Here is a 72,089-nt window from a genome sequence, read left to right on the forward strand (position 1 = left end):
ATTTTCTTAAAAATTAAATGTTTAAAAATAAAAATACAAAAATATGATAATACTTGTAATTTTGAAAATGATAATAAAAATTATATATTTTATGTTAAATATAATAAAATATTAGATGTAAATCTAATGCTTGTACACCTAGTAAGATTAATCTTATGTATGTGTTTGAGAAGCAAGAATGTGTATTTTGATGATTTCCATAATGACGATGCATGGCTTTTGTATGGAAGGCTTGATGATTTTTTTATGAACCTTGTCTTTGGTTTTCAAATATGATGTATGATTTTGACATAAGAACAAAATTTAAGCATGCTAATATAAAGTCAATCACATAAATTAAAACTAAAAAAGTTTTAGTTATCTAAAGATTCATTCAAAATTATGTTCAATGAAACCAATGCATAATGATGTAATGAAAATATTAAATATTTTGATACCATGATTGACGATTTTATGCATGAGACTTTAAAAGTTATATGTGATGATTTTTGTGATTTTTTTTCGATCCTAAACATTGATGCATGTTTTTATTTACCATAAAAGAAAAGAACATGCATGTATGAAATAAATCACATGAATTAAAACAACTAAAAATGGAAAGGTTTCTTCTTAAAAATTTCTTTTTTCAACTTTATCGATTTTTTAAAAAGGAAAATTAATGAATCTATTTGTATCACTTTTGTGAATCTCTTGAAAATGATCTTGATTTGATGATTTAAATGAGCTTTATCTTGATTTTTTAAAATTTATAAATTGAGATTTCTTATGCTTAAGTCAAGATTCTATATGCATGAATTAATATCTTATTCTCTTACAAGATTGAATGAATTCTATCTTTTTTATGATTTCTTAAGAATTTTTTATATTATTTATTTAAGAGGAGATAAAATGAATCACGGTTTCTCTTAATTTTTTGGAATTATAACTTGAGTATTCATTTTATAAATCAAGATTGTTAATCATGATTCTCTCGTTTTATCAAAGAGAATATTTTTTAAAATAAATAATTAAGCTATTTTCTCTTGATTTTTCGATACCCACAATTTAAGAAAATGTACCTTGATGCTCGGAACATTTTATGCATAAATAGATTTTCTTTATGATTCAATACTCTTTTATAATTATGATATGTTTATCGCATGATATGATTAAATCACTATTATAAAAGAAAAAGAAAATTATTAGCTTGCTAATTATAAAATATATGCTAGCTTGAATGATAAAACATGAGATCGTCTATAGTGCAAATTTATTGTTCTCATGATGTGTAGATTGAAATAATGATTAGAATCTTGATGGTTTTTATAACAAAATTTATTTTTTAATCCTAAATGATTGATGATATGTATATATATATATATATTTTTTGGCACAAAAAGGACAAAGACATGCTTATATGAAACAACTAAATAGAGAAAAGTATTTTTCTTGAAAATTTTTTTTCTCTATCTTATTGACTTTGATGAATCCATTTGTATTATTTTTATGAATCTCACATATTAAGAAAATGATTTGAATTTAATGGGTTTTATTGAAATCATGATCTTGATTTCTCGTAATTATAATTTAAATTTTTTATTGAATGAATCAAGATTTTTTTCTATTTAAAAGGAGATTTGTCAAAATGTTTCATGGTCTTTTAGTATTCATAATCTTGATAATTATGTTTTGAAACTTTATGTAAATCAAGATTGTTCATCATGATTCTCTCTTTGAATATTTAAAGAGGAGAATTTTCTAGATGAATCATGATTTTGATGATTGAATATTTGATATGCATGAGTTGAGATCCTGCTCTCCTACTATTTTTTTTGCTATTCACCAAAAAGAAGACTAATTCTAATAAACCATGATATGCTATATGAATTTTATTGTATTCATGAAGTAATATCTCATCACCAAATTTTTTTTATATTCCTTCATATGATGATATGAATGCATGAAACACTTATAATATGATTTTTATATAATTCCGTGTATTCATAAAATATTTATCTCATTACCTAATTAATTCTTCTTGATATTCCTAATGTAATGAAATGAAATTATGCATGAAATACAAATGGGGAGAAGTTTTGATCATACATGGTAGGATGCAATTTGACAAATTAATACCATCATGATTTGAAACATTTATGATTTGAAATTATACATGCAATTGCTTTTTATTGTGATGATATTTGCATATAATGTATATCATGAATGCTCTAAATGATGAATGCTTGGTATCATGATCAAAATATTGATAAATGCTATGATTTGTTACCAAAATAATGTATCATGTATGATATGTCCATAGTGATTAATTTATTTGTATAATGCATAAAGTAAGGATATAAATGTAAAGTTTTGAAATTATGCATGCTTTAATTTGAAAATATAATGATTGATACTTACCTTTGTTATGATTTAGAAATTGATATTAAGGGTTTTCCTTTCTTTTTGCCAATGACGAAGGGGGAGAAAGAGTTTCTAATTTGCTATCTTGAATTGATATAAAGAGTCATCTCAAAGAGAAATTAGCTTACACAAGTCAAGAAAATGCAAAAACTTGCTTCTTACACATCTAAAGAAAAGATGCAAATGTAACACTTGCCAAATTATTTGCTTGCCTCATGTAAAACATTGTCTCTTGCTAGTTTGGCATTTTGCTAAGAAAGCAAAAATGACACTTCTCAAAAGAGAAGAAAGAGCTTGCTATCTTGAACATCACAAGCTTGCCTATCTTAAGAAACAAAAATTGTAAAAGAGCTATCTTGCCTATCTCAAGAAGCAAAACTTGTAACTTGCACATTGCAATAGGAAGCAAGAATCATGAGCTTACACAAGAAAGCTATCTTACATTTGCTTTTGAAATTTTTGCTAGCTTGTATAAAGTAAAACTTGCATATCATAAAAATTGCTAGCTTGTAGTCTAAAAAAAAGCAAACAGTAGCTATCTCAAGAAAAGCAAACATGCTAAACTTGCACATCTTTAATTGCTAGATTGCATGATGATAAAATTTGATACTATGTTTATTATGCAATGATTTGAACTTTTTATCTCTAAACACATAAGAGTTGGAACTTCTCCTTTTTGTTGATGACAAAGGGGGGAAGTATGATGACATAACATGTTATGCATAAGTTTATGATGACATGTTATTTGGATTTTTTGAATCCAAGAGTTTCTATCAAAAGCCACATTCATAGAGGGAGTTTGTTTAAACTCTGGGAGTTAAGGTTAACTCCGTCATCAAGTGGTTGTCACCATCAAAATGGGGGAGATTGTTGAATCTCGTATTTTGATGATGAAACCACTTGATATGTGTTTATGTTTTAATCTACATTTTGAGTGATGTAGGATATTTCGATTAGGATGAGACAATTAAAGCAGGAAAATCATGTTGGACCGGAGGAAGATGTCAGAAGATTGGACGTCGGCCCGGTGGATCGATTGACGTATCGACAGAAGGCTTCGGGCCGTTGATTTGGGCATCGGGCCAAGAAGAGCAGGTATTGCACCAAGGATATTAGAGTTGTAAAGTCAACTGGCCGATTGGGTAATAGGCCACAAGAGAGGACGATGTGCTGAAGAATCGGACGAAGCGTCGAGGGACCAATGACATGCCGGACAACTTGATTGCTTAGGAGTAATTGTCTAGATCAAAGTTTTGCTTTACTTATATAGGATTAACTATGATAGCTTGAAGACATAAAGCAAGTCTACTGAAGTCAAGTTCGATGGGGGTTCGAGAGTCTGCCGAGAGTCCGAAGATTCGTCGAAAGTGCTGCCGGAACCAACCGAGAAGAAATCGGGGACTTGTCAAAGTTTTCGGAAGTCCGTCGAAGAGATCGTCGGAGGTTTGCGGAGATCACCGAGAAGGCTCAGCTACTTGCCAAAGACTCGCTGAACTCGCCATAAGATCGGGAGCCTACTGGAAGTCCGCCGAAAGAAATCCGAGGGTGTATCGGAAGTCCGTTGGAAGATCACTAGAAAGATCACCGAAAGAAAACTTGACGTTGCCGGTTAACAGATCTGCTTAGGATTATGTCTTATTTTCGTAGTTTGCATGTAATTAGGGTTAGGATTAAGAAATAATCATATATCCTAGTTAGGGGCCAACTAGGCTCGAATATGACCTGGTTTGGGCCAGATTTGAAGCCCAACCAGTGACCCCTAAGGTCAGGTGGTGGCATCGCTGGACTTGGCGATGGCACCACCCATAACCCAAAGGATCGGGCAATAGTACCACCGGACTGGGCGGTAGCACCGCCCAGAACCCGATGGATCGGGCGGTGGTACCGTCGGACTAGGTGGTGGCATCGCCCAACACCCGAAAGGACGGGAGATGGCACCGCTAGTAAACGGTCTATGTGACATTGACAGGCAGTGTCATCGCCAGCTCCGGGAATCTAAGAGGAATTCAAAATTTGGAGCCCAAATTTGAATCCTCTTGGAGTCTATAAATACCTCTCAATTCTCAACAGAGAATACAATCTTCGAGAAGTTAGAGATTGAGATAAAGCCTTAGCAAAGTCTTTAGCAAGTCTTATTTTCAATAGCTTAAGTGTTCACCTCCCTCTTTCTCTTTGAAAATCTGTAAGAGTGTGAACCACTTGTAAAAGGTTATAAGAGGGGCATTTGTCCTTCTCCTTCAAAGTGATTTGCTAGTGGAAATTAGGAGCCTCATCGAAGAAGGCTTCGCAAGTAGATGTAGGTCATTTGACCAAACCACTTTAAATTGGTGTGTTTCTTGAATGTGTGAGTGTTTTCTGAAACCGTTATTTACATAGCAGCAAGCTTTTGGATTTCATTTCTTTACTTTACTCAAGCTACTTTTACTAAGTCATTCTTTGTCGAATCGAAATCTTTACGCATTTACGAAATCATTTTCAAACTTATGAGTTTTAATCCGTTACACTAATTCACCCCCCCCCCTCTTAATGTCGCTCCGATTCTAATAGTATTTCTATTACTTTCAAATCTCAATTTTTAAAAAGTGATCGTAAAATCTTGTTAACGAGTTCAAAATTCGAAAAGCTTTTACCAAGTACTTTTAGACTATTGACGACATCCGTAATGTCTCCAATAGTCTCCCTTGGTTCTATACGAAACAACTCAAAATCATGCATCAAAAAGTTAATTTTCAAATCTTTAACTTTGCTAGTGCCTTCATGTGTGATTTCAAGAAAATGCCAAATGTCAAAGGTTGTTTCGCAAGTAGAAACCTGATTAAACTCAGTTTTGTCTAAGGCACAAAATAGAGCATTCATATCTCTAGTATTTAAAGAAAACGTCTTTTTCTCCAAATCATTCCAATAGTTCATTGGAAGAGAAGACATTCGAAAATCATTTTCCATAATACTCCATAAATTTAAATCCAAATAAAGCAAGAAAACTCTTATTCGAGTTTTCCAATATGTATAGTCCATCCCATTGAACAAAGGAGGACGAATGAGAGAAAGCCCCTCTTGAAAGCCGAAAAGAGCCATTTCTCTTAGGTGTTAAACCAAATGAGAAAAATGAGGCTCTGATACCAACTGTCAGGAACGAGTCAGCACTAAAAGGGGGGGTGAATTAGTGCAACGGTAAAATATATTGGTTTCAGAAAATTCTTTTGTATAATAAAAATCGATTTCAGAAACTTAACTTGAAACACGTATTTGTAAATGTATTGAATGTAGTAAGCAAGTAAAATGGTTTGTAGGAAAGTAAATGGCAATAATAGAAATGCAAACAAGTGAACATGCCAATTTTATAGTGGTTCGGGCATCGTGACCTACATCCACTCCATCGATTCCTCTTCCGTCGAGGCCATTGGCATCCACTATCGGTCTTCCTTCAATAGGCAAAGACCAACTACCTTTTACACCCCTCTTCTCCTTTTCACAGGTTTAGGAGACAACCTTTACAAGCACTCACTCCTCCTAAATAAAATTCTAAACTTAGACTAGAGGAGGGGATTTCTTAAGTGATTGCAATAGAGGGGTATTTATAGGTCTCATGTTGATTCAAACTTGGAGCCTAAAAATATCTCATCCTGGGTTTCCTGGGTTCAGGTGGTACCACCGCTAGCGTCAATCTGACACTAATACTATATTGGGCGGTGCCATCGCCTGACACAATCTCGGAGACTGTGCCATGACGGTACCACTTCTTAGGCCATTGTTTGGGCCTTTCATTGGGCCCAACATAGTCTTTACATGGGCCCAATTGGCCCCTAATTGGGTTGGCCCAATTTCAATCCCAATTATGTGCTAAATACGAAATCTAAGACATTTCCTAAGCTAAACAACTCCATAAGTCTAGGTTTCTTCCGGCGATCTTCCAGCGAACTTTCAACAATCTCTTGGCAATGTTCTAGAGGACTCCCGGCAAGCTCCTAGACTTCACGATAATCTTCTTGGCGAGTTCCAACGAGCTTCTTTAGCAAGCTCCTGGACTTCTCGATCAGTTCCGACAGAACTTCCGATGAACGTCCGGACTTCCAATAAACTCTCGAACTCCCAACGAAATCGCGTTCTTCACTCCAAGACTTCATTTTGCTTTATCCCTTGCTATCGTAGTTAATCCTGCACATGTAAAAACATACTTCGATCTAGATAATTATTACTAAACTCGAATCATGTTGTCCGGCATGTCGTTGGTCCATCGATGCTTCGTTCGATTCTTCGGCGCATCATCCTCTCCTGCGGCCTATTGCCTAATCGATTAGTTGACTCCGCAACTCCGATATTCTTGGCGCAATATCCACTTTTCTTGGCCTGATGCCCGAATCCATGGCTCGAAGCTTTCTATCGATACGTCATTCGATCCTCCGGTCAGACGTCCAATCTTATGACATGTTCTACCGGCCCAAGATGATTCTTCCTGCTTTAATTGTCTCATCCTGATCGAAGCATCCTACGTTACTCAAAACGCATATCAATTCATAAACACTTATCAATTGGTTTCATCATCAAAATTTGAGATTCAACACTAACCTACTTCGATCAAGACAATCATTTACAAACACGAATCCTATATTATTCGACATGTCATTAGTTAATCTGACACTTCGTCCGATCCTTTAACACATCATCCTCTCCTTCGACGTATTACACAATAAGCATATTAACCTTCTACAATATTTGATCTCCTTGGTGCAATGTCCTATCCTTCGGCCCAATACTTGAACTCATGGCATGAAGTCCTTCCAGCACGTTGACCAATCCTCTAACCTAACGTCCAATCTTCTAACTGATTTTTCCTACTTTGATTGATTTGCTTTTCTATAATCGAAGCTAGTCTTGCATCACTCAAACACTGATTAGATCATTATTTCATTAATTGATTTCATCATAAAAAAAAATGAGATTCAATAATCTCTCTTTTTTATAATGACAACCAATTGATGTGAGAGTTTAAACTAAACTCCCCCTATCAATATGTCATATTGAAAGAAAGTTTGAATGCAAAAAATCATAAGAATTTCATGCATAATTTCAAATTATCAAGGTACATCATAACATATATAATTTCAAAATTCATATCATCATAACTTCTCCTCCATTGTTATCAACATAAAAGAGAAAAATACAACTAGCAAGCTAGTAATTTAGTAAATTTTACATAATTTTAGAACATTAAAGCTAGCAAGTTTTATATCAATATTACTAATATTAGTATTAATATTCATATTGCCAGTTTCACCCCCTGAAGTATTGTTGCTTGTTATTAGTCCTCCCGCTTCTCCGGATGTGCATCGTAAGTCATTCCTGATTTGAACATTAGTCCTGCGTCATCTCTAGATATCCACCGGAAGTCTTTCTCATGTGAACCAGCATTAACGTTAAGGTTAAAGTTATGCATCCTAAGATACTATTAAATGGAAGGATTTGATGTCCATAAATGATAAATTATAAATTGAATTATGGAATTAGGTGTTATCATAATACCAATTATAAGGGTTGCCGAATTGGGTGTTATCATTGATATCATCATCTATCAGACTTGAAAAAGATTGACGGAACATAAATGCTGTTCATAGAAAGTAATTGGGTACACTGCAACGAGAACTACAAGCTGTTCTACTTGGTCCATTTCCAGAAGACGTTAGATCCACACTTGTACTTGTCCTTGCCTTCGCACTCGATCTCCAGATCATCAGTGATGAAAGGTACTTTCTGCATTGTGGTTAACACAAGGAATGATATGATTAGAATGATCATAGACATTAAATATCATGGAAAACTAGATGGACCTTTTTAAGTATGCTACTTCAAAATCAGCACAAATAAAATTCTAATGAAAAAAATCATTGCTAAATAAAAACACGAATTAAGCAGGCCAAAATTAGACGTCTTTCAAAGTTGGGGAATTAAATGATCTTGGCTGGTTTTCCTCTTAGTATGCGTTACGGTTTATGTTAGCCAAATGTACAATTAGATAACTGAAATGCTAGAAAAAATTATGAACACAAACAGCATTAAGACATCTGCCAAGAAATAATTTTCACTGTGTAGGAACCAGAAAAAGAGAACATAGGTAGGTCTAAGATTCATACCATATATATATATATATATATATATATATATATATAGTAGAACATTAGAAAAGAAGGAATTGCTTCCGGAGGGATGCTTTGATGCCATTATATTTGTAGCCGAGTTAAAGGGAAAAATGGAAACAACAACAAATAAGAAGACTGTGATGGAATTTCTGTATGTTAGAAGTAAGATGGAGAAAATGATGTAAAATTCTACTTGTTTGAAAAATCAAGAAGTTATTAGGTACTGATTTATGAGAAGAGTTTTAGGCACCTGTGCTTGATATAGACTGTCTACATTGGAGTATTTCTCATGCAACAACAAGTTTCAGTGCCTGAACTTGTTTAAGCAGCATGCCAAATTTACTTACAGGAAAAATTAAATTAAGGTTGAAGGCAGGAACAATCAGAGGGCTACAATTTGTTCATTATTACCTTTTGCTTAGCCAGATCTTGACAGCCAGTGAAGTTCTCAGGGAACTTGCATGTGCCAAATTCTACTGTGTATGCTCGTGCGAAATTTGCTCCGCTGGTTGCCAACCTCTTTTTGTCATTCAGCTCCTGTAGAAATTTTCATTAGTGATTTCAAGAACATTCGAAGATTACGTAAAATGACATGAATCATAAGGTTTTGTGTCAAAAAAATCCATGCAGATGATATTTAATCAAGACACAGTGCATTAGGTGCATCTACTCTGTCCAAACTTTCAAGATCGTCGGTAGGGCAGACATTTTCAACTGACTTCGTTCTGAGAGTTACCATACCCTTCAATCGCTTTTAAACACAGAAATAATTATCTACAAGTTCTTAGATAAATTTTGGTGGACATTTGTAGATGGAAAAGCAGTGTAACAGGTCACTCACTTCAAAGGACAAGAGTGAATGCGAATGAGATAAATTGTTTACATCATGCGGTAAGCTGTAAGTTATCACCAAAAATCTGGATAAAATCATTTTTCTTAAGAAATGAACTGCCATAAAATAACAATAAACAAGCTCTTCACTTGTTGATTATTCATTTGTTAGGCCTAATCCAAAGAAATGTAAATTTCAAAATCTCATGTTTCTAGTTTCATTTTCTTTCTTTCCTTTCTTTCTTTAATTTTTTTTTAAATTTAAAGCAGGCAAAGCCTTTCCAACACCAAACATAGTGCAAATCTCTTTTCTCATTATGTTCTCAAACATCTACTATGCATAATTGTCTCCTCTAAGTCTGTTTCATGCAATGTAGGAAGTCCAACTCACAGTCCTCTTAATCTCTCTACCCCAGTTAGTCTTCTACCTTCCCCTATTATTTTGTAGGAGCAACTTGCAACAGTTTTACCTCAATCAAGAAATTCCAGCATGTTTCATATATATTCTATTTGAATGAGATCATACAGGAGAAGTATGACAGCAGCAAAGCCAAAGTAGTTATTAGTAAAACTTGTAACAGCTTGTATACAGAACTAATATCATATAGTATGGAAAAATACTAGACAATTTTTTATCAATAGCATTGCACCTAAAAGCTTAAGCCTTCAATGCAGGAGGAACTGGGCATTGATACTATCGTAAACTTTTAATTGATGTCATTGCATCTGAAAGCCTACGTCTTTAAATTAGATGATCTATATTTCTTATTATTTTAACAACAGATTGATGTATTAGTTAGGCTTTACTGTTCTTACATTAATCGAAGGGTTTTCTGAAACCTAATATTCATCTAATAGAAGCATATTTACGGTTATTTCTCTCCAAGAATAATTAAATTAGGCGTTACAAAAGAGAAATCAAATCTTGAATCCCATCCAAATCCTCAATATCGACTTTCTTTACCAACAACAAAACAATGCGTTTGCTTAATCTTGTTGTCCTTATTAGCTTTTGAATAATCAAGAGAGGCAGAACTAGTAAGAGACCTTGTTAGCTTTGCTTCTCTCGAGGTACTCATCAATGACGCCGGCATTCGCCGAGGAGGTCGCAGCCGCCGTGGTGAAGAGGGCAGCAGCAAGGCCGATCAATGCAGCTCGTCTTCCCTCGCCCCCTACTTCCCCACGCTCACCTGCACGAGCCTGCTGGGCTCTGATCACCGGCAGCTTGGGGGACGAAGCCGACGTGATCGCCAACGACGGTGCCGAGATGAGCTTGAGGTTGGAATCGGACGCACCGGATAGCCCGTAGTTGCAAACCAACACGCCCGAGTTCATGGCAGCCATTTCTTCGATTTGAAGGAGGGGGGGGGGATGGTTTGTTAGTGATGTGGTAGTGTGGGAGAGGGAAAGTAATGTATTAAGCATGTGGGTTAATAGATGATGAGGTGGAGCAGATAATTGACGCTGGACGGAATCGAGAAATAGTGGAGGGAGCGTGGATAAGGTGAGATCGCCGCAAGCCTATTGGCCGATCGCCTCAAGCCCACTCGGTATCCTAATTGTGTGGTGGCATTGGGATCTCGAAGATGGCCACGTTGATTTGGATTTCTGAACCACTAAAGCATCTCATCATATCATCCCTAATGGGGACATCATGAGGCAAGAAAAAATCCATCCTTCTAGCTGAAGCACAAAGACATAGTAAAGCTAAGAAATTGTCATAGAAAAACACCAGCTTACCTGATCTGGTCAATTAGTTAAGTGTAGAAAGTTTCCTCAGAAAGCTTAACAAACTACGGTTTTCATCACCAACATGATTTGTTAGTTTTTCACTTGTGAGCGGAACTTTCTGGTTTTGGAGTACCGAGCTTCAAGTTCAAACCATGAATCCAATTCAATCTGTTTGTTGAACTCCTCAAACGTGGCAAGCTTGTGGAGCTGGCCTCTAGTGGTTCCTGCTTCCTTCAGATCCCTGAGGATGTCAATTAATCCACGGGCAGATGCATAGAGAGTTGTGAGGGGGTGAACAATGAGATGAAAGCCCATTTCTTGGAGCTCCTGAGGAGTGTGCAAAGGTGTAATTCCACCCTCGATCATGTTGCACACTCTGTACCCATTTGTGCGCCTGCCAATTTCCCTCAGTTCATCATCATCCCTTGGTGCCTCCACAAAGCAGGCATCTGCTCCTGCCTGCACAAGGTCAAAGAATCATTATCAGAGTCATTGCTCATGTAAGGCACAATTTTAGAAATCAAATGAAACTCTAGTGGAGATGACACACACACAGAATTTTTTAAAAAAGAAAAAACCTATATAACATCAAAGATTAAGACAATGACAAAGGAAAATTCTGGTGAGATACAACCACTGCAATTTAAATGGCCAGAAACCAGAAAGACAAAAATTCTGTTTCATAAAAAAATAACTTCAAATTGATAGATGATGATAAATTCAATTATTGATCACGAAAAAAGGCATGAAAATAATAAAGCACCAGATGATAGGCAGGTTATGCTTATAGAGAAAACACTTGAACAACTAGTAGTGGCTGAAGTAGCAAAAGGAACCAACCTATGCAATGCCAACTTCAACACAATTGCAAACAAAAATTATAATAGACCTATAAATTTCATAAATGAATGGAGAGACGAGGAGTTATAAGTTCTGATCCATGTGAAAAGAAACAACTTGAAAATGGAAAGGAATCTTATTCAGCAACATGTACCGATGCATTTTCATAGTAGGTGAAATTTGCCTTCAAAACAAGGATGAAAAGAACAACCGTCAATACTGCAAAAGTACTGAACATATGAAATTTCCATTTTATATTACCATAATTTGTCAAATATTACCATAATTTGTCAAATATTAGTAAAGATACACTCACAAGTTCACATGTTAGAACTGCAGCAAATCAGCAATCACAAATTGATAAGTTAATATGAATTATTATGATCTACAGGAACAAAACATCAGAGAAAGTTTGACTTACCCGAATTTGTTGAAAGATAAAGGAAGCCAAGGGGAAAACTTACACTAGTACCCACCATGGAGGAAATATTGAAAGATTTTTGCCAAGACCAAGGGAAGTCAAATAAAGCCTCTAACAAGAATGATAATAGAAAAATCAAAGCCGACAACCAACAATGAAATAAATTCTGATAGCTAGTATGAATGCTACCATGGTTTTAAATTTTGGTACCAGACCCCTCGAGGAAGTTGGTTGGATCAGCATGGATCTGGTACATACTGGCATACCATGATTAATTTCCCAGACCCATGCCAGTTTCTGGTTGGATCAGTATGGGGGGGAGATAGAGAGAGAGGGCTGGTGTGCGGTCTGGTTCTCCGTCGGGCCGGTGTTTACCACTTGGTTCATATGGGTTTGGGAAGTCTTTTAAGTCATGGTTGCTATAGAAAAAATGTATGTTCCAAGCTCAGGAAACATCATGATTTATTTTTTCACTGATTTTTACAACTAAAGAACATTGAGTTATCTATTGGTAGGTCATATGAGTGTTGCATGGACTCAAGTCCAAACTCACAAGACATGTCAGATACATATCCATGCATGTTGGGCATTGATAACACTCTTTTATAACTTTCCAAATTCCAATATAAAACAACATTACAATATGAGTTCATTTCAAGATTCTATGGTTTCCTAGGCACTTAAATATAATTATTTCATATTCTCATGACATACAGCATAACTCTTTTATTTTCATTTATATTTTTATTCTCATATGAACCCGAATATCTTCATCTTATCTCATTGCCGAATCAGACACTTGGATATGCCAATTATAAGAAGAAACATATTCTCAAATTAGGAAAAACTTGCTGCATTCAAAGAACTTGGGATAGTAACAAATAACAACTTCAATGCAATCTTCACAGGTTTCATTTGGAAGATCTAGAAAAACTAATAACAAGTGATATTGGATTTACATGTCAATCATCTGAACATAGTGGAAGTTGAAAGTGTTGATTACCATTAAAAATACAGAATTCAACATCATGGAGCATGGGACAACCACTGAGTGTTCAAGAATAGTTAACGAGCATGCTAAATATGACTATATTAATGTGCCTCAACTAGTTGACACAGTTATTGAAAGTAACTATAAAATAACTGCAGTAAGTTATGTGATACTGTATGAGCAACCAGAAAAGGAAAGAAAAGAAAAATATTTTGGATTTCCTAACTATTGTACCTCCATGTAGAGATTAGCTCTTGCAATTGCATCTGATAGACCAGAGTTAACTGAGATTGCACGAGCATCAGTCGGGGCAACAAGAAAAAAGTCAGCATCACCAATTGCATCTCTTGCAGATGCTATTTTCACAGCATGCTCCTCAGCTGGTATCACCTATGATGAGAAAAATAAACCAGTGCTTAATGCCCCCTAATCAAGAAAAGCAATAGATAGGAATAGACAATATCAATCTATTATGTTGTTCATGTACAAAGAGTACACACAGCAGAGATATTTTGACAAGCGTGTGAAAGCAAACAAAAGGAAATACTACTGAATCACACAACGCAAAACAAAACTTAGATATCTACAAAAGAAAATATGCCCGACATTTGCAAGAAATTGAAAAAAGAAACAAGAGCAAAATCAATAATTCTTTTTCAGCTTATTACCTGTTTTCCACGCATATGTCCTTGTTGCCAGAAAAAAGAGAAGTAAATTTCCATGAGATCCATGGAGACCAATTATGACAAAACTGAAAAGGCAAAATTGAGACATAATGGAAGTAAATTGATGCTCACTTACCACACTTCTTTGGCCAAGCTTGATCCTGGAATGTCAAAGCACAAAAAGTGATTTTCAAGAATTAGAACTATCTAAAAAAGACTGATATCCAACAAAAGGGCTTGAAAAAAATTTATATTCTAAACAACTGTGGTACCTCAAGAAAGCAACCAGCAACACCAGCGGCAATCAAACCTTTAACGGTCCTCTGTACATTCAGAGCATTGCCGCCTCCCGTATCTACACTATTTCATGAATAAGAAGTCACGTATATGTGAATTTGACAACATGGACGGCACGTTCAAATATGATTAACAATACAAAGTTTAGTTGTGCTAAACTTCATTAGATAACAAAAGAACAAAGATAAGTTTTTCGACCAACTTTCTGGATATAAAGGAAAAGAAATGTTTTTCACTTCCAAGAAAGTTAACTCATCTTTCACCAGTTCATGTCTGAAATCTCTGTTACATCAATTTAAATTTAGGGATCAAGCCAATGGTTCGAATTGATAGGAAAATTGCAGAAATGTCGTTGACAAAGAGCAAGAACCCTTGTAGAAAAGAATCTATTACCAGCATCAGCGATAATGGGAATCAAAGGAGACGCCGCACACACAGATCGAGCAGTCTCCGCCATCTCCGGGGGTCTAGATCGATGACAAACAGATTAGCCAAAACAAAAGAAAGGAAGAAGTAAGCAGAAAGCGATGTAGGAAGGCGTAAGAGGGAGAGACGTGAGGAGGCCGAAGTCGGGCTTGCCAATGAGGGAGGCAGAGAGAGCATAACCAGAGATGAACCCGGCGCGGAACCCCGATTTCTGGATGATGGCCGCCAACAACGCGTCGTAGCACCCGGGCATCAGCACGATGCCATCCTCTTCGATCAGGCGTTGGATGCACGTCCTCCCACCCGACACCGAAGCCACGACGGCGGAGCTCCTCCGCCGCCGCCCACACCCCAACTGCCAATTCGCTCCGTCCACACCCGAACGGCCAATTCGCTCTTCCCGTGGGGAAGGACAAACCGGAGGACGGCCTCATTGCGATCGCCATCCGGGAAACCGCCATCGGTCACGGGTGGCGTGAGCAAAGACTCGGAGGAGAGCAGGGAGGGTTTTAGTTAAGCTGGGCCAGTCGACGGTTGGATCGTTTCTGGGTACGGCAGTGTTTAATCCTGGCCGTCAGAAGCAGTTGAGCTGACGGGCCCACAAATATGTCCAGATATGTTTTTATGCCGCCTATATGTATGTATAAGCTTTTATGATAATTTAGATAATAAGATGGTAAAAAAATCATTTATGATTTGCTACAGATATAGATCGAGAAAAAAAAAATCTTAGGTAACATTAAATATTTTTGAGAATGAAGACCAAAGGTTTCTTGTTAAGGATAATGAGATTAGAAAAGGTTTGAGGACTCCAATAAGTTGTTTCTAGTAGTATACCAAAGCTTATGAAATTAGATATTGTGCAAATTTTCACCTTTTAAATTAAGGATTTATGTTTATTTATTGGAAGGTGTTTTTTTTTGTTTCACTATTCAGATATCATCATAAAGTGAGTTTGGAGAAAATTTACTATTGACAATTATAGATATAAAAAAAGCTGCATTTATTATTTTACATCATTAACAAACAAGGTGTAAAGAGTTAGCGAAAATACTCCTCATGTAGCAAGGTAGAAGTATTGTCCTAGTGTGATCCTTTCCCTAGCCAGTTTCCTTGGAACCAATGTTTGCTTATTTTAGATTTCATAATTAAATAATTAGATGTTGCAAAGAACAATAAAAGAATATACTAAATGAAATCCATCAACAATCAATAACAAGTTGAATCAATCAAAGTTATTTTCCTCATTAAGATAACCTATAGATTCCAATGAGAATCAACATAACTAGATCTAACTCCACATCAAGAATCAATATCATAAATGACTTGATACAAAATTGGTGAATCTAAAATTGACTATTCGAAAGTGATGTTGGGACACCAACTTAAACTACAAAAACATGTTCTGGTAGACGAAAGCAAATAAAAAATTTGAGAAAGCATATTATTTCCAAAAGCTTTGATAAGATTGAAAGAAATAAGTTGAGAAAAATGTGATACTATAATGAGTAAAGATCTATGCATGCAACCATATGTTGTATTTATGATATTTGGAGTAGGCTTGACATATATTGGTTAGGTTTTATGACCATTCAGGCTAGTAATAAAGTCAAACTTGCAATCGATCATCATCTAAACATAAAACTAATGAAAAAATAGAGCCTTTAATGTATATTATGTTAGGATTTTCTTATGTGAAGATAATCATAAAAATATTATTTATCTTAATATACTTAGGAACTTTTCTAATGGCATGGAAATGGGCTCCATGGTAACATGCAAGGGTTGAGCCATCACATAGCCTTACAACCAATATCGCAAGAGTACTTGTGAGTAGTGACCTTGTGATGGATTAGTCTTGTGGTTTTGTCACATAATTATTTCGAGTAATTATGTAATCTTATTTACTAATAAATTATTTTGTTCAGTCATGCATGTACGAATCCTAGATTACATTGTTGCAGATACACGAAGATAGTGTTTTTTTTGTGCGTTTTCTCATTACTAACTTGTTTTCCTTTTGTACTGATTATTATTATTGGATTACATGAAATTATGAAGAGGTTAATTCTTTGTGAACAAATACAACAAAGGTAATACATGACCTACACAAAACTAATTAAATCCAAAACATAACTATTTCTTTCCACATTTGATATATCACTAAACTAAAGATAATAATTTAATGATATCAACTCGAGCAAAAGCCTCACTTAATGTTGATCCGCTAGGGAATAGGAAGATAGAAAAGTAATCTATCCTATCACCAGCCACCATCGTAATAAGAGGAAAAACAGCAACTGATCGATCTAACGTTTCACCGAGAATTAGCGATAAGTATGAGAAATCTACTAAAAGAGTCTTTGTCTAGAAATTAACAAGTTCTAAGATATTTTTTCTATTTATTCTATATCTGCATTTATATAAGCAATCACATCAAATTTATTGGAGGGTATCAAACTCTTATTCCTTTTAAATTTTTTTAATCATTAAAATGAATCTGTTAAAGATTTTGATTAGAACCTAATATAAAGACTTATACTAAACATAATAATACTTCTAGTAGTAATAAAATATAATAAGCTTTCCATCGTACCTCTATAGGTCAAAGAGTTTATCATCATTATCAATATCCAATTTTATAGAGATACTGTATTGATAATTTAGAGTTTTTCATGTTAAATTTCTTAAATAGATCTTGAGTGTGCTTAGTCCAACTAATAAAAATTTATCATTAGATTATTTAATTTGTAAACTTAAGAATAATGTTAATTTAGCTCATTTCAAATTCTTGACTTATACTTTTAGTAAATATCTCACATAAAGCTTTATTAGTAGAACTAAAAATAATATCATCAATATAAATTTGAATAATAAAAATATTATTATTAAAATATTTAATAAATAATATATGGTATTGATCTTACTATTTGAAAATTTATTATGACTTGAAAAGGAATTAAGTTTTTCGTACCAAACCCTAAGGGCTTGCTTTACTTGTAAAGAGCCTTAAATAATTTATAAATATAATTTGGATAAAGATTCTTTTCAAATATGGATAGTTGTTTGAGATAAACTTCTTTCGAAATAAAATTATTAAAAAAATATTTTTAATATCCATTTGAAATAGTTTAAAATCTTAAACTAAGTATAAATAAAAAAGTATGCTTATGAATTTAACTTTAACGATAGGAGCGAATGTTTCTTTATAATCAATACCTTCTTTATATTAAAATTTTTGGCTACTAATTTAGCTTCATTTTGACCTATGATATCTTATTCATCTTACTTATTTCTAAAGACTCATTTAATAATCATTTATAAAAAATTATTATGTTTAGCAACAAGCATCCAAATTTTATTTCTCTTAAATACTTTAGCATTTTATGTATTACTGAGACTCATGAATCATCTTTTAAACCATCATCAATATATTCAAGCTCAATTTGAGATAGAAAAGTAATATTTACATAAATATTATTTTATAAAAAGAATGAATTTCAACATCATTTGATATATCCTCAATAATTAGCTTATTAAGATGTGTATCTATATATTTCTATTTCTTAGTTAAGGTTTCTTTATAAGTATATGTATCTAAGTTACTTTTAAGAGTTTAATCAATTTAAATCCTATTTTTAAGTTAAAAATAATTATCATCAAAATTATTTTTTTTAACTTAAGGAGATTCGTCAAAAATAATATAAATAGATTTTTTAATAACTAAATATCTATTGTTGAAAACTTATAAGCTTTAGAAATTAAAGAGTATCTAGGAAAAAAGCTTTCATTATATTTAGCATCAAATTTTTTAATATATTCTTATCGTTTAAAATAAAATATTTTTAATAATTTTAAATAAATATATATATATATATAAAATATTGGGTCTTTTGTTATTCCATAACTTATAAAGAGTTTTAGATAAATATTACATTATAAAAACACTATTCATCATATACCAAGTTGTGTTAATAAGTTTGACATAAAATTATTTGGGTAAACTATATTCATTGAGTATAGTTAATAATGTAAAACAAAAAGGAAGAGAGAAGGAGAGGGTTAGTTATAATGTGAAACAAAAAGGAAAAGAGAAAGAGATGGTGAGAAAATAAGTAAGTTATATGAGAATAAAGAAAACTCTCTCTATTTCAAAAGATACTAAGAGATAATAACTTGAAATATAAAAGTTCGATAAGATTTGAAAAACTAAAACTTCACCAATCTTTTTTCCTTCCCCTATTGTAAATCCTTATATATTAAATCTCTCAATCACCTAATTAATAAGACATAATTTATTAAAAGTCAAGCATAAATTATAATACATATTAAATTCATGGTGCATTATACTTGAGTGGTTTTGAATTTTTATAATTATTTTAAGATACAAATTATTTTCTTGAGATTTGATAGGATTGAGCTTGAAATTTATTATCTTAGAACTCGAGAGCATTCAATGCTTATCATTAATATATTACTAGTCATAGTTATTTCTTATAAGCTCTTATTCTTTTTCTTAAGAAATCTATTATCTTATCATTTTTTATGGAAAAGTTGTGATAAAACCAATTTAAACCACAAAGCTCTTAAAAATTATTATTTTTAAATTTACTACCACTAATCACTTCGAATAGATGAAATCATAAATTTTTTATTTTAAATTTTTTTATAAAATTTAGTAAAAAATAAAATAATTATTTTTATGCATAAAGAAGTCTATCCAAGTATAACTACTAAAGTCATCAATAATTAAAAATTATATTTATTTCTTCTCAACTTATGATATTAATAGGTCCGAATAATTAATATAAATTAATTGTAGTGATATAGAGATACTTGATTTTTAGATATAAAACTACTCTCAGTATGTTTTCTTAATTGACATATATCACAAATGTTTAATAAATTTAATTTTAGGTATTACTCTTATAAGTTCCTTATTTCTAATTTAAATAATTAATTTTATACTAATTTATCTTAGTCTACTTTGTCAAAGTCATGCATCATCATTCAAAGTAACAAAATAAGTTATATTATAAGAGCCATCGTGATCAATATTATAAATTTTATCAATTCTTAAAATAATCAAAGATTTATTCAAATTTGATATGTCTATAATATAAGCATGAGGTTCAAATTTAATATTGCATGCTTTTCACAATGTTGGCTAAATATTTATTAAATTATATTGCATGTTTTTTACAATGTTGGCTAAATAGGAATGAGTCGGCACTAAGAGAGGGGAGGGGGGGAGGGGGGGTGAATTAGTACAGCGATAACATACGTCGGTTTCGAAAAATTCTTTCGTACGATAAAAACTAATTTCGGAAACTTAACTTAAAACATGTGTTCGTAAATGTATTGAAGACAGTAAGCAAGTAAAATAGTTTACAGTAAAGTAAATGGCAACAATAGAAATGCAAACTAGAGAACACGTCAATTTTATAGTGGTTCAGTTGTCGTGACCTACATCCACTCTGCCGATTCCTCTTCCGTCGGGGCCACCAACATCCACTATCGATCTTACTTCAATAGGCGAAGATCAACTACCTTTTACACCCCTCTTCTCCTTTTCATAGGTTTAGGAGACAACCTTTATAAGCACACACTCTTCTCTAAACAGAATTCTAAGTTTAAGCTATAGGAGGGATTTCTCAAGTGATTTCTATAGCATTTTCTCACTTTAAATCTCTCTATGCTTATATATCTTAACTAGAGATGAGAGGGGTATTTATAGGCCTCAAGTTGATTCAAACTTGGAGCCTAAAAATATCTCATCCCGAGTTTCTTGGGTTCGGGCAGTACCACTGCCCAATCTAGCGGTATCACCGCCTGGCTCCCTACCACTAGGCGGTACCACCGCCTGACATAGTCTCGGAGACTGTGCCACAATAGTGTCACCTCTTGGGGTATTATTTAGGACATTTCATTGGGCCCAACACAGTTCTTATTTGGGCCCAACTAGCCCCTAATTGGGTTGGCCCAATTCCAATCCCAATTATGTGCTAATTACGAATTCTAAGACATTTCCTAAGCTAAACAAGTCCGTAAGTCTAGTTTCTTCCGGCGAACTTTCGACGATCTCTCGGCAATGTTCTAGCGGACTCTCGGCAAGCTCCTGGACTTCATGACGATCTTTTTGGCGAGTTTTAATGAGCTTCTTTGGTAAGCTCCTGGACTTCTCGATTGGTTCTGACAGAACTTCCGACGAACTGTCATGGACAAACTTCGAAACAGGATGTTTGATGTAATGCTTATGTATGTCCGTGTCTTTTGGCATGTTCATGCCTTGTACAACATGTAGAGGGGCAGCCAAAGGCTTAATAGTCCCATTTTAGTTGGGTTGGTGGCCTCTTTATGCTTGTAAATAAAGGTTGTGTCATGTGGACACGTGTGAGAGATTATCGATCTGTAATGGACCATTTTACCCTTTGTTGTGCCACTGTTCAGAGCTTGTAAAGTCTGTTTGTAATTTGCATTGTCTATGAAGTGTTTTTCAGAGATGTTTGCTTGTGGATCCCGATTGAGGCGTTCTCTCTAACCCGTTCTCTCTCTTTCTTGGGTCCTAAGGGACATGGGAGACTTCGGGGAGGCTGACCTTTGCGGATGGACACACAAGGGTGCCGTACGACTTAGGCAAAACCAGCTAAGTCCATGACAGATGGTATCAGAGCGGGACAAGCACTCATAGAAACACTTAGCATGAAAACGTGGGGGATCTAGCGGGGCTGCGTTGAGGGCAGTCAGCACACGCGCGACCGTTTGGGGGAAAACGGGCATGAAGATGTAGGGAAAAGGAGTCGCTCGGAGGAGCGGCATCTGAGATTGGCATTCAGAGGAATGGCCAACCCTTCGCGCAAGAGGCACCACGAGAACAGACAAGCTTGGAAGAATGTGGAGCGCACAAAGGTTGGGATGGCTGAGTTTGAGCTACGGCTCAACGTTTACAACTATACTTGATGGTGCTCAAGGTAAGCGAGGCGCTTGGTAAAGGATGAGACCATGCAAGGTGGAATGAGTTGCTCAACGACCAAAAGAGTTATGCAAAGCTCACAGAGGTGAGGGGAATTGCTAACTCGAAGAATTTGGTACTCATGCATGGGCTTTGTATGCGAACGATGGAATGTTCGTGGCCATCCCAAGGTGACCGAAACTCGGCGCCATGGAGCATTGAAACTTTCTCTTCGGCATGTGAAGGATACGTCCGTAGGAGGCTAAAGTGTGCAACGAGTTCAGCATGTTGCTAGGCCTTGAGGGGTGCAGTGGGGACTGTATTGACGGGGAGTCGCAATCTAGCAAGTGCGTTTGCAGGAGGCAGAACAATGCACAGTTTGTTCAACAGATCGGAGTAGTCCAAGGGGATGGTGGTCTCCGAAATGAAGAGAGATGTTGCTCCAACGAGATAGTTATCCAGGAGGGATAAGTCCCGGCTCTCCAGAGGGAGAATCATGTGAGACAGACCTCACATGTTGATGAGGAGTACCTCAACAAATAACAACTCCACGAAGCTCGATGGACTGAGCAAGCGGCGAGGAGTCGTCGCATGATCTCGCTTGAGAGAGTGCATTGGTGGATGCATTGCGAGATCAAGTGGGGGAGCTACCCAAAGCAACTTAAATGAAGGCACACTTGGAGTCGATGTGGAGATCGGACTCAAGGGAGGGCTGACCCGTGGAATGGTGGGCACGAGGGCCACCATCAACTCAATGCAAAAACGAGGAGCAGAGCAACTTGGGGGTAACTTGGCGAAGTACTCAAGCCGCTTGAAGGGAGCCAGCATAGAAGTTGGAACATAGAGCAGAGGCATAGTGCTTTCCTTAGATAGAGGTCAAGGACATGAACTCTTGTAGAGGCAAGAGTAAGATCATGTTGTTCCATGGGTCCTTCATTCTGACGGAGCGGACTCATCTTGCATGGTGCCAAAGATGAAGGGAGCTTCGGGGCACATGCACCTTATCTCGGAGGAGCATTTGATGGAGGAACTAAGGTGACTCAATTTGCGGAGGTTAAGTTGAGTTCAGAAGGCCTTAGCACGGGGCAAGAGGACGCAGAGGCAGGTACTCTTGAAGAATATGCCACAGTGTTGTCATTCAAATTGCCATGAAGGAAGCGGTGCACAGCGGAGATTATGCTGGTAGGGGCAGAGGCTCAGGATCCAGACAATAGTGCACAAATTACAGTGAAGTCAGTGGACTTCGGGAGCTACTAGGCGACGGACTGTCCTAGAGCGGTGCTTCATCTAGGTGTGACCCAAGAGTGGGTGGATGAAGGTCGATTGCCAAAGGAGCGAACAAAATCGAAGGTGGAGGAGACCTTGCGATGTATTGGCACAGGCCACACATGGAGGGTTCATAATTTGAATTTATTCCACAAGGATCAGAATGCAATGGAGATGTCACCAGGAGGCGACATGGTGCAGCGGATCATGGTAGAATAGTTTGTGGCAATGCGATACACACGACATAGTCCTGGGAGGGACTAGATCATATGGAGGTATGATTAGGAGCTATTGGAAGCTCCACTTCGGTGAACAACACGACGGCAAGAAGGGCTATGGATTCAAGGAGTGAAGGCCATGGTACCGCAGAGGCGGGTCTTCCGTGCGTGCATCGAATTTTGCATCGGATGAAAGCCTTGGTCATCAGCATATGGGGGCTGGGTTCCACCAAGGAAAAAGTTCGAATGCAAGTACCAATGAGTCCCATGGGAGGGACTTGATCATACAGAGGTATGGTTGAAGCAGTTGGAGAGTTGGACTGCTCTAGAGCTCATATTCGCTTAAGGGAGCCCGACAAGTCAGAGGACAAGGCCGAGTAAGCGAACGTTGCTACCAAGGAAGCTAAGGAGAACAGAATCGGTGCAAACCCTACAACATGATGGTAGAAGCCATACATGGGAGTTGCGGTCTGTCTTTCCATCGACCAAACGGACTGCTTGGAGAACACAGAGGTGTTGAAGCAGGGGGTCGAAAGGGGCGAGGAAGCGATGACAAGTCCAGAGGGACTTAGCTACCCAAAATCAAGTATCAGTTAGAATGGAGGTGGACTCAGAGGAGTGCCACGGAGACATTTCTACTGATCGTGAAGAAAAGGGATGCAGATGCGAGGCGACGAATAGTAGGGCCATGGGCATGGCAGCGCCATGGTACCGCAGAGGCGGGACTTCCGTGAAAGTCATTGATCCCTTGCTCTCATGGAGGGAGTGCGCTTGGTTGTGAAAGGAGCCGAGAAGGTGGAGCATGCAGAGGCAATCTCCAAGTACCGAGACAAGGCTAAAGGGCAGAGGCCGAGGAACTTCGTAAGACCGGTGTCAATGTGCTTCTCATCAAGATAGCCGAAAGTGAAGGACTTCAGGTCATGCAAGAGTGCATAACCAAGGAACGAAGCAGGCAGTACGTGGTGCTATACCTTTGCTACTCAATGGAGTAGGCGACAGGGTTGATGGAGAAGACGGTACAATCCCAGAAGCGACCAAACCTATGAGAGAACTACTCCAAGTCGGGGTGAAAACTTCCTGCATTCCAGAAGTTCAATGGCATTGAGAAGGTGAATCACAGTAGCTAACTCAACGCAAGGAGTGCAAACACTTCAAGTGCTTCAGAAGTGTGAGCAAAGAGCAGGCGAAGGCCAGTAACTAGCTCGATGCATGGAGTACAACCTCGAGGAGGCGGGCGAAGTCAAGTAACCTTTGCCTTCTCAACTCTTAAGAGAATGGGCAAAACCGAGTACCCCAATTCTCTTATCTATCCAGCAGAGGAGATCTGCATAAGTTCAAAGACCCTTCGGAGATAATGGAAGACAATAGTTGTCAAATCCTCACCAACGGTGATCAGTGCTACTGAGAGTAGATTGTCCGCTTCATTTCCCAACGAAATGTTAATCGAAAGCGGAAGTGATGCGAACCTACTTGGATGTGACAACTAAGTGAAAGAAGAGTCAATGAGCAAATTTTGTGGAGGAAGGACCCAAAACTTCAGAAGTTTACGAGACGATGCTCGTTAAAGCTCCAACAAGCATCCACCCAGTTCAAGCAGCATGAGGAATTTGAGAGACTGGCGTAGTAAGGATGGTCTTTTCCTTCATCTGGGGGATCCGCAGGAATCAACAAGGATCATCACAACTCAGCCAACCCCACACCAGAGTCAGAGTCATTGGTGAGTTGAAGCAGCATGGCGGATCAAATGTTCGACTACTCAAAAACAGCAACGGAGAGCAGCTAGGAGCCAAGAGGCGCATTGTAGCTAGAGCAGAAGATTGAAGACTTAGCAAAAGGCGAGGAGTTGCAGTGTCAACAAAGGCTTCAACGAGGACGTCGAAGGAATAAGTGGGGGAGAATGTCACGGACAAACTTCGAAACAGGATGTATGATGTAATGCTTATGTATGTCCGTGTCTTTTGGCATGTTCATGCCTTGTACAGCATGTAGAGGGGCAGCCAAAGGCTTAATAGTCCCATTTTAATTGGGTTGGTGGCCTCTTTAGGCTTGTAAATAAAGGTTGTGTCATGTGGACACGTGTGAGAGATTATCGGTCTGTAATGGACCATTTTACCCTTTGTTGTGCCACTGTTCAGAGCTTGTAAAGTCTGTTTGTAATTTACATTGTCTATGAAGTATTTTTCAGAGATGTTTGCTTGTGGATCCCGATTGAGGCGTTCTCTCTCTTTCTTGGGTCCTAAGGGACATGGGAGACTTCGGGGAGGCTAACCTTTGTGGACGGACATGCAGGGGTGCCGCACGACTTAGGCAAAACCAGCTAAGTCCGTGACAGAATGTCCGGACTTCTGACGAACTCTCAAACTCCTAACAAAATCGCGTTCTTGACTCCGGGACTTCATTTTGCTTTATGCCTTGCTATCGTAGTTAATCCTGCACATGTAAAAACACACTTCGATCTAGACAATTATTACTAAGCTTGAATCATGTTGTCCGGCATGTCATTGGTCCATCGACGCTTTGTCCGATTCTTCAGTGCATCGTCCTCTCTTGTGGCCTATTACCTAATCAGCCAGTTGAACTCCGCAACTCTGATATCCTTAGCTCAAAATCCGCTCTTCTTGGCCCGATGCCCGAATCCATGGCCCGAAGCCTTCTGTCGATACGTCGATCAATCCTCCGGCCCGACATCCAATCTTCTTACATATTTTCCTACGGCCTAACATGATTTTTCCTGCTTTAATTGTCTCTTCCTGATCGAAATATCTAGCATCACTCAAAACATAGATTAAATCATAAACACTTATCAATTGGTTTCATCATCAAAATCTGAGATTCAACAATCTCTCCCTTTTTTATTATGATAACCAATTGATGACAAAATTAAACTTAACTCCCGGAGTTTAAACAAACTCCCCTTATCAATATGCCATATTGATAGAATCTTGAATTCAAGCAGAATTCAAGTCATTGCAAATTTCATTATGAATATTTGCAATACGTTATCATGCATAACATGATCATACTTCTCCCCCTTTGTCATCAAGAAAAAAGAGAAGTGTCACTTTCAAGTGTCTGGATATTAGTTCAAATCATCGTATACTAAGCATAATCTTCAGTTTTATCATCACACAAGCTAGCAATAGTTTTACAATATTTTAAAACAAGCTAGCAATTTTGAAATGTTCAAGAAGCAACTCTTGCTTCTTGTAATATACAAATTTATAAATTTTGCTAGATATGCAAGTTAGCATGTTTTGCTTCTTGAAATAAGCAAGATAGCACTTTTTTCTCCATGCAATTTGGAAGCTAGCAAATTTTTGCTTCCTTTATAATGTTTGAGCTAGCAATTTTGTTTCCTTTGCAAAGTGCAAGTTTCTAAATTTTGCAAGATGAGCTAGCGATATTTCTCCCCCTTTGTCAATGGTAAAAAGAAGGGAATAATACAATGCTGTAATTCTTTTCCCTTTACAATAATTTTCAAAGTATGACAAAGGTAAACAACAAAAATGAATGCCAAAAGATCATATATCATTTTTGACAAGAAAGCATGATAGGAAAAATAATCTTAATTTAAAAAGAAGATTCAAGTTTAAAATTAGAGAAATCAAGATCATGATCCGAAAAAGAATGTATAAGGAGAGTTTATGTTTGTAATTTGGCTAAATTTAACATTCAAACTAGCAATTTTCTTTCTCCCCTTTATTGTAATCAAGGAAGAAGTAGAGTGTAAGAATACAATTTTTACATCAATACTCTACTTATAACATGAGGTTTACAACCACAAATTTAAAGGAATTTACACATCATGTCATGAAAGATAATAATATCAAATCATGAATGCCACAAGACATGATTTATTTTATCAAATCTCTTCTTTTTATAAATGGATAAAAGAAACATAGGAGATCTTGATTCGTGCATAAGAAATCTCAAGTTATAAATTTTAAAAAATGATTTGATTGGATATATCATCTTATTATTAAAACGAATCATATGAAAAGAAATCCAAAATCATCATGTAAAATCATCAAAAACTTTTACATAGTCCAAGAGATTCATAGATTTATTATGATAAGTTTCTTCTTTAGGCGATAAAATCATATAAGAACAAAATGATTCATATAAAATACATCTCATGTCATAAACATGAATAAATTAGTGTTTGGTTAAATATGAAAACAAATTGTCAAATCCAAAATGATAATCAAAATCACTTTTCGGATCATTTAATGAAAGCACCATAAATATATTAAAAATAGCTCAAGTTCTTTTAGTTCCAAATTTTGTGATTGGTTTTATGTTCAAGTCTTTCATACAAAGGCCATGCTTCATTATTTATAATAAAAAAATAATATGAAAATCATAGAAATCATCAAGCTCAATAAACCTAAAAATTATTATTACTTCAAATCATCATGCATGATTATAAAATCGTCAAGCATGATACCAAGACTTTTTAACATTTCCATTACATCATTACATCATTATGCATTATTAAATCATTAAACATGATTTCATTAAACATGAAGCATATTCAATCAAAATCGAGAAACAATATGGAAATCAATATGATATATATTATTTCTTCTTGAAAAACACACATACGATTATCATTAGATTTAAATTTAACATTTTATTCCATTTACGTAAAACATGTAATTTTTATTATTATTTTCAAAATTACTAACATGATAAGTATGATTCCTAATTTTTTATATTTTAATTTATTAAATATGTAATTTTCAAGAAAAATAATTATTCTAAACTAATTTAAGAACAACTCATAAAAAGCATTATGTAATTTTGAAATAAATTAAAGCAGTTTCGTTTGAGTTGTTTACCTCATTGTAGAAAGCCGTTAAGGAGTAGTTTGCCACCTCGCCTTTGTTGATTTTCTCTTCGTCTTCGGAGGAGCTCGATTCATCCCAAAGTGCTTCCCTCTTCTTACATTCATAGTAAGTAGTTGTGTTCTTTTTGTTCTTTAATTTTTATTTTATGAACTTTTTAAATTTCATAGTGATGAGTTCAAGTTCACCATCACTTGAGCTTATGCTCGAGTGGTCTTTGATTGTTCTTAGTCCAAAATCCTTCTTGTTTTTTGGAATGTGATTTTCAAGTTCTTCACGTGCATTACACGTCATTTCACAAGTCATTAGAGACCTGATAAGTTCTTTGATCAAAAAAGCATTCAAATTTTTTGATTCTTGAATAGCCGTTATTTTCAAATCCCAATTTTTAGAAAACAATCGTAAAATCTTGTTAACAAGTTAAAAATTAGAAAAGCATTTGTCAAGAGCTTTTAAACCATTGACGAGATCCATAAAATCGGTGTACATGTCAACAACGGTTTCGCTCAGCTTCATTCAAAAAAGTTTAAAATCATGCATTAAAAGATTGACTTTAGAATCTTTAACTCTAGTAGTGCCTTTGTGTGTGATTTCAAGAGTGTGTCAAATATCGAAAGCTATTTCGCACATAGAAACATGATTAAACTCAGTTTTATCCAAAGCGCAAAATAGAGTGTTCATAACTCTAGCATTTAAGGAAAAAATCTTCTTCTCCAAATCATTCAAATGGTTTATTAGAAGAGAAGACCTTTCAAATCCGTTTTCCACAATATTCCATAAATTTAAATCCGACAAAAGCAAGAAAACTCTCATACAAGTTTTTCAATATATGTAGTCCGTCCTATTAAAAAAGAGAGGACGAATGAGAGAGTAACCCTCTTGAAAGCCAAAATGAGCCATTTCTCTTGAGTGTTAAACCAAATAAGAAATACGAGGTTCTGATACCAACTGTTATGAACGAGTCGGCACTAAGAGAGGGGGAGGGGGGGGGGGGGGGGTGGGTGAATTAGTGCAGCGGTAAAATACATCGATTTCAGAAAATTCTTTCATACAATAAAAATCGATTTCGGAAACTTAACTTGAAATACTTGTTCGTAAATATATTAAAGGCAGTAAGTAAGTAAAATGGTTTGTAGTAAAGTAAATGACAATAATAGAAATGTAAACTAGAGAACACGCCAATTTTTATAGTGGTTCGGTCATCGTTACCTATATCCACTCCGCTGATTCCTTTTCCGTCGAGACCACCGGCATCCATTATCAGTCTTCCTTCAATAGACAAAGACCAATTACCTTTTATACCCCTCTTCTTCTTTTCACAGGTTTAGGAGACAACCTTTACAAGCACACACACTCCTCTCTAAACAGAATTCTAAGTTTAAGCTAGAGGGATTTCTCAAGTGATTTCTACAGCGTTTTCTAACTTTAAAACTCTCTATGCTTATGTACCTTAACCAGGGATGAGAGAGGTATTTATAGGCCTCAAGTTGATTTAAACTTGGAGCCTAAAAACATCTCATCCCGGGTTTCCTAGGTTCGGGTGGTACCATCGCTTGTGCTGGGCGGTACCATCGCTAGTGTCAGTCTGACACTAACACTACACTAAGCGGTACCATCGCTTGGCTCCCTACCACTGGGCGGTACCACCACCTGGCTCCCTGTTAGGGGTAGTTCCATTGCCCAGACTGGCGGTACCACCGTTTGACATAGTCTCGGAGACTGTGCCACAATGGTGTCACCTCTTAGGATATTGTTTGGGCCTTTTTATTGGGCCCAACTGGCCCCTAATTGGGTTGGCCCAATTCCAATCCCAATTATGTACTAACTATGAATTCTAAGTCATTTCCTAAGCTAAACAAGTCCGTAAGTCTAGTTTCTTCTGGCAAGCTTCCGGCGATCTTTCAGGGAACTTTCGACGATCTCTCTGCAATATTCCAACGGACTCCCAACAAGCTCCTAGACTTCACGACGATCTTCTTGGTGAGTTCCAATGGGCTTCTTCGGCAAGCTCTTGGACTTCTCGATTGGTTCTAGTATAACTTTTGACGAATGTCTAGACTTCCTATGAACTCTCGAACTACCAACAAAATCACGTTCTTGACTCCGAGACTTCATTTTGCTTTATGCCTTGCTATCGTAGTTAATCATGCACATGTAAAAACACACTTCGATCTAGACAATTATTACTAAGCTTGAATCATGTTGTTCGGTATGTCATTGGTCCATCGACGCTTCGTCTGATTCTTCGGCGCATTGTCCTCTCTTGCGGCCTATTACCTGTTAGGATCGGAGCGGCACTAAGAGGGGGGTTGAATTAGCGCAGCGGATTAAAACTCGTAAGTTTGAAAATGATTTCGTAAATATGTAGAGATTTCGATTCGATAAAGAATGACTTAGTAAAAGTAGCTCGAGTAAAGTAAGGAGATGAAAACCAAATGCTTGCTGCTATGTAAATAAATGTTTTAAGAAGGTAAACACTCACACATTCAAGGAATACACCAATTTAAAGTAGTTCAATCAAATGACCTACATCCACTTGTGAAGCCTTCTTCGATGAGACTTCCACTAGCAAATCACTTTGAAGGGGAAGGACAAATACCCCTCTTACAAACTTTTACAAGTGGTTCACACTTTTACAGATTTTTCAAAGAGAAAGAGGGAGGTGAACACTTAAGCTATTACTCTAACTTCTCAAAGGTTGTGTTCTCTGTTAAAAATTGAGGGCTATTTATAAGCCCCAAGAGGATTTAAATTTAGGCTCCAAATTTGAATTGCTTTTGGGTTTCCTGACGCTGGCGGTGCCATCGCTTGTTAGTGTCTGACATTGACAGTGTACTGGCAGTGCCACCCCTAGTCTAGTAGTGGCACCGCCGAACCTCTCGGGTGCTAGGCGGTGCCACCACCCAATCCAGTAGTTTGCTGGCGGTGCCACCGCCGGAACTCTCGGGTTCTGGTCGGTGCCACCGCCCAATCTGGCGATGCCACCGCCTAGACTATTTCCGCTCACTGGTTGGGCTCCAAACTTAGCCCAAACTAGTCCGAACTTGGGCCTAATTGGCCCATAACTGGGTTATAGGATTAACCCTTAATCTTAACCCTAATTACATACAAACTATGAAATTAAGACATAGTCCTAAGCAAGTTTTTAACCGGCAACGTCGAGTTTCCTTTCAGTGAACTTTTCGGCGAACTTCCAGTGGACTTCCGATACACCCTCGGATTTCTTCCGGCGGACTCCCAGTAGGCTCCTGGTCTTGTGGCGAGTTCAACGAGTCTTTGATAAGTAGCCGAACCTTCTCGGTGATCTTCGCGAACCTTCAACGATCTCTCCGGCGGACTTCCGAAAACTTCGGCAAGTCCTCGATTTCTTCTCGGTTAGTTCCGGCAGTACTTCTATTGAATCTTCGGACTCTTGACGGACTCTCGAACACCCATCAAACTTGATTCTGGTAAACTTGCTTTATGTCTTCAAGCTATCGTAGTTAATCCTGCACATGTAAAACAAAACTTCGATCGAGACAATTAATCCTAAGCAATTAATCAAGTTGTCCGGCATGTCATTGGCCCCTCGACGCTTCGTCTGATTATTCGGCACATCTTTCTCTCTTGTGGCCTATTGCCCAATCGGCCAATTAACTCCGCAACTCCAATATCCTTAGCACAATCTCCGCTCTTCTTTGCTTGATGCTCGAATCCACGACCCGAAGCCTTTTGTCGATACGTCGACCAATCCACCAGCCCGACGTCCAATCTTCTGACATGTTCCTCCGGCGCAACATGATTTTCCTGCTTTAATTGTCTCATCTTGATCAAAGCATCCTATGTCACTCAAAAACGTAGATTAAATCATAAACACATATTGATTGGTTTTATCATCAAAATCCGAGATTCAACAATCTTCCCCTTTTTGATGATGATAACCAATCGATGACGGAGTTAACCTTAATACCCGGAGTTTAAACAAACTCCCCCTATCAATATACCATATTGATAGAAACCCTTGGATTCAAAAATCCAAGCAACATGTCATGATAAAATCATTACATATAATCAACATATTTCTCCCCCTTTGTCATCAACAAAAAGGAGAAGTACCACAATCAAGTGTTTGTGATATACAAGTTCAACTCATTGCATGAAAAACATAATATCCATTTTTATCATCATGCAAGTTGTAAGCTTGGAAGTTTAGCAAATGTTACATCGTGCTTAGAACATTCAAGCTATCAAGTTGTAGATATGAATGTTTTACAATATACAAGCTAGCAAATTTAAAGATGTGCAAGTTGGCATATTTGCTTTTCTTTGCGATGTGCAAGACAGAATTTCTTTGTAATGTTCAAGATAGCAAGTTCTATATCATGCTAGCTAGCAAATTAGAGATGTTCAAGAATGCAACTCTAGCTTCTTGAAATATGCAAGTTGCAAGCTATTAGGACTCTAGCTAGGAGAGTCCTAATTGAGAGGGACATTCTGTTAGGACTCTAGCTAGGAGAGTCCTAATTGAGAGGGACACTCTGTTAGGACTCTAACTAGGAGAGCCCTAATTGAGAGGGACACTCTGTTAGGATTCTAACTAGGAGAGTCCTAATTGAAAGGGACATTCTGTTAGGAGGTTTTTTCTTAGAGAAGAATTAGGAGTTGTAAAGGAATAGGAGTCTTGACTAGGAGTCCTACTAGGAGTTGGTTAGAAGTAAGAGTCTTAAGTAGGAGTCCTATTAGGAGTTAGGGTTTAGAAGCCCTATAAATAGTCATGTATTCCTTCTTTTTTTCATAAGCAATAGATGAATCTTTTCTGCAGCCTTTGAGCAGCAACTTGGAGGGAGGAACCCCTATAGAGTTCCAAGAAGGCCGATCCCCTAAAGAGATCAACCCCAAGTTTAGAATCTGCAAGGGTTCTAACACCTGGTATCAGAGCAGCGTTCTTGGCGTCTCGCTGCCCTTCCACAGCCATCCATCAACCCTCCACAACCATCCAAAGCAATTCCCACAATTGCTTAAAAGATCGTCGTCGAATTCCGCCATCATCTCCACCACCGCAGATCATCCTTTGATCTCCCCATGAATTGCAACAGGTTCTGGTTTCCTACCTTACAGCTGCTGCAATTTATTTATCTCTATCCGAAAATCCAAAAAAAAAAAAAATTTCGTTCCTATATTGCTGCAAATTTTCATCGTAAGTTGCTGAAATTTTTCGACGAGAATTCTACTATCGCAACTTACACCAATTTTCTTGCTGTTACTGCTGAAATTTTCTTGATGGATATCCTTGTTGTCATATAAACTGAGATATTGCTGTCAAGTCTCTCCTCAAATCTCTCAAATTTTTTGTGGAGATTTCGTCGAGAAACTGCTGTTTCTTCGACGATAATTCTGCTCTTATAAGACAACACAATTCTGCAGCAAACTTTCACTGATTTCTATCAAACCTATACATGCCTTTAACCCGTCAACAAAAGAGAGATCTTAACATCATAGATTTGGAGTCATATACTATGGCATCTGAGGAGGCAATCAATGCTAAATTTGAAGCCTTTGAGGCACGAATGGAGGATAAGATTCGGACTCTCCTTACCGAATTCAGGTTGGGCCGACCACCAAGCCCGAAGAAATCACATCAAGGAGAGAGCTCTAACCAATCACATCATGCCCAAAGAGATGACTTTCAAGAGAGGGGAGGCTCTATGACTGACCCCAACTATTCGCACATGAGAGTGGACTTCCCTAGATGGGAAGAAGGAGACCCAATTAGTTGGATCTCGCGCGCGGAGCGATATTTTCGGTACCATAAAACTGCGGATGCATCCATGGTGGAAATTGTAGCTATATATCTTGAAGGGGATGCCATACAATGGTTTGACTGGTTTGAACACACTTATGGAGCCCTTTCATGGCGACAATTCAAAGAAGGACTACTGATCCGCTTCGGACCAACTTATTACGAGAACATTGACGGACAACTAGCAAAGATCCGACAAACCTCCACCATTCAGGAGTACCAAACCAGGTTTGAAAGGTTATCTAATCAAACTCGTGATTGGTCTGAAAAACAGTTATTGGGGACTTTTATTGAGGGCCTAAATCCGGAGATCCGGGGAGAAGTTAAGGCGCGATAACCATACACGCTTATGGCAGCCATCTCTTTCGCACGACTTCAAGAGGAGCGATTGAACCATGAAGCCCAGAGGACTAGGATCACTCCACGACCTACAATACTAAAGCCCTCAGCCCCCCCTACTATCAACCAAGTCCTTGCACCGAAAAGGTTAACAAGAGAAGAACTTCGGGAGCGATCTGCGAAGGGGTTATGTTGGCATTGCGACGAGCCGTGGAGCCGCGAGCATCGCTGTAAAAAAGGTAGACTTCTTATGATTGAACCAGTAGAAGAAGAGGTCATTGAACATCTAGAAGAGAGCCTTGAACATGAAGAAGAAGATATGGAAGAAGAGCCACAGCCGACCGACATTACGGTACACGCACTAGCCGGCTACTCAAATCCGCAAACGATGAAAGTTGGAGGCCTTCTCAAACAACAGCCGATCACTGTTCTCATCGACACGGGTAGCACTAATAATTTCCTGAATAGTAAGGTTGCTGCTCGGATGGCACTGCTTATTGAAGGTTGCAGCAAGTTCGATGTAAAGGTTGCCGACGGCAGAATCCTAAAGTGCGACCAAAGATGCCCGCAGGTGAAACTATTACTGCAAGACCAAGAAATTATCATCGATTTCTTCCTCCTACCAATCGATGACTATGAGGCAGTGCTTGGTATAGAATGGCTGAATACACTAGGTGATGTCTCTTGGAACTTTTCTAAATTAATTATGAAATTCTACTGTAAGGGTAAACAGATCATCCTACGCGGGAAGCGCGGAAGCAACGTTACCACTATTTCGACCCAACGAATGGAGAAAGTTTTACATAAGGTAAATGGTGCCTTTTTGATGCACCTCCAACAGCAACCAGAGGGGAAGAAAATAGAATTTGAAGATCAAAATCTTGCCCAATTGCTTACTGAATTTGCCGACATATTTGCTGAACCACGCGGTCTTCCTCCTTCTCGGCAACATGACCATCGAATTCCAATCCTTCCGGGCAAGCCACCAGCAAACACTCGACCATACCAATATCCTCACCTCCAGAAAGATGAAATTGAAAAGATCGTAAAGGAGATGCTTGAAACAGGGGTGATTCGACCAAGTTGCAGCCCCTATTCCTCACCGGTGCTACTTGTACGCAAGAAGGACGGAACTTGGCGGATGTGCATCGACTACTGAGCTTTAAATGGCATAACCGTCAAGGACAAATACCCAATACCAGTGGTGGATGAACTTCTTGATGAATTGAAAGGAGCTCGAGTCTTCACGAAGTTGGACCTCCGATCCGGTTACCACCAAATTCGGGTATGTGACGATGACATTCCAAAAACTGCATTTCGCACACATGATGGCCATTATGAATTCTTGGTAATGCCTTTTGGACTTACTAATGCTCCTTCAACCTTTCAAAGTCTCATGAATGATATATTTCAGAGATTTCTTCGTAAATTTGTGCTGGTATTTTTTGATGATATTCTCGTTTACAGCCCTTCTCTTGAGACTCACTTTCAGCATTTACGGATTATTTTGACGATCCTTCGGGAGAATACTTTTTTTGTTAAGCAACCAAAGTGCAGCTTTCTCCAGCAAAAAGTAGAGTACCTTGGGCATATAATATCAGAAGGAGTGACGGTTGACCCAACAAAAATTGAGACAATACAAGGCTGGCCGAAACCTACAAACGTGAAATTACTACGGGGGTTCCTTGGACTAACGGGCTACTACCGAAAATTTGTTAAGGACTATGGGAAGATCAGTGCACCACTCACTTCTTTACTGAAAAAAGATACTTTCCAATGGTCGGACAAAGCCTCTGCTGCCTTCGACAAACTTAAAGCAGCCATGACAATGACGCCGGTGCTTGCGCTACCAGATTTTAATAGACCCTTCATCATTCAGGCCGACGCATATGGAGTCTGAATTGGAGCCGTTCTCATGCAAAATGGTTGACTACTCGCATACACTAGCAAGACATTATCTCCCTCCCATCAAAATATGTCAGTATATGATAAGGAGATGCTTGCCATTATACACGCAGTAACAAGGTGGAGACCCTACCTGATCGGCCGGTGATTTCAAATTAAAACTGACCATAAAAGCCTCAAGTACTTTTTGGAGCAAAAGATATCATCCCCTGAGCAGCAAAAATGGGTAACCAAACTTCTTGGATTTGATTATGAAATTATTTACAAAAAGGGGAAAGAAAACGTTGTTGCAGATGCACTCTCACGGCTACTTGAATAAGCTAAGGTTTCAGCCATCTCCCTTCCTACCACCGGTCTCCTCGAGGACATTAGGGAAGAATGGAAGAAGGATCCAGAGATCAGCAAGATCATAAAAAAATTGGAGGAGGATCCAAGTGCAATAGCCCACTACACTTGGGATTCGAGGGATTTACGCTACAAAGGTCGCATTGTGCTTATACCTGACTCCCCTTGCATCGCAATCATCTTGCATGAAATGCACTCTATACCTTCAGCAGGGCACTCTGGATTCCTAAGAACCTACAAAAGAGTGAAGCAAAATTTTTATTGGAGAGGGATAAAAAAAATTATTGCTGAATATGTGGCACAAAGTGATATATGTCAACAGCACAAGGGTGAAACTGTGGCAAATTTAGGGAAGCTACAACCACTACCCATACCAGACTCAGTGTGGACTGAAATCTCTATGGACTTCATTGAAGGGCTGCCATCTTCCAAAGGTAAAAGCACGATTCTCGTGGTGGTTGATCGACTTACGAAATATGCTCAATTTTGTGCTGTGAGAAATCCCTACACTACTGCTAGTATTGCCCAGATTTTCATAGAAAATATTGTTAAACTGCATGGGATGCCAAGGTCCATCGTAAGTGATCGTGACAGGATCTTCACTAGCAAATTTTGGACCGAGTTATTTCAGTTACAAGGCACCAAACTCAAGATGAGCACAGCATATCATCCACAAACTGACGGCCAAAGAGAGGTGGTAAATAGGTGCTTAGAGACGTACCTCCGGTGTTTCGCTAGCGATTGACCAAAAGAGTGGGCGAAATTGTTGAATCTCGGATTTTGATGATGAAATCAATTGTCAATTGTTTGTCTAATCTGTGTGTTGAGATAAGTGTGCAGGATTAACTATGATGAAAGTAAGACATGCAGCAGGAGTTGCGCCGGAGTCATGACAATGATCACGTTGGGAGTTCAAGAGCTCGATGGAAGTTCGGACAGTCGTCGGAGGTTCTGCGGGAACAATTCCGAGAAGTCCAGAAGCTTGCCAAAGGAGCTTGTCGGAACTTGCCAAGTGGATCGTCGCAAGTCCAGGAGTTTGCCGGAAGTCCGCAGGAGGATCACCGAGGGTTCGTCGGATGATCGACGGAAGTTCGTCGGAAACTCGCCGGAAGAAGCGATTGACGCACCGGAGTAAGCTGCAGAATATGTCTTAGGAAATAATCATAGTTAGCACATTAATTAAGTTAGAAATAGGAGGTGATCCCATTAGCTTAATCTTGGGGCAATTGGGCCCCTGAAAGAATCAAATTGGGCCGCATGGATTAACCCATTCGGACCCTGATTGCTGTGGGAGGTGCAACCGCCCAAGCCAGGAGGTAGCATCGCCCAGAATATGTCTCCCAGCGAGACTGGGCGGTGCAACCGCCCCAGCCAAGAGGTGGCACCGCCCCAGGCTCAGTCTCCGAGCGAGACTGGGCGGTGCAACCTCTTCTGTCAAGAGGTAGCACCGCTAGAGATCAAGTTTCGAGCTCTGCTAGGCGGTGCAACCTCCCGAGTCAGGCGGTGCAACCGCCTGAGCTCAGTCTTTGAGCTCTGGCAGAGAGGTGCAACCGCCCCTGACAGAGGTGGCACCACCCAGAGGCTCAGTCTTCGAGCTCTGCCAGGCGGTGCAACCGCCCCAGTCAGGAGGTGCAACCGCCCCAGTCAGGAGGTGCAACCGCCTGATCTCGGAATTCCGGGAATTGACAGATTTGAGCTCCAAATTTGAACTGGGTTGGGGCCAATAAATACCCCACCCATTCAGCACTGAAAGCACAGAACACACACTCGAAATCTTGCTGTCTTTCTGTGGTTCTTAGAGCTCAAAACTGCTAGTTCTCCTCTTTATGTTCTTCAAAGTTTGAGTTGTAAAGAAAGGAGAGAAAACTTCTGTAAGGGTTGTCTCCTAAGCCCGTCAAAAGGAGTGAATCTGTAAGAAGGTGGTTGGCCTTCGCCTATTGAAGGAAGGCCTCTAGTTGACGTCGGTGACCTCATCGATGGAGGAAGCCAAAAGTGGAGTAGGTCAAGATTGACCGAACCACTCTAAATCTCGGTTTGCATTTCCTTTGAGCATTTTACCTTCACTGCAAACTTCTCAATAGCTAGTGCCCTCTGCGATTTTACGAACAAGTTTCAACGTTTAGACGTAAATCTGCGTTTAGACGTAAATCTACGTTTTGATGTAAATCTGCGTTTAGACGTAAATCTGCTTTTTCGTATGATCATCATATTGCAGATTGCATTTACGTTTTGAGCTTTACCAATACTGCACACTGCCTTTATACTCCTGCTTAAACTGCGTCTTATCTAATCAAGTGATTTATGAATCAGCATTTAGACGTAAATCAGTTTCTTCGTACGAACGTCGGATTTCAGTTTGCGCCGATATTCTGGTTTTCATCATAGTTGCAAACTGCCTGCTTAGTTTGACTTTAACCTTGATTAGTATCAACTTTCATACATAAGTTGTTTTTATCGTTCGAACGCAGCTTTCGATTTTAATCGCAGAAAGTTTTCCGCTGCACTAATTCACCCCCCCCCCCTTTTAGTGCTCTCGATCCTAACAATTGGTATCACAGCCCGGTTAACTCTCAAACGGATTAAAACCCAAGAGAGATGGCTTACGTCGGAAACCAAGAGGGCCATTCTATTACATGTCCACCCATGTTTAATGGGACGGACTACACCTATTGGAAGACCCGAATGAGGATCTTTCTTATCTCTATGGATGTTGAACTTTGGAATCTTGTCGAAAATGGTTTTTCGAAGTCTTCTCTTCCAATGATCGATTGGAATGATTTGGAGAGGAAGGCTTTCGCTCTCAATGCAAAGGCTATGAATGCCTTATTTTGCGCACTTGATAAAAACAAGTTTAATCGTGTTTCGATTTGTGAAACTGCATTCGATATTTAGCACACACTCGAAGTGACTCATGAAGGCACAAGTAGAGTGAAAGAGTTAAAAATCAATCTTTTGTTACACTCTTTCGAACTTTTCCGAATGAAACCGAGTGAGACTATTGGCGACATGTTTACCCGTTTCACGGATGTCGTCAACGGTCTAAAAGGACTCAGAAAAAGTTTTTTGGATTTTGAGCTCGTAAATAAGATTATGAGATCCCTTCCTAAGAGTTGGGATCCTAAAGTCACTGCTATTCAAGAGGCAAAAGATCTAAACAACTTCCCTCTTGAAGAACTAATTGGGTCATTAATGACCTATGAGATGACTTGCAAAGCTCATGAAGAGCAAGAAGACATCCTTCCAAAGAACAGGAAGGATATGACACTTAGAACTTTGGAAGACCACTTGAAAGAAAACTCAAGTGATGAGGACTGTGACGATGACTTGGCACTTCTAACAAGAAAATTTAAAAAATTCATTAAAAGAAACAAGTCTAAAAATGACACTAAAAATAAACTTGAACCCAAGAAGGACCAAGTTATTTGCTATGAGTGCAAAAAGCCGGGACACTACAAGAGTGATTGTCCCCAAGCCAAAAAGAGAACAACAAAGAAGAAGGTGCTCAAAGCAACATGGGATGATTCGAGCGCATCCGAAGAAGAAGAGTCCAACACCGAGCAAGTTTCTCATTACTCCTTAATGGCCATCGGAGATGAGGTAACGAATTTATTAGATGCTGATTTATCTTTCGATGAATTATTAAATGCCTTCCATGACTTATTTGATGAATGCAAGATTATCAATAGAAAATACAAATTGCTAAAAAAGGAGCATGATAATCTTACTTATGATTTTGATAAGTTAAAAACTGAATATCATGATAGTTTAAATTCATGTATCAAATGCCATGATCTAGAAACTCTCCAAAAAGAAAACCTGCTACTTAAGGACACCTTGAAGAAATTCGAGGTTGGTAGCAAGTCATTGAATATAATCCTTGCAAACAAGGGTCACGTTCCAAAAAGGAGTGGAATTGGATTTGTGAGAAGTCCTCACCTAAATCCAACCACCTTCATAAAAGGCCCCATCTTACATGTTCAATACCAAACCAAATGCTACTTTTGTTGCAAATTTGTACACAAGACGCATTATTGTCCATTCAAGAAAATAAGTCCAAACAAACTGACTTGGGTTCCTAACGGAACCATGATAAACTCTATGCAACATGATAAACAATGTAGATCTATCTTTGAGGCACCCAAAAGCAAATGGGTACCTAAAAATCATCCTTTCTTGTAGAAACCCACACCATCGCAAGCTAGGAGCAAGAGATGGTACCTTGATAGTGGATGCTCAAGGCATATGACCGGAGATCCATCTCAATTCTCTAAGCTCACTAGCATAGACGAAGGCTATGTCACCTTCGGAGACAACAACAAGGGTAAAATCATTGGCAAAGGAACCATAGGTAACAAATCCAACTTCTTTATTGAAGATGTTTTGTTAGTTGATGGTTTAAAACATAACCTCTTGAGCATTAGTCAATTATGTGATAAAGGATACACTGTCAAATTCGAATCTAATGCTTGCATCATTGAAAAACCACATAAAAACATGTCCATGATTGCATTAAAACAAAATAACGTATACACTATTGACATAAATGATTTGTGTAATGAAATGTGTTTTTCGGTTTTGAATGAGGATGCTTGGCTATGGCATAGAAGATTAGGTCATGCTAGCATGAAACTAATCACTCAAATATCATCTAAAGAACTTGTAAGAGGAATTCCTCATATCAAGTTCATCAAAGATAATGTATGTGATGCTTGCCAATTAGGTAAACAAATTAAGGGTAGTTTCAAGACTAAGAATCAAATAAGCACCTCTAGGCCCTTACAATTGATCCATATGGACTTGTTCGGACCAATCTCTACACGAGTCTAGGAGGTAGCAAATACGCCTTTGTTATTGTTGATGACTATAGTAGATATACATGGACCTACTTCTTAAAACAGAAAAATGAATGCTTTAGATATTTTACCAAATTTTGTAAACTTGTTCGAAATGAGAAGGGTTCTATGATTTCGTCAATTAAAAGTGATCATGGTGGAGAATTTCAAAACCATGATTTCCAAGAATTCTATGAACTCAATGGATACAACCATAATTTCTCTACTCCAAGAAATCCTCAACAAAATGGGGTAGTAGAAAGAAAAAATCGAAATTTACAAGAAATGGCAAGAACCATGTTGAATGAACATAGCCTACCCAAATATTTTTGGGCCGAAGCCGTAAACACTGCATGCTATATTTTGAATAGAGTTCTAGTAAGACCCCTACTCACCAAAACTCCTTATGAGTTATGGAATAACAAAAAACCCAATGTTTCATATTTTAAAGTATTTGGGTGTAAGTGTTTTATCTTGAATGAAAAGGATAACTTAGGAAAATTTGATGCTAAATCCGATGAAGGAATCTTTCTTGGTTATTCTTCGGTTTCTAAAACTTTTCGTATCTTCAATAAAAAAACTTTAATTATTGAAGAATCCATTCATGTTGCTTTCAATGAGATTTCCGAAATTAGGAAAAATGACCTTGATGATGATGTTAATTTTGATTCCTTGAATTTAAATGAAACCCCGTCTCCAACTGGCAACTTGGATGCATCCACTTCCCAGATTTCCTTACCCAAGGATTGGAAGTATGTAGATGCTCATCCTAAGGAGCTAATCTTAGGGGACACATCAAAGGGGGTTCAAACCCGATCTTCTTTTAAAATTTTTTGTGCCAACACCGCTTTTCTCTCCCAAATTGAACCCAAATGTGTTGATGAAGCCATGAAAGATGATTCATGGATTATCGCAATGCAAGATGAATTGAATCAATTTGAGAGAAATGAGGTGTGGACGCTTGTTCCTAGGCCAAATGACCATTTAGTTATTGGTACTAAATGGGTCTTTAGAAACAAGCAAGATGAAAATGGTATCGTGGTTAGAAACAAGGCTAGATTAGTGGCCAAAGGTTTCAACCAAGAAGAAGGTATCGATTATGAAGAAACCTTCGCTCTTGTGGCTCGATTAGAAGCCATAAGGATGCTCCTTGCCTACGCTAGTAGTAATAATTTTAAGTTGTTTCAAATGGATGTTAAAAGCACTTTTCTTAATGGCTTTATTTCCGAAGAAGTCAATGTTGAATAACCTCCTGGATTTGAAAATAATAGTCTCCCTAATCATGTGTTTAGATTAACTAAAGCTCTCTATGGTTTAAAACAAGCTCCAAGGGCTTGGTATGAGAGACTTAGTTCTTTTCTTATTGAAAATAATTTCATAAAAGGCAAGGTTGATACTACATTATTCATCAAGAATTTTGAAAATAATTTTCTCATTGTTCAAATTTATGTTGATGATATTATCTTTGGTTCTACGAATGAATCTCTCTGTGAATCTTTTGCTAAAACAATGAGTCTTGAATTCGAAATGAGTTTAATGGGAGAGTTAACATTCTTCTTAGGTTTACAAATCAAACAACTAAGCAATGGCATCTTTATTAGTCAAACTAAATATGCTATGAATTTACTAAAGAAGTTTAATATGAAGAACTCAAAAGCCATTAACACTCCTATGAGCACCTCCACTAAGTTAGAAATTGATGAAAGTGGAGAAAGCTTCGATCAAAAAACTTATAGGGGTATGATAAGAAGTTTACTTTACCTCACTGCAACAAGACCAGACATCATGTTCAGTGTAGGACTTTGTGCAAGATTTCAATCAAACCCTAAGATATCTCATCTCAAAGCAGTTAAAAGAATACTCAGATATCTTAATGGTACCACAAATCTAGGATTATGGTACCCAAAATTAGAGAATCTTGAGTTAATTGCTTATGCTGATGCGGACTTTGCTGGCTGTAGATTAGATAGAAAAAGCAAATCAGGAACATGTCAATTCTTAGGACATGCCCTTGTTTCCTGGTCATCTAAGAAACAAAACTCAGTTGCACTATCAACAACCGAAGCTGAATATATTGCAGTAAGTGCATGCTGTGCACAAGTTGTATAGATGAAAAACACCTTAGAAGATTATAAAGTTCATCTTAAAAATATTCCAATTAAATGTGATAACACAAGTGCAATATGCTTAACAAAGAACCCTATACAACACTCAAGAACAAAACATATTGATATTAGACATCACTTTATACGAGATCATGTTATGAATCATGATGTAATCATAGAGTTCATTGATACTAAACATCAACTAGCTGATATTTTTACAAAACCTCTAAGTGAAGAACAATTTGATTTCATAAGAAGAGAATTAGGAATGTTGATGTGTCCGAATACTTAAACTAGTTAAAATTATCTTTCGGACTCTATTGAATGATCAAATCACTTGATTACTATTACATGCCTTGGTATCACTTGATCAAATAACATGTTGGAAATTATGTTTTGTCCTTGAAAATCAGTAGCTTACTCATGTCCGAATGCATGGAAAAGTTCATTTCATTTTCGGATTTGCTTAACAATTTGAATACTAAAAATCGGATTTTCCTATACACTCTTATGTAAATTTTTTTTGGAAAAATGAGTTTCCTCTTTCATGCACAATGAATTATAACATACAAGGAGAAGAGGTATTCAAAGCATTATACGTGTCATGCCTTCCTTTATGTGCTTGATAACCTACTTATATTGTTCTCCTGGAATCACATCTACCATGTTTTTTTGTTGATGACAAAGGGGGAGAAATATATGAATTGATATGTTTGCTATCACTGATGTTGATATGGTTGCTATCACTGATGCTGATATGTTTGCTATCACTGATGTTGATATGGTTGCTATCACTGATGCTATGATTAGGCCATACTTGCATCACCAAGAAATATATGATTGCTATCATTGCTATGATTAGGCTATACTTGCATCACCAAGAAATATATGATTGCTATCAGTACTATGATTAGGCTATACTTGCATCACCAAGAAATATATGATTGCTATCATTGCTATGATTAGGCTATACTTGCATCACCAAGAAATATATGATTGCTATCATTGCTATATGCCCTGTATCAAGATATCAAACAAAAATTTGCATCGTACGAACCGATATCTCACCATGTGATGCAATGCTACACTTGCTAAATATTCGAAATGTGTATATCATGTAATGATATCAAAATCTTGCTTCACAGCTTTACATGTCGATATCTTACAATATGATGAATTGCTATAATTACCATCATTCAAACTTGTTATATTTGAAAATGAATGTCAAGCCTTGACAACATCTTCAAAGAGATACATCATGATAGGAATCATGATGGGAATATGTCTCTTGAATTTATAAAGTTTTTAAATTCAAGAAGTATGGCATATAGACAGGGGGAGTTAAGGTTAACTCTATTATCAATTGATTGTCATCATCAAAAAGGGGGAGATTATTGAATCTCGGATTTTGATGATGAAATCAATTGTCAATTGTTTGTCTAATCTGTGTGTTGAGATAAGTGTGCAGGATTAACTATGATGAAAGTAAGACATGCAGCAGGAGTTGCGCCGAAGTCATGACAATGATCACGTTGGGAGTTCAAGAGCTCGACGGAAGTTCGGACAGTCGTCGGAGGTTCTGCGGGAACAAATCCGAGAAGTCCAGAAGCTTGCGAAAGGAGCTCGTCGGAACTTGCCAAGTGGATCGTTGCAAGTCCAGGAGTTTGCCGGAAGTCTGCAGGAGGATCACCGAGGGTTCGTCGGATGATCGACGGAAGTTCGCCGGAAACTCGCCGGAAGAAGCGATTGACGCACCGGAGCAAGCTGCAGAATATGTCTTAGGAAATAATCGTAGTTAGCACATTGATTAAGTTAGAAATGGGAGGTGATCCCATTAGCTTAATCTTGGGGCAATTGGGCCCCTGAAAGAATCAAATTGGGCCGAATGGATTAACCCATTCGGACCCTAATTGCTGTGGGAGGCGCAACCGCCCAAGCCAGGAGGTAGCACCGCCCAGACTATGTCTCCCAGCGAGACTGGGCGGTGCAACCGCCCCAGCCAAGAGGTGGCACCGCCCCGGGCTCAGTCTCCGAGCGAGACTGGGCGGTGCAACCTCTTCTGTCAAGAGGTAGCACCGCTAGAGCTCAAGTTTCGAGCTCTGCCAAGCGGTGCAACCTCCCCAGTCAGGCGGTGCAACCGCCTGAGCTCAGTCTTCGAGCTCTGGCAGAGAGGTGCAACCACCCCTGACAGAGGTGGCACTGCCCAGAGGCTCAGTCTTCGAGCTCTGCCAGGCGGTGCAACCGCCCCAGTCAGGAGGTGCAACCGCCTGATCCCGGAATTCCGGGAATTGACAGATTTGAGCTCCAAATTTGAACTGGGTTGGGGCCTATAAATACCCCACCCATTCAGCACTGAAAGCACAGAACACACACTCGAAATCTTGCTGTCTTTCTGTGGTTCTTAGAGCTCAAAACTACTAGTTCTCCTCTTTCTGTTCTTCAAAGTTTGAGTTGTAAAGAGAGGAGAGAAAACTTCTGTAAGGGTTGTCTCCTAAGCCCGTCAAAAGGAGTGAATCTGTAAGAAGGTGGTTGGCCTTCGCCTATTGAAGGAAGGCCTCTAGTTGACGTCGGTGACCTCATCGGTGGAGGAAGCCAAAAGTGGAGTAGGTCAAGATTGACCGAACCACTCTAAATCTCGGTTTGCATTTCCTTTGAGCATTTTACCTTCACTGCAAACTTCTCAATAGCTACTGCCCTCTGCGATTTTACGAACAAGTTTCAACGTTTAGACGTAAATCTGCGTTTAGACGTAAATCTGCGTTTTGACGTAAATCTGCGTTTAGACGTAAATCTGCTTTTTCGTATGATCATCATATTGCAGATTGCATTTACGTTTTGAGCTTTACCAATACTGCACACTGCCTTTATACTCCTGCTTAAACTGCGTCTTATCTAATTAAGTGATTTACGAATCAGCATTTAGACGTAAATCAGTTTCTTCGTACGAACGTCGGATTTCAGTTTGCACCGATATTCTGGTTTTCATCATAGCTGCAAACTGCCTGCTTAGTTGGACTTTAACCTTGATTAGTATCAACTTTCATACAGAAGTTGTTTTTATCGTTCGAACGCAGCTTTCGATTTTAATCGCAGAAAGTTTTCCGCTGCACTAATTCACCCCCCCCCCTCTTAGTGCTCTCGATCCTAACAGAAATGGCTTCCCTAGGCCGAATGGTGGTATAATACTACATATCATTCATCTACAAAATGTGCCTCTTATGAAGCATTGTATGGTCGACCAACACCTGTGATTCCAAAGTATGTAATTGGCTCGGCCAAGGTAGATCAGGTTGACCAAGAATTGATTGATAGGGACAAACTCTTACAACTGTTAAAAGATAATCTCTCTACCGCTCAAGCCAGAATGAAGCTGCAAGCCGACACACGACGAAGTGAAAGAGAATTTTCAGTGGGAGATTGGGTTTATATTCGCCTACAACCATACAAGCAACTCTCTATCAACACTCGAGCCTCCATGAAGCTATCCCCACGTTTTTATGGGCCCTATCAGATCACAGAGCGTATTGGAGCCATGGCATATAGACTTAAATTACCTGAGGATGCCAAAATTCACCCTGTCTTCCACGTATCATGCCTAAAGCCCAAGTTGGGAGAACACGAGTCACCCCAGATCCAACTGCCCAACACAACTGAGGATGGAGTTATTCAAGCCCAACCACAAGCCATCCTCGATCGCAGGATCGTGATGCATCGCCGACATCCCTCTACTGAAGTACTAGTGCATTGGAATAATCTACCACTTGAAGACGCCACATGGGAACCATATGAGGAGCTGAAGACCCGGTTCCCTGAGTTCATGGAATCTCAGCCTTGAGGACAAGGCTGATTTGAAGAGGGTGGGTCTGTTAGGACTCTAGCTAGGAGAGTCCTAATTGAGAGGGACATTCTGTTAGGACTCTAGCTAGGAGAGTCCTAATTGAGAGGGACACTCTGTTAGGACTCTAACTAGGAGAGCTCTAATTGAGAGGGACACTCTGTTAGGATTCTAACTAGGAGAGTCCTAATTGAAAGGGACATTCTGTTAGGAGGTTTTTTCTTAGAGAAGAATTAGGAGTTGTATAGGAATATGAGTCTTGACTAGGAGTCCTACTAGGAGTTGGTTAGAAGTAAGAGTCTTAAGTAGGAGTCCTATTAGGAGTTAGGGTTTAGAAGCCCTATAAATAGCCATGTATTCCTTCTCTTTTCATAAGCAATAGATGAATCTTTTCTGCAGCCTTTGAGCAGCAACTTGGAGGGAGGAACCCCTATAGAGTTCCAAGAAGGTCGATCCCCTAAAGAGATCAACCCCAAGTTTAGAATCTGCAAGGGTTCTAACACAAGCTAGCAAATTTTTGCTTCCTTTGCAATGTTTAAGCTAGCAATTTTGCTTCTATTGCAAAGTACAAGTTAGCATGTTTTGTATCTTGAGATAGGTAAGATTGCACTTTTGTTATGCAAATTTATAGTATGCAAGTTATCAACTTTTACACATAAAAAGTTAAAAAAGATGTGCAAGATGGACTATTTTGCCTCTTTTCGAAATGTGTAACTTGGCATATATTGCTTCTTTTGAGATTTGTAAGATAGCACTTTTGCTTCTTCTTGAAGTATGCAAGCTAGCTAGCAAGCTAGCAAAATTTGCTCCTCCTATGTCATTGTCAAATAGAAGGGAATAACAATACAATCATGTAATTCATTTCCTTTTACTATAATCTTCAAATCATGACAAGGGTAAATAACAAAGATGAAAAATGAATGTCAAAAGACATATAATATTTTTGACAAATTTCTTCTTTTGTAAATAGAAAGCATGATAGGAAACAATCCTGATTCAAAGAGAAAACTCAAGTTATAAATTATCAAGATGTAAGTAACATATCATGGTTTACAAGAACAAGTTTCTTGTTAGTTAATAGCAAAAAAAATTATAGGAGAACAAAATCTCAATTCATACATATAAAATCTTATGATTGATTCACATAGAAGATCTCCTATTTTATAAAATGAGAGAATCATGATGAAGAATCTTGATTTACATAAAGTTTCAAAACATAATTATCAAGATCATGAATACTAAAAGACCATGAAACATTTCGACAAATCTCTTTTTAAATAGAAAACAATCTTGATTCATTCAATAGAAAATTCAAATTATAATTGTGAGAAATCAAGATCATGATTTCAATAAAACCCATTAAATTCAAATCATTTTCATAATCCATGAGATTCATAAAAATAATACAAATGGATTCATCAAAATCAATAAGATATAGAAAAATAATTTTCAAGAAAAATGTTCTTCTTTTTTAGTTGTTTCATGATTTATTTCATTCAAGCATGCCCTTTTTATTTATGTCAAATAAAAACATGTATTATGTTTAAAGTCAAAAGTGCGAGATTTATTATGATAAGGATCAATAAGGCACTTTCATTATGGTAAAAATCGATAATCCATAAATCACAAGATTCATCATGCATAATTTCGAAAATCTCATGCATAGAACAAAATCATCAATCATGATATCAAAAAATTTATCATTTAAAATATTCATGATACACATCATATGCAATACATCACATACATTATCATAATAAAAAGCATAAGTATTGCATGCATTATTCCAAATCATAAATATTTCAAATCATGATGGTATTAATTTGTCAAATTGCATCCTACCTTGCATGATCATAATTTTTCATTTATATGCATCAAAATAATATCAAGAGTATTTCATGCATAATTTTATATCACCACATAAGGAATATCAAGAAGAAAATAATTGGGTGATAAGATAAACATTTTATGAATACACGGAATTGTATAAAAATCATATCATGAGCGTTTCATGCATTCATATCATCACATGAAGAATATCAAAAAGAATTTTGATGATGAGAGACATAAATAGTGAACATAAATTTTGAATATCAAGAGACATATTCTGATTCTTTTTGAATAACTCATACTGTGAAAAGAAAGAATCATAATAGACAATCTTGATTTATAAAATAAATTTTTAAGTTATAATTTTCAGAAATCAAGATAAAAATCGTGGTTAGATGAAACTCATTCAAATCATCAAAATCATCAAAAATCACTTTTAAGATGATCAAATAGATTCATTAAAGTTAATAAGATAGAGAAAAAGAATTTTTAAGAAAAATACTTTTCTCTTTTTAGTTGTTTCAATTTATGTGATTGATTTTATATTAGCATGCTCAAATATTTGTTCTTATGTTAAAACCATGCATCAATATTTAGGATCGAAAAATAAATTTCGTCATGAAAACCATCAAGATCAATAAACCATAAAAATCATCATGTATAACTTTAAAATCTCATGCATAAAATCATCAAATCATGGTATCAAAATTTCAATATTTTCATTACAAATTTATGCATAATTAAGTATACAATCGTCAAGCATGACACTTACACTATTTCATATAAGCATGCCTATTTCATTTATGTCAAATCAAAACATGCATCATCATTTTTTTAACCGAAAAAGCCACTTTTATTATCGTGAAAATCGATAATCCATAAATCATAAAAATCAATATGCATCATTTTGAAAGAAAACTTATTAAGCATGATTACTTCAAATCAAACATGATTCAATTTATTTTTAAAATATTCATCATGATAGGACATACAAGGTAAAGAAATCATTAAACATAAAGGATATTCATCAATCATGGTTTCATTGAGCATAATGTATTTTCAACCAAAATCATTTTGTTATTTGTTGTAGTCATGCATTTTTCTTTTTAGGTGAATCTATCTTTTCATGCTTAGTTTTCCATACAAAAACCATGCATCATCATTAAGCATGATATTAAACTTCTTAATATTTTCATTAAGACATCAAGCATTGTTTCAATCAAAATCGAAAATCATCAAGATACACATTTTTTCTTCTTATAAAAAACATACATATGATCATTAGATTTAAATCTAACATTTTATTCCATTAACATAAAATTTTCATTATTATTTTCAAAATTACGATCATGATCCTATTTTTATATTTTTAATTTTTTAAACATGTAATTTTCAAGAAAAATAATTATTCTAAAAAAGAAAATGCATCATGGAAAACATCAAGTAATTTCAAAATAAATTAAGGGGTTTTCGATTATCTCATCGTTGAAAGCCGTTAAGGCGTAGTTTGCCACCTTGCCTTTCTTGATTTTCTCCTTATCTTCGGAGGAGCTCAACTTATCCCAATTTTTGTTCTTCTTACGTTCAAAGCAAGTAGTTCCATTCTTTTTACTTTTTAATTTTTGTTTTATTTGTAGTTTAAGTTCACCATCACTTGAGCTTATGCTCGAGTGATTTTCATGGGTTTTATGTCCCAAATCCTTCTTGTCTTTTGGAAGGTTGTTCTCGAGTTTCCTTTTTGTTACATTGTTCATTTCGTAGGTCATTAGAGACCCAATTAGTTCTTCGAGTGGAAATGTTTTAAGATCCTTGGCCTCTTGAATGACCATAACTTTTGGATCCCAACTCTTTAGAAGGGATCTTAAAATTTTAGTTACTAGTTCAAAGTTAGAAAAATCTTTACCAAGAGCTTTGAGTCCATTGATGACATCGGTGAAACGGGTGTACATGCCTCCGATGGACTCACTTAGTTTCATCCGGAAAAGTTTATAATAATGCACAAGAATGTTGATTTTGGACTCTTTCACTTGGCTAGTGCCTTCATGAGTAACCTCAAGAGTCTCCAAATATCAAAAACCGAATCACAAATTAAAACGCGATTAAATTCATTTTTGTCAAGTGCACAATATAAGGCATTCATAGCCTTTGCATTTAGAGAAAACATCTTCTTCTCCAAATCATTCCAATGGTTCATCGGAAGAGAAGACATTTCAAATCCATTTTCGACTATGTGCCATAAATTCAAATCCAAAAAAAGTAAGAAAACTCTCATTCGAGTTTTCAAATAAGTGTAGTATGTCCCATTGAAAAAGGGAGGACGAATGAGAGAGTAACCCTCTTGAAAGCCGAAAAGAGCAATTTCTATTTGGGTGTTAAACCAAAGTAGAAAACCATGGCTCTGATACCAATTGTTAGGATCAGAGCGACAATAAGAGGGGGGGTGAATTAGTGCAGCGGATTAAAACTCGTAAGTTTGAAAATGATTTCATAAATACTTAGAGATTTCGATTCGACAAAAAATGACTCGGTAAAAGTAGCTCGAGTAAAGTAAGGAGATGAAAACCAAAAGCTTGCTGTTATGTAAATAAAGGTTTCAAAAAGGTAAAATGACCTACATCCACTTGCAAAGACTTCTTCGATGAGGCTCCTAACTTCTACTAGCAAATCACTTTGAAGGGGAAGGACAAATACCCCTCTTACATCCTTTTATAAGTGGTTCACACTCTTATAGATTTTTTAAAGAGAAAGAGGGAGGTGAACACTTAAGCTATTGAAAATAAGACTTGCTAAAGGCTTTGCTAAGGCTTTATCTCAATCTCTAACTTCTCAAAGGTTGTGTTCTCTACTGAAAATTGAGGGGTGTTTATAAGCCCCAAGAGGATTCAAATTTGGGCTCCAAATTTGAATTACTTTTGGGTTTCCCGATGCTAGTGGTGCCACCGCCTATCAGTGGCGGTGCCACCGCCTAGTCCGACGATTACACCATCGGACCTCTCGAGTGCTGGGCGGTCCCATCCCCCAATCTAGCATTTTGATGGCGGTGCCACCACCGGAACTCTTGGGTTCTGGGTGGTGCCACCGTAAGATAGTAAGTTTACAACATATAAGCTAGCAAAAATTTCGAAAGCAAATGTAAGATAGCTTTCTTGTTGAAGTGTGTAAGCTAGTGATTCTTGCTTCCTTTTGCATTATGCAAGTTGCAAGTTTTGCTTCTTAAGATAGGCAAGATAGTGATGTTTAAGATAGTAAGCTCTTTCTTCTCTTTTGAGAAGTGTCATTTTTGCTTCCTTTGCAAAGTGCAAGCTATCAAAATTATACATTATTTTACAACATGCAAGCTAACAATTTGACAAGTGTTACTTCTCTTTGAAGTATGAATGCTAGCAAGTTTTTAAAAAATAAGACAAGATAACAAGCTAGCAAGATACAATGTTTTACATGAAGCAAGCTATATAAAGTACGTTTGCATCTTCTCTTTAGATGTCATTGTCAAATAGAAGGGAAGGATACAATGTTGTAATTCTTTTCCCTTTTTATCAATCTTCACATCATGACAAAGGTAAAGTATCAACCTTATTTCAATATGTTTGTGCATCATTATAGTTTCAATTTACAACATGCATAATTTTAAAACTTTATATATCATCCTTACTCTATGCATGATACTAAAAATAAATCAATCATCATATCATACATGATACTCATAAGCTAGCAAATTTATATTATTTTAAGCATCAAAACAATATCATGAGTATTTCATGCATTCATATCATCAATGTTTCAATCATTATTTCAATCATAAAAAATGAAAGATCAAGTCTAAAATTCGAGAAATCAAGAGAAACCATAATCTATTTTAACAAATCTCCTCATAAATAATTAACGAAAAGAATTCTTAGGAGATCATCATATAGATAAAATTCATTTAATCTTGTAGAAGAACAAGATCTCAGTTCATGCATATAAAATCTTATGATTCACATAGAAAATATCCTCTTTAGTAAAATACCAAGAAAAATCGTAGGAGTACAAAGAAGAAATATTGATTCAAAAAATCTCAAGTAATTCCAATAAACCAAGATCATTATTATGATAAAACTCATTTAAACTCAAATCATCAAAATCTCAACATTTCTTTCAAGAGATTCAAAATGTCATAAATAATTTTATTGATCTCTTAGTGAAAAATTGATAAGGTAGGGATTGAGAAGTTTTCAAGAAAAATGCTTTCCTCTTTTTATTTCAACTTTATTGATTGATTTCATACATGTATGATTTTTTCTTTTATGCCAAATCCATGCATCATTCATTAACACCAAAAAAGAACTTTGAAAAGATCGCAAAAATTATCATGCATAAGTTCGAAATATAAACTCGTTAAGTATGCTTTCAAATCATCATTACATTTTCATTAAGACATCAAGCATGGTTTCGTTGACATAATGTTGAATGATTCTTAAAGATATCTAAACTTTTTAGTTTTAATTTGTGTGATTGACTTTATATTAGCATGCCCAAATATTTGTTCTTATGTCAAAACCATGCATCATGTTAGGATTGAAAAGTAGATTTCATCGTAAAAACCATCAAGACCAAAAAAGTATAACATATTAAACATAAAGCTTCTTTAAATAAGAGATTTGATTTATCATTTTAATTCCAATGATAATATATTTGCCTTTTTATGTGTTTCATTTTAAGTGATTGATTTCATATAAGTATACTCAAGTTTTTCGTATGAAAACCATACATCAACATTTAAAACGGAAAGATAAAAAATCATCAAGATCAAAAAGTGTAACACATAATTCCAAAATATATGATTTCAAATCATTACTTCAAGTCCTCATGCATAAAAATCATCAAGCATGATACAAATATTTATTTTCAAAACATTCATCATGATAAGATATACAAGTCAAAGAAATCATTAAACATACAGTTTTGATAATCATTTTCAAAATTAGTTAGAAAAGGAAAAGCATGATCCCCAATCTTTTGCATTTTCATTATATTATTAAACATGTAATTTTCAAGAAAATAATTTTTTTAACTGAATTAAAAATAACTCATGAAAAGCATCATGTAATTTTGAAATAAATTAAGGGGATTACTTCATCATCAAAAGCCGTTAAGGAGTAGTTTGCCATTTCGCCTTTGTTGATTTTCTCCTCGTCTTTAGATAAACATAATTAGTCCAAAGTCACCTTCTTCTTTTTGCATTCATAGCAAGTAGTTATGTTCTTTTTATTTTTTAATTTTTGTTTCATGAATTTTTTAAATTTCATAGCAAGGAGTTCAAGTTCACCATCACTTAAGTTATGCTCGAGTGGTCTTTAATTGTTCTTAGTATAAAATTCTTCATGTTCTTTATGTTAAATCTTGGATTTTGATGATGAAACCAATTGATAATTATTTATGATTTGATCTGCATTTTTAGTTATGCAGGATGCTTCGATTAGAATGAGACAATTAAAGCAGGAAGAATCATGTTGTGCCGGAGAAAAACATGTCAAAAGATTGGACGTCGGGCTAGAGGATCGGTCGACGTATCGACAGAAGGCTTTGGGCCATGGATTCGGGCATCGAGCCAAGAAGAGCGAATATTGTGCTAAGGATATCGGAGTTGCGGAGTCAACTAGCTGATTGGAAAATAGGCTGCAAGAGAGGATAATGTGCTGAAGAATCGGATGAAGCGTCGAGGGACCAATAACATGCCGGACAACATGATTAATTCTTAGTATTAATTGTCTAGATTGAAGTGTATTTTACATGTGCAGGATTAACTATGATAGCAAGGCATGAAGCAAAATAAAGTCCCAGAGTCAAAGACACGATTTCGTTGGGAGTTCGAGAGTTCGTCGGACGTTCGTCGGAAGTTATGGCGGAACCAACCAAGAAGTCTCGGAGCTTGCCAGAGAAGCTTGTCGGAACTTGGCAAGAAGATCATCGTGAAGTCTAGGAGCTTGTCGGGAGTCTACCGGAACATTGCCGAGAGATTATCGGAAGATCGCCAGAAGAACTAAGACTTACGGACTTGAAAATATATCTTAGGAATCGTAGTTAGCACGTAATTGGGTTTGGATTTGGGCCAACCCAATTAGGGGTCAGGTATGCCCATGTAAGGACTGTGTTGGGCCCAATGAGAGGCCCAAACAGTGCCCCAAGAGGTGACACCGTCATGGCATAGTCTTCGAGACTGTGTTAGGCAATGGTACTCTCAATTTGGGCAGTTGTACCATCCCTGGCAGGGTGCCAGGCTGTCACGGACAAACTTCTAAACAAGATGTTTGATGTAATGCTTATGTATGTCCATGTCTTTTGGCATGTTCATGCCTTGTACAGCATGTAGAGGGGCGGCCGAAGGCTTAATAGTCTCATTTTAGTTGGGTTGGTGGCCTCTTTAGGCTTGTAAATAAAGGTTGTGTCATGTGGACACGTGCAAGAGATTTTCGGTCTATAATGAACCATTTTACTCTTTGTGGTGCAACTGTTTAGAGCTTGTAAAGTCTATTTGTAATTTGCATTGTCTATGAAGTGTTTTTCGGAGATGTTTGCTTGTGGATCCCGATTGAGGCGTTCTCTCTAACCCGTTCTCTCTTTTGTTGGTCCTAAGGGACAATGAGAGGCTTCGAGGAGGCTGACCTTTACGGATGGACACGCAAGGGTGTCGCACGACTTAGGCAAAACCAGCTAAGTCCGTTACAGATGGTATCAGAGCGGGACAAGCACTCATAGAAACACTTAGCATACAAACGTGGGGGACCTAGCGGGGCTGCATTGAGGGCAGTCAGCACACGCGCAACCGTTTGGGGGAAAACGAGCATTGAGATGTAGGGAAAAGGAGTCGCTTGGAGGAGCGAGCATCTGACATTGACATTCAGAGGAATGGCCAACCCTTCGCGCAAGAGGCACCACGAGAACAGGCAAGCTTGGAAGAATGCGGAGCACACAAAGGTTGGGATGGTTGAGTTTGAGCTACGGCTCAACGTTGACAACTATACTTGATGGTGCTCAAGGCAAGCGAGGCGCTTGTTAAAGGATGAGACCATGCAAGGTGGAATGAGTTGCTCAGCGATCGAAAGAGTTGTGCAAAGCTCATAGAGGTGAGGGGATTTGCTAACTCAAAGAATTCAGTACTCATGCATGGGCTTGTATGCCGATGATGGAATGTTCGCGGCCATCCCAAGGCGATCAAAACTCGGCGCCATGGAGCATTGAAACTTTCTCTTCGGCATGTGAAGGATACGTCCGTAGGAGGCTGAAGTGTGCAACGAGTTCAGCATGTTGCTAGGCCTTGAGTGGTGCAGCGGGGGCTGTATTGACGTGGAGTCGCAATCTAGCAAGTGCGTTTGCAGGTGGCAGAACAATGCATAGTTTGGTTAATAGATCGGAGTAGTCCAAGGGGATGGTGGTCTCTGAAACGAAGAGAGATGTTGCTCCAAAGGGACAGTTATCCAGGAGGGATAAGTCCCGGCTCTCTAGAGGGAGAATCATGTGCGACAGACCGCACATGTTGAGGAGGAGTACCTCAACAAACAACAACTCCACGAAGCTCAATGGACCGAGCAAGCGGCAAGGAGTCATTGCATGATCTCGCTCGAGAGAATGCATTGGTGGATGCATTGCAAGATCAAGTGGGGGAGCGACCTAAACCAACTCAAATGAAGGCACACTTGGAGTCGATATGGAGATCGGACTCAAGGGAGGGCTGACCCGTGGAATGGTGGGCGCAAGGGCCACCATCGACTCAATGCAAAAACGAGGAGCGGAGCAACTTGGGTGTAACTTGGCGAAGTATCCAAGCCGCATGAAGGGAGCCAGCATAGAAGTTGGAACATGGAGCGGAGGCATAGTGCTTTCCTTAGACAGAGGTCAAGGACATGAACTCTTGCAGAGGCAAAAGTAGGATCATGTTGTTCTATGGGTCCTTCATTCTGACGGAGCGGACTCATCTTGCATGGTGCCAAAGACGAAGGGAGCTTCTGGGCACATGCACCTTATCTCGGAGAAGCATTTGATGGAGGAACTAAGGCGACTCAATTTGTCGACGTGAAATTGGGTTCAGAAGGTCTTAGCATGGGGCAAGAGGACTCAGAGGTGGGTACTCTTGAAGAATATGCCATAGTGTTGCTATTCAAGTTGCCATGAAGGAAGCAGTGCGCAGCGGAGATTGTGCTGGTAGGGGCAGAGGCCCAGGATCCAGACAATGGTGCACAAATTACAGTGAATTAGGTGGACTTCGGGAGCTACTAGGCGACGGACTGTCCTAGAGCAGTGCTTCATCTAGGTGTGACCCAAGAGTGGGTGGATGAAGGTCGATTGCCAAAGGAGCGAACAAAATCGAAGGTGGAAGAGACCCTGCGATGTATTGGCAGAGGCCACACATGGAGGGTTCACAATTCGAGTTTATTCCACAAGAATCAGAATGCAATGGAGATGTCACCAGGAGGCAACATTGTGCAACGGATTATGGTGGAACAGTTCGTGGCAATGCGATACACACGATTGAGTCCCGTAAGGGACTAGATCATACGGAGGTATGATCGGGAGCTACTGGAAGCTCCACTTTAGTGAACAACACGACGACAAAAAGGGCTATGGATTCAAGGAGTGAAGGCCATGGTACCGCAGAGGCGGGTCTTCCGTGCGTGCATCGAATTTTGCATCAGATGAAAGCCTTGGTCATCAGCATATGGGGGCTGTGTTCCACCAAGGGAAAAGTTCGAATGCAAGTACCAGTGAGTTCCATATGAGGGACTTAATCATGCAGAGGTATGATCGAAGCAGCTGGAGAGTTAGACTACTCTAGAGCTCATATTCGCTTAAGGGAGCCCGGCAAGTCAGAGGACAAGGCCGGGTAAGCGAACGTTGTTACCAAAGAAGCTAAGGAGAACAGAATCGGTGCAAACCCTATAATGCGATGGCAGAGGCCATGCATGGGAGTTGCAGTCTATCTTTCCATCGACCAAAGGAGAGCTGCTTGGAGAACACAGAGGTGTTGAAGCAGGAGGTCGAAAGGGGCGAGGAAGTGACGACGAGTCCAAAGGGACTTAGCTACCTAAAATCAGGCATCAGTTAGAATGGAGGTGGACTCAGAGGAGTGCCACGGAGACATATCTACTGATCGTGAAGAAAAGGGATGCAAATGCGAGGCGACGGATAGTAGGGCTATGGGCATGGTAGCGCTATGGTACCGTATAGGCGGGACTTCCGTGAAAGTTATTGATCCCTTGCTCTCATGGAGGGAGAGCGCTTGGTCGTGAAAGGGGCCGAGGAGGTGGAGCATGCAGAGGTAATCTCCAAGTACCGAGACAAGCCTGAAGGGTAGAGGCCGAGGAACTTCGTAAGACTGGTGTCAATGTGCTTCTCATTAAGATAGCCGAAAGTGAAGGACTTCGGGTCATGCAAGAGTGCATAACCAAGGAATGAAGCAGGCAGTACACGGTGCTGTACCTTTGCTACTCAGTGGAGTAGGCAGTAGGGTTGATGGAGAAGACGATAAAATCCTAGAGGCGACCAAACCTATGAGAGAACTACTCCAAGTTGGGGTGAAAACTTTCTGCATTCCAGAAGTTCGATGGCATTGAGAAAGTGAATCATAGTAGCTAACTCAACGCAAGGAGTGCAAACACTTCAAGTGCTTCAGAAGTGTGAGCAAAGAGCAGGCGAAGGCCAGTAACTAGCTCGATGCATGGAGTATAACCTCGATGAGGCGGGCGAAGTCAAGTAACCTTTGTCTTCTCAACTCTTAAGAGAATGGGCGAAACCGAGTACCCCAATTCTCTTATCTATCCAGCAGAGGAGCTCTGCACAAGTTCAAAGACCCTTCGAAGATAATGGAAGATAATAGTTGTCAAATCTTCACCAACGGTGATCAGTGCTACTGAGAGTAGATTGTCCGCTTCATTTCCCAACGAAATGCCAATCGAAAGCGGAAGTGATGCGAACCTACTTGGATATGACAACTAAGTGAAAGAAGAGTCAATGAGCAAATTTTGTGGAGGAAGGACCCAAAACTTCAGAAGTTTGCGAGATGATGCTCGTTAAAGCTCCAACAAGCATCCACCCAGTTCAAGCAGCATGAGAAATTTGAGAGACTGGCACAGTAAGAATGGTCTTTTTCTTCATCTAGGGGAGCCGCAGGAATCAACAACGATCAACACAACTCAGCCAACCCCACACCAGAGTCAGAGTCATTGGTGAGTTGAAGCAGCATGGCGGATCAAAGGTTCGATCACTCAAAAACAGCAGTGGAGAGCAGTTGGGAGCCAAGAAGCGCATTGTAGCTGGAGCAAAGGATTGAAGACTCAGCAAAGGCGAGGAGTTGCAGTGGCGACAAAGGCTTCAACGAGGACGTCGAAGGAATAAGTGGGGGAGAATGTCACGGACAAACTTCTAAACAAGATGTTTGATGTAATGCTTATGTATATCCGTGTCTTTTGGCATGTTTATGCCTTGTACAGCATGTAGAGGGGCGGCCGAAGGCTTAATAGTCCCATTTTAGTTGGGTTGGTGGCCTCTTTAGGCTTGTAAATAAAGGTTGTGTCATGTGGACACGTGCGAGAGATTTTTGATCTATAATGGACCATTTTACCCTTTATGATGTAACTGTTCAGAGCTTGTAAAGTTTGTTTGTAATTTACATTGTCTATGAAGTATTTTTCGGAGATGTTTGCTTGTGGATCCCGATTGAGGCGTTCTCTCTAACCCGTTCTCTCTTTTGTTGGTCCTAAGGGACAATGGGAGGCTTCGGGGAGGCTGACCTTTGCGGACGGACATGCAAGGGTGCCGCATGACTTAGGCAAAACCAGCTAAGTTCATGATAAGGCGGTGGTACCGCCCAACACAGCCCCCTAGGTGGTGGTACCGCTAGACTGGGTGGTGATACCGCTCAGTGCAGTGTTAGTGTTAGACGGACACTAGTAGTGGTACCGTCCAACGTAGGCGATGGAACCGCCTAGCACAGGCGGTGGTACCGCCCGTGCCTAGGAAACCCAGGATGAGATATTTTTAGGCTCCAAGTTTGAATCAATTTGATGCCTATAAATACCCCTCTCATCCCTGGTTAAAGCACACAAGCATAGAGTATTCAAAAGTGAAAAAACGCTGCTACAATCTCTTTAGAAATTCTCTCCTCCACTCTAAGTTTAGAATTATATAAGAGGAGTGTGAGTGCTTGTAAGGGTTGTCTTCTAAACCCGTGAATAGGATAAGAGGGGTATAAAAGGTGGTTGGTCTTCGCCTATTGAAGGAAGACTGATAGTGGATGCCAGTGGCCTCGACGGAAGAGGAATCGATGGAATGGATGTAGGTCATGACGACCGAACCACTATAAATTGGCGTGTTCTCTGGTTTGTATTTCTGTTTAGCAATTTACCTTATTGCAAACTTCTTTAATTGCTTACTGCCTTCAATTCATTTACGAACATGTTTCAAGTTATGTTTTCGAAGAATCAGTTTTCAATGTACGAAGGTTTTTGAAGACGTGATTTTACCGCTGCACTAATTCACCCCCCCTCTTAGTGCCGAACCCGTTCCTAACACTTTAGAAGATGGTTCTCAAGTTTTTCACATATATTGCACGTCATTTCATAGGTCATTAGAGACCCGATAAGTTCTTCGATCAAAAAAGTATTCAAAATTTTTTATTCTTGAATAGTCATTATTTTTGAATCCCAATTTTTAGAAAGTGATCATAAAATCTTGTTAACGAGTTCAAAATTAGAAAAGCATTTGTCAAGAGCTTTTAAAATATTGACGACATCCGTAAAACGGGTGTACATATCAACAATGGTTTCGCTTGGCTTCATTCAAAATAATTTAAAATCATGCATTAAAAGATTGACTTTAGAATCTTTAACTCTACTAGTGCCTTCGTGTATGATTTCAAGAGTGTGCCATATATCGAAAACCATTTCGCAGGTAGAAACCCGATTAAACTCGTTTTTATCCAAAGCGCAAAATAGAGCATTCATAGCTCTAGCATTTAATGAAAATGTTTTCTTCTCCAAATCATTTCATTCTTTCATTGGTGTAGAAGACCTTCGAAAATCGTTTTTGATAATATTCCATAAGTTTAAATCTAAAGAAAGCAAGAAAACTTTCATTCGAGTTTTCTAATATATGTAGTCTATCCCATTGAACAAGGGAGAACGAATGAGAGAGTGACCCTCTTGAAAGTCGAAAAGGGTTATTTCTCTTGGGTGTTAAACTAAATGAGAAATATGAGGCTTTGATACCAAATATTAGGAATGAGTCGGCACTAAGGGGGGGGGGTGTGTGAATTAGTGCAGCGGTAAAATCATGTCGGTTCTGAAAATTTCTTTCGTTTCGTACAATAAAACTGATTTTGGAAACTTGAAAGCATATACGAGTATAGGCATAGTAAAAGCACAGCAAGAAGGAGAGGTAGTTTGCTTATAAAAGTAAATTGCTCAAAGTAAAGGCAAACTGAATTTTTATAGTGGTTCGGTCGTCATGACCTACATTCACTCCGCCGATTCCTCTTCCGTCAAGGCCACCGACATCCACTATTGATTTTCCTTTAATAAGTGAAGATCAAGCTCCTTCTTACACCCCTTTTTTCCTTTTCACAGGTTTAGGAGACAACCTTTACAAGCACTCACTCCTTTCTCAAATTGTTCTAACACTTAGACTATAAGAGGAGGATTCTCACAAGAGATTATAATAGTGTTTTTCCCTTTTTAAATTCTCTGTACTTATGTGAGTTAACCAGGTTTCCTAGGTACTGGTGGTACCACCATCGTTCCTAGGCGATACTACCGCCATAGGATCTACCACTAGGCGGTACCATTGCCTGACAAGGGCGGTACCACCACTGGTAGCATTCACTACTGGCGATACCATCGCCCAGAATTCTTGGGGTGCTGTTCCCCAAGCGGTGCCACCACCGGCCAGACTTTCAGCATCCTGGTTGGGCCTTGAATCTAGCCCAAACCATCCCAACTTCAGTCCCATTTGGCCTCTATTAGAGTTGATGGGATTACCTCCCAATCCCAACTCTAATTATGTGGTAATTACGATTCCTATGACATATTCTAAGCAAAATAAGTCTGATTTCTTCTAGCGAGCTTCCGACGAAATTCAGACGATCTCTCGGCAATGTTCCGGACTCCCGGCAAGCTCCTAGACTTCACGACGATCTTCTTGGTGAGTTCCAATAAGCTTCTTTATCAAGCTCCTTGACTTCTCGGTTGGTTCTGGCAAAACTTCCGACGAACGTACGAACTTCCAACAAACTCTGGAACTCCCAACGAAATCACGTTCTTGACTCTAGGACTTTATTTTGCTTTATGCCTTGCTATCGTAGTTAATCTTGCACACACAAAACACACTTCAATATAGATAATTATTACTACGCATGAATCATGTTGTTCGACATGTCATTGGTCCATCGATGCTTCATGTGATTCTTTGGCGCATCGTTCTCTCTTACAACTTATTGCCCAATTGGCTAGTTGACCTCCACAACTCCGATATCCTTGATGCAATATCCACTCTTCTTGGCCCGATGCCCAAATTCGTGGCCCGAAGTCTTCTTTCGATACGTTGACTAATCCTCCGGCCCGACGTCCAATATGTTGAATCTCGGATTTTGATGATGAAGTCAATTATCATTTGTTGTCTAATCTATGTGTTGAGATACGTGTGCAGGATTAACTACGATGAAAGTAAGACATGCTACAGGAGTTGCGCCGGAGTCATGACAATGATCACGTTGGGAGTTCGAGAGCTCGACGGAAGTTCGGACAATCGTCGGAGGTTCTGCGGGAACAAATCCGAGAAGTCCAGAAGCTTGCCAAAGAAGCTCGTCGGAACTTGCCAAGTGGATCGTCACAAGTCCAGGAGTTTGCCGGAAGTCCGCAGGAGCATCACCGAGGGTTCATCGGATGATCGACGGAAGTTCGCCAGAAACTCGCCGGAAGAAGCGATTGACGCACCGGAGCAAGCTGCAGAAATTGTCTTAGGATTTATCGTAGTTAGCACTAATGATTAAGTTGAAAATGGGAGGTGATCCCATTAGCTTAATCTTGGGGCAATTGGGCCCCTGAAAAACCCAAATTGGGCCGAATGGATCAACCCATTCGGACCCTGGTTGCTGTGGGAGGTGCAACCGCCCAAGCCAGGAGGTAGCACCGCCTGGGCTAAGTCTCCCAGGGAGACTGGGTGGTGCAACCGCCCCAGCCAGGAGGTGCAACTGCCTGGGCTTAGTCTCTAAGCGAGACTGGGCGATGCAACCTCTCCTGACAAGAGGTGGCACCGCCTGAGCTCAAGTTTCGAGCTCTGCCAGGCGGTGCAACCGCCCCAGTCAGGAGGTGCAACCGCCTGAGCTCGGTCTTCGAGCTCTGGCAAAGAGGTGCAACCACCCCTGACAGAGGTGGCACCGCCCAGAGGCTCAGTCTTCGAGCTCTGCCAGGCGGTGCAACCGCCCCAGTCAGGAGGTGCAACCGCTTGATCCCGGAATTTCGGGAATTGACAGTTTTGAGCTCCAAATTTGAACTGGGTTGGGGCCTATAAATACCCCACCCATTCAGCACTGAAAGGAAGTAACTTACACTCGAAATCTTGATATCTTTCTGTGATTCTTAGAGCTCAAAACTATTATAAAGACCAAAAGTTCTCCTCCTTCCGTTCTTCAAAGTTTGAGTTGTAAAGAGAGGAGAGAAAACTTCTGTAAGGGTTGTCTCCTAAGCCCGTCAAAAGGAGTGAATCTGTAAAAGGGTGGTTGGCCTTCGCCTAATGAAGGAAGGCCTCTAGTTGATGTCGGTGACCTCGTCGGTGGAGAAAGCCAAAAGTGGAGTAGGTCAAGATTGACCGAACCACTCTAAATCTCGGTTTGCATTTCCTTTGAGCATTTTACCTTCACTGCAAACTTCTCAATAGCTTACTGCCTTCTGCGATTTTACGAACGAGTTTCTAAGTTCAGAACTTTCCGAATCTGCGTTTAGACGTAAATCGGATTTTTTCGTACGATCATCATATTTCAGTTTACGTTTACGTTTTGATTTCAATCATAACTGTTTACTGCCTTCTGCGATCTTACGAATAAGTTTCTAAGTTCAGAACTTTCTAAATCTGCGTTTAGACGTAAATCGGCTTTTATCGTACGAACGTCGCATTTCAGTTTGTGCTTGTATTCTGCTTTCCATCATAAACTGCAAACTGCCTTCATAGATCTACTTTAACATCATCTCGCTTAATCTCAAGTTAAAATAATCTTAGAATCGGCTTTCACATCGAAATTGTTTTTATCGAACGAACGCAGCTTTCGTTTTAATCGCTAAAAAATTTCCGCTGCACTAATTCACCCCCCCCCCCCCCCCCCCCTCTTAGTGCTCTTGATCCTAACAATATCATCATCATAACTTCTCCCCTTTTGTCATCAACAATAAGGAGAAAAGTGCAACTAGCAAATTTTTTAATTATGCAAGTTAGTAAGATAGCAAATTTGTATCATTTTAGAACATGCAAGCTAACAAGTTTTAGAGATATGCAAGTTTAGTAATTATTTGCTTCTTGAGATGGGCAAGATAGCACTTTTGCTTCTCTTGAGATTGCAAGCTAGCAATTCTTGCTTCTCTTTTGAGATAAGTTTGTAAATTTTGCTTCTTGAGATGAGCAAGATAGCAATTTTTGCTTCTTTTTGTAATGTGTAAGCTAGCAATTTTTCTTTTCTTTGTAATGTGTAAGCTAGCAAGACTTTCTCCCCCTTTATTATTGTCAAAGAGAAGGGAAGAATACAATAGTACAATTTTTCACCTTTTTTACATCAATGATTCAATCATATTATGAGATATACAAATCATAAAATATAAGATAATTGTATTTAATAAAATTCAAGTCATAATCATCAAGAAGTCTAGTGATATATCATGGTTTATCTCTTCTTTAGCAAATACCAAGAAGAATCATAGGAGAATAATTAATGAAAAATCTTGATTCAGATAAAATTTCAGGTTATAATTCAAAGAAATATAGGAGAACTTGATTCATGCATAAGAAATCTCAAGTCATTAAGATTATAATTCATAAAAAAAAATCTCAATTCACAAATATCAAGGTCATAGTTTGTTTACATAAGTCTCTTCTTTAGTAAATGGTAAGAAGAAATCATTAAAGATAGAAAAGATTTTGATTCTCATAAAAGATACCTCAAGTAAAGAAATCAAAAGAAAGTTCATGATTTGGTTGAAAAAAAATCTCATTCAAATTCAATTTGTTAACTCCAAACTCATCATCAAAATCACTTTTCTTACATTCAAAAAATTCATTGAAAATAATGTACATTGATTCCTATGAGATCAAAAATAACTAAAATTCTTTAGTTTCAATTTGTGTAATTGATTTCATACAAGCATGCCCAAGTGTTTTATGTCAAAACCATACATCATGTTTAAAATTGAAAAATAAGATTCATCATAAAAATCATCAAGACTTCAAATCATCATGCATAATTAAATCATTAAATCGTCAAGCATGATTTCATTAAACATAAATTATTTTGTTTCAGCTTATGAGCTTTGTAAAGTATGTTGGATCTCCGGTCATAAGCCTTGAGCATCCACTATCAAAATTTTATTTTTGCTCCTAGATTTCAATTGTAGAGTTGTCTACAAGAAAGGTAGATTTGTTGTAGGTACCTATTTTATATTGGGTCTCTCATGTTTATATCTAATCTTGTTTTTTGACATAAGTTCATTTATGGTTCCTTTAGGAACCCAAACCAATTTATGTGAATCATACTTTTTAAATGAACATATATAGCCATAATGTCCAAATCTATCATAAAAATTACATCAATTTTCATGGGAAACATGTAATGTGGGTCCTTTAACGAAGATAGTTGGATTTTGTTGAGTGTTACTCACAAAGTTAATTCCTTCCTTTCTATGAATACGACTTTTATTGACAAGAATCATATTTAAAGATTTGCTATTAATTTTAAATTTATCTAATATTTGTTTTGTTGTAATAATAAAGTTTTCTTTTTGCATGAATCTAATTTTTCACATTTAGTGCAAGAGTTTAACATGCAATTATCAAGCTCATTTTTTAATTTTTTAAATTCACTAGTAAGAGAAGCATGATCCTTTTTTAACAACTTATATTTTTTACCAACTAGCTTATATTCATCAAATAAATCATGAAAAATATTTAGTAATTTATCATAAGGTAAAGACATTTCAGTTGAGTTATATACCTCATCATTGAAAGCCATCAAGGCATAGTTCACCACCTTGTCTTTGTTGGTTAGCTTCTTATCTTAGGATATACTCGATTCATCCCATGTGGCCTTGAATACTTTTTATTTTCTTTGGCCGCCACTTCTTTTTAACTTTATTTTTAGATTCTTGTTTTAATTTAGTCTTGTTCTTTTTACACAAACTTTTTAAATTTTTTTATGAGGAGTTCTATGTCATCTTCACTTGAGCTCTCGCTTGAATTGTCTTCTTTTGTTCTAAATGTCAAATCCTTCTCGTTCTTTGGAAGGTTGTTCTTATGTTCATCATGTGCCATAAATATCATTTTATAAGTCATTAATGATCCAATAAATTCTTCAAGCAAAAAGTTATTTAGGTCATTTTCCTTTTGTATTTGTTAGGATCGAGTCGATACTAAGAGGGAGGGGGGTGAATTTGTACTTATGAGAAAAACATCGGTTTGAAAAATTCGTTCGATGAAATCATATCAGAAAGATGAGTTTAACTTAAAAGTATTTGTAAGCATAGTGAATAAATAAATCAGTTTGCAATATGAATGAAAAGCATAAAGTAAATGTAAACTGAGTTTATAGTGATTCGGTCATCGTAACCTATATCCACTCCTGATTCCTCTTCTGTCGATGCCACTGGCATTCACTAATGATATTCCTTCAATGGGCGAAGACCAAGTATCCTCTTACAACTCTTTTCTCCTTTTCACAGGTTTAGGAGATAACCTTTACAACCCTTTTAACCCTCCCTTAAACTAAAATCAAACTTAGAGAAGAGGAGGGGATTTCTCACTATATTACAATAGCATTTTCTCATATTTTTGTTCTCAGTTGTTATTTTTGCTAAGCAGAGATGAGAGGGGTTTTTATAAGCCCCAAATGGATTCAAATTTAGAGCCTAAAAAGGTTTCATCCTAGGTCTTCGGGGTATTGGCGGTACCATCGCCTGTGCTGGGCGGTACTACTGCTTGCAGCACTGACACTAGGTCGTATCACCGCCTGACAAAGCCTCGGAGACTGGGCTCTAGTGATACCACTACCTGATAGGGTAGTACCACTATTTGATAGCCTTTATGGCTGGCAGTATCATCGCCTAGACCTCCTTGGAGGCTAAGCCTCAAGCGATTCCACCACTTGGCATGGTTCTAAGTGGCCGAGTGAGCCTTTTATGTGGCCCAACTCAGCCCTTACTTAGGCCCAATGGCCCCCCTAATTGAGTTGGCCTAATTCTAACCCAATTACATCTTAATACTACTTTAATCTAGATAATTATTACAAAGCGTTAATCAAATATTTTTCGGTATGTCATTGGTTCATCGGCGCTTCGTCCAATCCTTTGGCACATCGTCCTCTTTTGTGCCTTTTTTCCCAATCGGTATGTTGACCTCCGCAACTCCGATCTCCTTGGCGTAATGTTCATTCTTCTAGGCCCAATACCTAAACTCATGGCACGAAGCCTTCTGTCGATACGTCGACCGATCCTCCGGCTCGACGTCCAATTTTTTAATATGTTTCATTTGAATCTCATATTTTGATGATGAAACCACTTGATATATGTTTATGATTTAATCTGTGTTTTGAGTGACGCAAGATGCTTCGATTAGGATGAGACAATTAAAGTAGGAAAAATCATGTTGAGCTGGAGGAACATGTCAGAAGATTGGACGTCGAGTCGGTGGATCGGTCGACGTATCGACAGAAGGCTTCGGGCCGTGGACTCAGATATCGGGCTAAGAAGAGTGGGTATTGTGCCAAGGATATTGGAGTTACGGAGTCAACTAGTCGATAGGGCAATAGGCCGTAAGGAGAGGACGATGCATCGAAGAATCGGACGAAGCGTCGAGGGACCAATGACATGCCGGACAACTTGGTTAATTGCTTAGGATTAACTGTCTCGATCGAAGTTTTGTTTTACATGTGCAGGATTAACTACGATGGAAGTAAGACATGCAGTAGGAGTTACGTCGGAGTCAAGACTATGATCATGTTGGGGGTTCGAGAGTTCGACAGAAGTCCGGACGATCGTCGGAGCTTCTGCGGGAACAAATCCGAGAAGTCCAGGAGCTTGCCAAAGAAGCTCATCGGAACTCGCCAAGTGAATCATCGCAAGTCTAGGAGTTTGCCGGAAGTCCACCAGAGCATCACCGAAGGTTCATCGGATGTTCACCGGAAGTTCACTAGAAGCTCGCCGGAAGAAGCGATTGACGCACCGGAGCAAGTTGCAGTAAATGTCTTAAGAAATTTCGATGCATCATCCTCTCCTTCGGCGTAGTTAACATATTAACCTCCATAACATCCGATCTCTTTGGCACAATGTCCGATCATTTGGCCCGATGCTCGAACTCATGGCACGAAGTCCTTCTGCCTATACGTCGATCGATCCTTCGGCTCGACATCCAATCTCCTGACATATTTCACTCTGGCCCAAAGTTTGATTCCTCCTACTTTAATTGATTTTCTAATCGAAGTTAGTCCTGCATCACTCAAAACACAAATTAAATCATAAACTCATCAATTGATTTCATCATCAAAATCCAAGATTCAATAATCTTCCCTTATTTTATGATGACAACCAATTGATGATGGAGTTTAAATTAAACTCTCCCTATCAATATGCTATATTGATACAAACTTTGAATTCAAAAAATCATGACTATTTCATCATTGCACGCATCTTAAATTATGAGTATTGCATATATCATTTCAAATCAAAAATATTTCAAATCATCATAATATTAAAATATTGAGGTACATTATATCATACTATATATGATCATCATAACTTCTCATTGTATGCATCATCATAATATCATGAGTATTTCATGCATAATTTCATATCTGTTGAATCTTGGATTTTGATGATGAAGTCAATTGTCATTTGTTGTCTAATCTATGTGTTGCGATAAGTGTGTAGGATTAACTACGATGAAAGTAAGACATGCAGCAGGAGTTGCGCCGGAGTCATGACAATGATCACGTTGGGAGTTCGAGAGCTCGACGGAAGTTCGGACAGTCGTCGGAGGTTCTACGGGAACAAATCCGAGAAGTCCAGAAGCTTGCCAAATAAGCTCGTCGGAACTTGCCAAGTGGATCGTCGCAAGTCCAGGAGTTTGCCGGAAGTCCGCAGGAGCATCACCGAGGGTTCATCGGATGATCGACGGAAGTTCGCCGGAAACTCACCGGAAGAAGCGATTGACGCACCGGAGCAAGCTGCAGAAATTGTCTTAGGATTTATCGTAGTTAGCACTAATGATTAAGTTAAAAATGGGAGGTGATCCCATTAGCTTAATCTTGGGGCAATTGGGCCCTTGAAAAACCCAAATTGGGCCGAATGGATCAACCCATTCGGACCTTGGTTGCTGTGGGAGGTGCAACCGCCCAAGCCAGGAGGTAGCACCGCCTAGGCTAAGTCTCCCAGGGAGACTGGGTGGTGCAACCGCCCCAGCCAAGAGGTGCAACCGCCTAGGCTCAGTCTCCGAGCGAGACTGGGCGGTGCAACCTCTCCTGACAAGAGGTGGCACCGCTTGAGCTCAAGTTTCGAGCTCTGCCAAGCGGTGCAACCGCCCCAGTCAGGAGGTGCAACCGCCTGAGCTCGGTCTTCGAGCTCTGGCAGAGAGGTGCAACCGCCCCTGACAGAGGTGGCACCGCCCAGAGGCTCAGTCTTCGAGCTCTGCTAGGCGGTGCAACCGCCTCAGTCAGGAGGTGCAACCGCCTGATCCCGGAATTCCGGGAATTGACAGTTTTGAGCTCCAAATTTGAACTGGGTTGGGGCCTATAAATACCCCACCCATTCAGCACTGAAAGGTAGTAACTTACACTCGAAATCTTGATATCTTTCTGTGATTCTTAGAGCTCAAAACTGTTGTAAAGACCAAAAGTTCTCCTCCTTCTGTTCTTTAAAGTTTGAGTTGTAAAGAGAGGAGAGAAAACTTCTGTAAGGGTTGTCTCCTAAGCCCATCAAAAGGAGTGAATCTGTAAAAGGGTGGTTGGCCTTCGCCTATTGAAGGAAGGCCTCTAGTTGACGTCGGTGACCTCGTCGGTGGAGGAAGCCAAAAGTGGAGTAGGTCAAGATTGACCGAACCACTCTAAATCTCGGTTTGCATTTCCTTTGATCATTTTACCTTCACTGCAAACTTCTCAATAGCTTACTGCCTTCTGCGATTTTACGAACGAGTTTTTAAGTTCAGAACTTTCTGAATCTGCGTTTAGACGTAAATCGGCTTTTTTCGTACGATCATCATATTTCAGTTTACGTTTACGTTTTGATTTCAATCATAATTGTTTACTGCCTTCTGCGATCTTACGAATAAGTTTCTAACTTCAGAACTTTCTAAATCTGCGTTTGGACGTAAATCGGCTTTTATCGTACGAACGTCGCATTTCAGTTTGCGCTTGTATTCTGCTTTCCATCATAAACTGCAAACTGCCTTCATAGATCTACTTTAACGTCATCTCACTTAATCTCAAGTTAAAGTAATCTTAGAATTAGCTTTCACATCGAAATCATTTTTATCAACGAACGCAGCTTTCGTTTTAATCGCTGAAAAATTTCCGCTGCACTAATTCACCCCCCCCCCCCCCTCTTAGTGCTCTTAATCCTAACAATTGGTATCAGAGCTCGGTTAACTCTCAAACGGATTAAAACCCAAGAGAGATGGCTTACGTCGGAAACCAAGAGGGCCATTCTATTACACGTCCACCCATGTTTAATGGGACGAACTACACCTATTGGAAGACCCGAATGAGGATCTTTCTTATTTCTATGGACTTTGAACTTTGGAATCTTGTTGAGAATGGTTTTTCGAAGTCTTCTCTTCCAATGATCGATTGGAATGATTTGGAGAAGAAGGCTTTCGCTCTTAATGCAAAGGCTATGAATGCCTTATTTTGTGCACTTGATAAAAACGAGTTTAATCGTGTTTCGATTTGTGAAACGGCATTTGATATTTGGCACACACTCGAAGTGACTCATGAAGGCACAAGTAGAGTGAAAGAGTCAAAAATCAATCTTTTGTTACACTCTTTCGAACTTTTCCGGATGAAACCGAGTGAGACTATTGGCGACATGTTTACCCGTTTCACGGATGTCGTCAACGGTCTAAAACGACTCGGAAAAAGTTTTTCGGATTTTGAGCTCGTAAATAAGATTCTAAGATCCCTTCCTAAGAGTTGGGATCCTAAAGTCACAGCTATTCAAGAGGCGAAAGATCTAAACAACTTCCCTCTTGAAGAACTAATTTGGTCATTAATGACCTACGAGATGACTTGCAAAGCTCATGAAGGGCAAGAAGACTTCCTTCTAAAGAATAGGAAGGATATGGCACTTAGAACTTTGGAATATCACTTGAAAGAAAACTCAAGTGATGAGGACTGTGACGATGACTTGGCACTTCTAACAAGAAAATTTAAAACATTCATTAAAAGAAACAAGATTAAGAATGACACTAAAAATAAACTTGAACCCAAGAAGGACCAAGTTATTTGCTATGAGTGCAAAAAGCCAGGACACTACAAGAGTGATTGTCCCCAAGCCAAAAAGAGAACAACAAAGAAGAAGGCGCTCAAAGCAACATGGGATGATTCGAGCGCGTCCGAAGAAGAGGAGTCCAACACCAAGCAAGTTGCTCATTATGCCTTAATGGCCATCGGAGAGGAGGTAACAAATTTATTAGATGCAGATTTATCTTTCGATGAATTATTAAATGCCTTCCATGACTTATTTGATGAATGCAAGATTATCAATAGAAAATATAAATTGCTAAAAAAGGAGCATGATAGTCTTACTTGTGATTTTGATAAGTTAAAAATTGAATATCATGATAGTTTAGATCCATGCATCAAATGCCATGATCTAGAAACTCTCC

General features: G+C 38.4%; 2 protein-coding genes across 2 annotated transcripts; both read right to left on the reverse strand.

Annotated features, from left to right (window-relative positions):
* Positions 1–7,985: 7,985 nt before the first annotated feature.
* On the reverse strand, positions 7,986–10,774 carry LOC135677264 (photosystem I reaction center subunit N, chloroplastic-like). Its single transcript, XM_065189389.1, has 3 exons — positions 10,413–10,774; positions 8,946–9,071; positions 7,986–8,148 (listed from the first exon to the last, which is right to left on the reverse strand). The coding sequence occupies exons 1-3, from the start codon at positions 10,707–10,709 to the stop codon at positions 8,053–8,055; spliced, it is 519 nt and encodes a 172-aa protein (XP_065045461.1). The 5' UTR covers positions 10,710–10,774; the 3' UTR covers positions 7,986–8,052.
* A 312-nt stretch (positions 10,775–11,086) lies between these two features.
* Positions 11,087–15,197, reverse strand: LOC135677270 (carboxyvinyl-carboxyphosphonate phosphorylmutase, chloroplastic-like). Its single transcript, XM_065189399.1, has 8 exons — positions 15,115–15,197; positions 14,865–15,068; positions 14,704–14,777; positions 14,286–14,368; positions 14,150–14,174; positions 14,017–14,036; positions 13,583–13,738; positions 11,087–11,555 (listed from the first exon to the last, which is right to left on the reverse strand). Exons 1-8 carry the CDS (start codon positions 15,195–15,197, stop codon positions 11,187–11,189), a joined length of 1,014 nt encoding a protein of 337 aa, XP_065045471.1. The 3' UTR covers positions 11,087–11,186.
* Positions 15,198–72,089: the final 56,892 nt, after the last annotated feature.

This window comes from Musa acuminata, chromosome BXJ1-1, assembly GCF_036884655.1.
Source record: "Musa acuminata AAA Group cultivar baxijiao chromosome BXJ1-1, Cavendish_Baxijiao_AAA, whole genome shotgun sequence".
Taxonomy (NCBI): domain Eukaryota; kingdom Viridiplantae; phylum Streptophyta; class Magnoliopsida; order Zingiberales; family Musaceae; genus Musa; species Musa acuminata.

Excerpts from the sequence above, each read along its gene's own strand:
- LOC135677264 (XM_065189389.1), bottom strand. The coding sequence starts at position 10,709 with ATGGCTGCCATGAACTCGGGCGTGTTGGTTTGCAACTACGGGCTATCC. Across the intron at positions 9,072-10,412 it reads AGAGAAGCAAAGCTAACAAG|GAGCTGAATGACAAAAAGAG; the intron begins GTCTCTTACTAG and ends AAATTTCTACAG. Across the intron at positions 8,149-8,945 it reads AAGATCTGGCTAAGCAAAAG|AAAGTACCTTTCATCACTGA; the intron begins GTAATAATGAAC and ends ACCACAATGCAG.
- LOC135677270 (XM_065189399.1), bottom strand. The coding sequence starts at position 15,197 with ATGGCGGTTTCCCGGATGGCGATCGCAATGAGGCCGTCCTCCGGTTTG. Across the intron at positions 14,369-14,703 it reads TCCCATTATCGCTGATGCTG|ATACGGGAGGCGGCAATGCT; the intron begins GTAATAGATTCT and ends GAAATAGTGTAG. Across the intron at positions 14,037-14,149 it reads AGCTTGGCCAAAGAAGTGTG|GACATATGCGTGGAAAACAG; the intron begins GTAAGTGAGCAT and ends TCTGGCAACAAG.